This window comes from Pholcus phalangioides, unplaced genomic scaffold (assembly GCF_987345545.1).
Source record: "Pholcus phalangioides strain wild (caught in Gottingen) unplaced genomic scaffold, Ppha-v1.0 ptg000008l_1, whole genome shotgun sequence".
NCBI classification, from domain to species: Eukaryota; Metazoa; Arthropoda; class Arachnida; order Araneae; family Pholcidae; genus Pholcus; species Pholcus phalangioides.
Window position 1 is genome coordinate 60,183,000 of NW_028301601.1, and position 72,089 is coordinate 60,255,088.

Below are 72,089 nucleotides of genomic sequence, written 5' to 3' on the forward strand. Positions count from 1 at the left end.
TACAACTTTTTCAGTCCGCGGAGCCAGACATGCTGTATTTCTGCCTGTCGCGGCTAGAAACTGGTATATCTTATTGCCAAATCCCGAGATTAGCCAGTTCGCGAATCGTCGCCAAAATGAGAAGTTTATTTTTATTTTACAATACTTTTTGGCTGCAAACAGCAACTTGATTTTGATAATTATTTTTGCTGTAACTGACAACTTTACTTGCCTTTGAAAATTATTTATGGTGTATAACAACTATATTACCGCTCACCAACTCCGGTCATATATCGCCAGCAGTGGAGTTGAATGGAAAATGAAGGTGCCATCTATCAGTGGCCGCCGCAGGTTCGGTAGGTGAATAAATTGATTCTGATGTTCCTCTAACAGGATTCGAACCTTCATAGTGGACGATGGGCATCTTACCACTGCGCCACTCGGCAACTGCTTCTGAGTGTAACTGACATTTTACTTTCCCTTGTCAATTTTCTTGGTTGTAATTGGCAACCACTTGCCCTCAAGAATTGTTCCGACTTTAATTGGAAATTACCTGCCTAAGTCGGGAAGGGCAAAATACGGAAGTACAGTCGATATTCGTTATAACGACCCCATTCGTTCCACGAAAAACATACGCTATATTTGTATATATATATATATAGGCCGTTATATCGAACATTTGAAAAAGTCATGAAGTTTAGCTTCTCCGGAAAATTGTACATATATTGTATTGACGCCGTAAAAAAAATTCTTTCATTTTCTGACAATGTCGTAATAAAAATGCATCGGTCTGGACGAAACAAAATTTAAATGCATAATAGAGTATGAACGTACTTACGGAAATACTGTATGTTAAGGTGGATCGAAAAATCGAAACGTGGATAGAAGAATCGGCTCGAGGTGCAAATGTTGTCTTTTAAGCATACTATCATAAATGCAAATTTTTTTCTACTTCAATTAATTTCTTTCGGTGCCCCCAAGACACTTACTTAAATATTTACCAAAAATCGATTTTTATGCAAATTTTGAATTTAAAAAAAAAAGAGTAAAATAATCGATTTTTCTCCGGGAAATTGGTATAGGCAGAGAATGAAAAATCATTTATTGTTTATTATTAAATGTATAAAATTATTTAGTATATTACAAGTTGGAAGCCATGGCAAAAGTTGGACGGAATGGTTAAAATATCCATGCCATACCAAAGCAGTTGAAAGGTACATTCCCACCTAGTGTCTGAGGCGTCGGAAAGTGTGTGTGGAGAAGAGACACGGCTTCATATTTAATAAGATAAAATCAAGAAGCCATATCGAACATTTTAATACCAAAAAAGCATTAATATGTAAATCTTCACATTAATACAATTAAAAAAGCCATTATATAAGTTCAATTTTTGTGATTTATTGGTTTGATTTTTAAATTTATACTTGATGTATTATCATAAAATTATTATTATTTATAAGTTTGTACTTTAATACCTGAACACTCTGCAAAATTTATAAACATTTTTCATTAATTTACAGATTTTAATACATTTTCATAAAAGTGTGAATTTTTAACTATTTTTTAGGGTGCTTGGGCTACCAGAAGATATGAATGGATTTCAATAAAAAAAATTATGCAAACTAATATGCCCAAGGCACAACTTTCCTACCCCACGCCAAAAGTAATTTAAAAAAAAAATTCTTTTTTATAAATTTTTAACAAAAATGTCAATTTTTAAATATTTTTGGGGCACATGGGGCACCGGAAGATATAAATGAATTTCAATAAAAAAAATGATGTGACTGGCCCCCATGATCACCGGACCCACACAGTGTGAAATTTCTTCTTGTGGGGGTTCATAAAAGACTACATTTTTGAGCCTACCCTTCCAGCTACATCAGCCGAACTGAAGATACGCATAACAGCAGTAGTGGATGCAAACATGCTCGCAAAAGTTTGGGACGAATTTGACTATCGTATATACATATGCCGTGCATCCCAAGGTGGACATATTCAGCACCTTCAATTTGGTTTGTAAAATAAATTTATGAAAACACTTCACTTTGCACAAATCTCCATTGGGAAACACCAGTCTTACCAATATGATACAAGTGTTTTCAGTTGAGCTTCGACTTCAAAAATTGAACCTAACAAAGACCCAGTGAAGAGTGATATCTGCCACGAAGATTAGATCAGAATATTTTATGATTTTTCCCTTAATATCATATGGCGATAATGCAAATGGTTACATAGAGATAGTGTAAATCTGTTGAGCTAGACAACGATGTTGTGAAAACAACTTTTATGGATAACCTGCATCATGTGGTTGAAGAATTAACCAAAGTATCACTCGTTCAACTAAATTAGCCAAAGTACCTCTCGTCGTTTATTGTAATCATCGGGATTACCGACTGGAACAACCCCCCCCCCCAAACATTATCGATTGTGAAACAATTTCCGATTTTCTTTGTGACATCAATCATCTCTGTCTAACTTCATCACCGCATTCCCTTGTATAGGCCTCGGCTAACCAATATTGAATAAATAAATAAATAATAATAACATCGTGGTTATGTATCCACAAATTGGAAAATTGGCAGTCATTGGCTTCACATCAGGTGAACATTATAAACTCCTAAAGCGCTCCAAATGACACTCTTGTACATGGCATGGCTTTTGCATACGTGTTACAGTCCGCTGGCCCATATATAATTCTAATTGCAAAAAACCAGCCACAGAAATATAGAAAAAGCGTCTAACAGTGATAGCTATTTCGTCCTATTTTCGCTCTTAACCCTTTGCTGTCCAGAGGTGGTTTTTTTTTCGGTACTTCGTGGTACAACAGTTCGTACCTTATAGCGGTCGTATCTCCCCTCGCAATCAGGAAGGGGGCCCTCCCTATTTGCTGGCTTTTGCTTTTCTTTTTGGATACCTCAAAGTTGTTGCTAAGAAGTCAAATCCACAAGATTTTTTTCTGTGATCTTGAGAGGCAGCTATAGCAATGAAGTACCGTTTTTTAGTGATGTCGACTCAACTTCGACGTAGTTGCCAACACTTTGCCGTCGCAAACTGTTAACATGGAATTTGAAACCCGGAAAACAAGCAACAGATGGTTGTCCAAATCTATAGAAACAACCATTATGGGTATCGAACAGATTGCGTACGGGAATATTTTCGTCCTTTTTTGTCTTCACAAAAAAGTCATTGTTTATGGAGATGACCTAATGAAATAGGTGTGGCGAATGGCTTTTGTGTATTTCTTCTGATTATTTTCATAGATGAACTATTAATTATAATTAGTTCTGTTTGATGTGTCTGCAATATTGCATCCATCATGTCCGAGAAGCTTTTGTTAATGGAACGAGTTCTAGGTTATAAAAACCGCAATAGCCTTCGGAGTTTTTGATGTAGGTTGGTGACGCTCACAGAAATACCGACGAATGTTTAATTGTTTGATTGTTATAACTAAAAATCATTAGATTGATTTCACTTCGGTACGAAATAAATATGATGCAGCGGGATTTCTTAAGGTGATCTTGATTTAACGTTTGCAATTCATCTTTAATAGCCATCATAATAATGACACGATTTGTCAGAGACAAGGTTAGCAAATGTGTTTATTTTTTTGGTAAAAATTACTATACCTATTTGATGATGAAGAGTCAAGATTTCATTGAATGTTGTAGATTGACAGCATGGAGTGTAATAGTTATTGCGCGGTGAAAGGGACTAAATTCAAAGGGGGTCTTCTTCTCTCTGTAGGAGCATTTACGTCTGGGGCTTGACATTTGGTATCTCATGCACCTTTCGTACCAATAAGATGAATCCCACGGACTCAATAGCAATGAGTTGGTTATTTTCTTACCCAAACTCACGGAACCCCTGGAATCAATACACAGACCCACGGTAGGTCTATAGACTCTCTGGTCTAAGTATAGAGGGGGCCCAAGTGGTGCAGTGGAAAGATGCTCGTTTTTCGCTTAAACAGTTCTCGTCAGCTCCATGGGTTCGATCCCAGAAAAGAATGGAAAGACAGTCGAATGCCGTTGTAACGAATTCCGACACCTCGTTATTACGAAATTTCGTTTTAAAGGAATTCCGGGTTTTTGCATTGTTCCTATTTAAACATATCTGGGGAGGGGGGGGGGGAATTAGGAAAGTGTTCGTTTAAACGAAAATTTCGCTGTAACGGTATTCGTTGGAACGAGATTCGACTGTCGTAAGTTCCTTTCTCTACCAATCCTGAGGCGACCACCGATATAGATGGCGACTTGATTTCAAACCCAACTCGCTTGGTAGAAAATTGGTGCATGCTGGCGTTTGCGTGGTAAAGTAGTAGGGTCAAGTATAGAGACAAGAATAGGGATATTTCTGGTTACATTGACATTGTAAACAAAAATATTGTCGAAAATATAAAATTTATCCTATTTGTACCAATGCGTATCAGAAAGAAATTTCTCGATTTTTTTTTTTAGAATAGCACTTTGGTAATTAGGTATTATGCAGTCGACCATTTGCTGGTTGTCGCAGATGTCGACAAACTTGCGGAAATGGGGTTTCAAATATATGTTGTACCCGTAATGTTGGCTAAGTTAAGGTTCACTCGTACTCAAAGACGATAGTTAGAGACTCGACATCCTTGGAGTGTCAGCCCGAGTGGTCATGATGCGCTTAGGGATCATTCAAGTATTACGTCAGCATCGGGGGGGGGTTTCGTATTTGCTGACTTTTGATGACAAGGGGGGGGGGGTGGTTTGAAAGTTGCTTACGTCATCAACCACCTTTCTTTGAAGATATGAAATAGTCTAAGCCAGTGGTCGGCAAACCGCGGCGAAGATTGAAAAAGGTATGTTGAGATGGTTTGGATATATAGAGAGGATGCACGAAAGGGGATAGACGAAACAAGAATACAAGAGGAATTGTAAGGGGTCGACGTCAGCGAACGTATCTCAATCAGATCGAAGACGTTTTTAGCAAAATCCAGCTGAGGAGTACCTTAATTAAATTAATAACAATGTACCTACCTATATAGTTTAATTTTAAAAATTTGGCTCTCAAAAGAAATTTCAATCGTTGTACTGTTGATATTTGGCTCTGTTGACTAATGAATTTGCCAACCACTGGTCTAAGCTGCTTACAAAATTTTGCTGAAAAGGAAGAGGGGGGGGGGTCAGTGTGTTGCTGACGTTTCCTGACAGAGAAAAGGGGGTCAAAAATGGCTAAAAATCTACTGACGTAATACTTGAATGGCCCCTTACTGCCGAGGGGGGTTGCGGAATACCGCACGAAGCGTGCCGTCATGACAAAGAAAAAACGAAATCTCATTGCCCATCCATTATTGGCCCTAAATCACGCCGCTTTGGCGTCAGAAACGGTGGACGCATAAAAGCCTGTTTACACGAGGCAAGTGCTTTAGTTGGTAACTTAATTTTAACTTACCGATTCTTCTTGAAAGTGTCCACACGATAAGTGGTAAGTAGACGCTCATTGGATAATTTTGACGGAGGTGAGCGCAGTTAGCGCATGCGCGCTTCAGTCTACTCAAATCCACGGAAATGTTCAATCCACATTGAACATTGAAGGACCGGACACACCCCGCTTCCCATCTCAGAGAGATATCGAAGCTTTCCCGGGGAATGGGTGTATTCGAAAATTTATTAATTTATGTGAAAATAACAATGATATACATATATACAATAAATAATCTGGAATAAATAATCGTACAAATTGTGATCATATAGCATCATCCACAGATAATCAGTCCGTAATCGTCCTTATATAAATAATCAAAGAATAATTTTTGTCTTGTATGTGATAGAATCTGGAAGTGAATTTATCCAATCTAGAATATAACAATCTCGGCAATCAAGCTGTAATACGATATAAATTTACGTCTATATGTCCGGCATCTCCATTTCATTCACACCCGCCGGAAAAGGACGAAACAGTTGACACTTGTCTTCTTGGGCGTGAATTGTATCGTAAATTGTACGGAGAGAGACAGACGCAACGCGCGGGAGTATAATAGTAATAAGTTTTTATTTACCTGGCATTCAGAGAGGTGCTTTTTTTAAAGCTCATAGATTTCGTAACGATGGATGAAGATGATCAGGTAGAACTTACGAAATAAAAATTATTTCCAAATTTTCGAAATTATACTTTTTTAAATTTAATCTATAGAGATGATATCTTTGATAAATATTTGATCATGTATTTTTACAACAGATGGCAGCAAATTCGTTCTGGACGAGAGAAATATTCGAACACCCCCCCCCCCCTCCAGTTTTTAATATATAAATACTCCACACCTGATATATATTTTTGAATCTTCAATTTTTTTCAACTCCTGACATCACGTCGACAGAATATTCCATAACTTTTTCCCACATCGAATATTTTTTATCTTGTTTGTTAAGGTAATTTCCATTTCTATAGTTCAACAAACATTCATGGCGAAGATATTTTTCAACAAACTTGAAGGTTGTGTCCTCCGGCCACCTCACCATCCAATATTTCCGCGGAATTCTAGCGAAACTTCAGGAGACGACGGAGCATGAACAGGTTCACGCTTGAGATCAAAATAAACCCCTCCGTGAGAGAGCAAAAAGACCCCCTCCAAGAGTGGCAGGTCACGCCCACTGGCGCATGCGCATAGGTCTACTTAACCGAAAAAGTAGAACCGTTCTTATCTCACTTACCAACTAAATCACTTGTGCACTTGCCAACTAAAGCCGTGTAAACGGCCCGTATCGTCTGCATACATTGTATCATACTTGCAACTAAAAATTAAGTTACCAACTAAAGCACTTGCCTCGTGTAAACGGGCCTTAAGACATAACGGGCCATTCATGTATCAGGTAAGCAGATTTTCAGCCATTTTTGAGCCCCCCCCCCTTGGCAGCAAAATTTCGTCATCAGCTTAGAATATTTCATATCTTCAAAAAGGAGTGGTTGATGACGTAAGCAACATTCCAACCCCCTTCCCCCACTTGTCATAAAAAGTCGGCAAATCCGAAATAACATTAAAGTAAATTAGACCCCCTAAGCACTAATTTTCATTCTAGTGTTCTACAATGGAATCTCTTTTGAATTTTAAAATTTTTCATTTGGTGATGTTTTGATGCATAACGGATTCTTTTTCTTTAATGAAACGAACACTAGAAGCGAGTGAACAATCAACGATTTCAATTTTATGTACAAATTTAATTTATTTCAATCCATCAACATGTTATGGTCGTATTACAAACACAAACATTCCATCATCGTCTCGATGCATTCCTCTAGCATCGGCAGTGGTTACGTACGTAGAGATTCAATTGGCCAGTATAGAAGATATTTGAGAGTTTTGTGCGACACTCTGTACAGCAGAAGATGAAATGTCAATTATGTTATCATTCGAAAACGAATGTGCCAGGTGCGTGCTGATTTCCTCGAACGAATGAAACTTTCCTGGGTCCGCTATCGGCATGCCCAGTATCGGCGGACGACGATGCACTCCTGGTGACCACAGACCTTCCACGTACCCTGACCTCGGACGTGTCGACCGGTACGTCCGTCACAACACGCACCACGGAATTTCGATCGCTCGCAGCGTGGTAATGCTGAGAAGGAGCCGCTGCAGCGACCCTAATTGCGTTCGGGTCGACGTCTGTGTTGCGCATCGTCAGTGGCGCGAGTCGTTGATGGTAATGGTCGACGATCCTTCCGTGTTTGTCAGTCGTAGTCACCTCGGTGTGCCGATCTACGACCTGAAAAACGTAATAAAAAGAACGAGATCAAAATGCTGTACGGTGCGGTAGGTGTATTATAATCATGAAAGAGAAGGGGTAGTATTTTTCGAGCATATATTGAAATTATATAACCCCAAAAGTAATAGGACTCTTTATACGTCCAGTTTTTTGGTATGTCTGTGTATCACTGTGCGATATTTTATATACAAAACTTCGTATTTCTTCTATAGAAATGGGACGAAGCAGTGCCTTCCTTCGTCTGAAAAGAAGCCAAAACTTCTCTTTCGTCCAATAAACACTCGAAGGTCCCCTTTCGTCTTTTGAAAAGTTGAAGAATCAATTTATTATTTGACGACTTAATCCTTGACTTTTTCTTTCTTAACAAATTGAAACTTTACTCTTTTTGGATGACCCAAAACTTCATTTTAGTTTCTAACAAATACAGACTTCGTTTTTTTCCTATGCCATTTCAAACTTCATTTTTTTTGGGACCGGAAGATGAAGATACATTTTTTTCGAAGAACCAAACCTTCACATTTTGTGACGAATTAAAACTTTTTATACAAATTAGAGCTTATTCACTAATTAGAGCTTCTTTCACAAATTAGAGCTTATTCACTAATTAGAGCTTATTCACTAATTAGAGCTTATTCACTAATTAGAGCTTATTCACTAATTAGAACTTCTTTCACAAATTAGAGCTTATTCACTAATTAGAGCTTCTTTCACAAATTAGAGCTTATTCACTAATTAGAGCTTCTTTCACAAACTAGAGCTTATTCACTAATTAGAGCTTCTTTCACAAACTAGAGCTTATTCACTAATTAGAGCTTATTCACTAATTAGAGCTTATTCACTAATTAGAGCTTCTTTCACTAATTAGAGCTTCGTTCACAAATTAGAGCTACTTTCACAAATTAGAGCTTCTTTTTTGACAAACCGAAGTTTCACTTTTAAAAATAAAAACAATTACCTTTTTTTCACTAACCTTCACTTTTTTTCGCTTCACTTTATTCAAGGAATAAAAGCTTCAATTTTATAAAAAAATCAGAGTTTCACTTTTAGAAAAAAGATCAAAGCTTCACTTTTTTGTTTAGAATCCTTGCTCTAAAACCTTTTTGTTTTCTGTCGACTCAAATTTTCACTTTTGCTTCTGGAATAAATGAGGAATAGCTTTTGTTTCCGAAAGGATGAAGCTTTATTTTAGATTTTGACAACATGACATTTTCCTGACTTTTTCTTCCATGACGAAACAAAACTTGATGTCAAAGCAGTCTAATCAAGAAACTTTTATAAGATCCGAATCTTTACTTCATCAACGTAAACAGCAGGAATGATTATTTCATTCCGCTTGTGTTTAATAATCGATGGAACTAAACCACTTGAAACAACGTATCATGTTATATCAGATCTGAATAACTCCGTGGAAATTCCCCGAAGGGAATTATTCGATAAGCTCATTTTAAATTTGAATTGAAATAACTCAAAAAAATAAAAAAAAAACTACGGTTATAGCAGCAGCAAACAAAACAAACTTCATATTTATGATTTTAAAGCATCGCCACGAACAAAATTCTAAAGTTCCATTCATATCAGAGACACATAGATATGAAAACAAAAATTTAGATTTGTTTACGTGTCGTTCTCCATTAAAAATACGTGGGATATGCATTTCTAAGAATCTTAAATAATTGAATCTTCGTGTCTTTTATTCGGAAAAGCGGAGGCGGAATAAAGTCTTTTAATTTTTGCAAATGCGTATTTCTCGTTCCCTTTATTTTTTTGAAAGTTTCCGCTTTTCAACTTTTATGAATTATTAAATTTTTGTGAAAGTCATTGCTATTATTGTCTTCTAATTTCAATGTATCCTATTAGTATTAAAAATATCCGCATTCCGAAAGATATTCTCACTTTACACTTATTTTTGTCATTAATCTTAATGGAATTTTCTTTTGATTTTCAATTTTCAATAGGAATCCACATCTAACATTTCCATTCACTTTCAACATGAAAATGCGATCAAATAAACAATTTTTTATACAAGTATTCATTGTTTTCATGATTTAGGTCTCTGTTATTTAAATGTATGAGCGTGTTCCTGAATCCTACCGGTGAAATGAGAGGGTTGATAATACACTTCAAGAGAAACTATTTTTCAGTTAAAACTTGGGTCGCCAATGACTTTTCTATTTAGCGTATGTTAACATGTAATTTAAGTCACCGCTAAAAGAAGAAGAAGAAATCCTACAAACCCTTGAGTGAGGGAAAACAAATATTTTCACTTACTCATAATACCATACAGTAATATTATTACACTCTCTTCCAAAAGTTAAGCATGCGACGACTTATATAACATAACGGCACACCACTTTAACCATGTCCTTCTGGATCGGACGGTTAATGGAACACAAATTCGTGGTACTCAGGCGCATAGTCCCTTCATGTGGAGCTTTCGGCACACAGTACTGGAAAATATTGTCTAACCAAGTGATGCTGCAGTAATGGATATAACTGTGGTGAAAGTCACTCGTGGATTCCGGTTGGGTACTGTAGCAATATACCGATCATCAGACTGTGGGGGGGGGGGGTAACCCTGGTTGACTTCACTTCACTTCGTCACCAAACATACTCCCACTCTGTCTCCATGGGAGATATAAGCTGGGTTCCTCAAGGGGTGTGAGTATGTTGGAAGAATCGGGCAATGTTCAAGCCCGGAGAGCGTTCCAAGCAAAGTATTATAGCCACAAACACCATTACCGGAGCCACTCCCCTCGCAACGACTTTTCCGCATTTATTGCACTTCAAGAAAAATCACCAAACCCATCATCACCGGGGGGGGGGGGATGAAAATCACAGCAATAACATTATTTAACATGGGCTGGCGCCATACAATAGACGCATCGCCTGCAATTCCAGCTAGGAATCACTAAATACTAAATAGGTACAAATGTATATAATATAACAGAGTATTAAATTACTATATAAACAATATGAATACTGCCATCGCAGGGAAATTTGTCAAAATCACAGGTGGGCTCCCAAATCCTGGTTCACTGGATCCATATCTCCGGTCAGCTGTTTGACTTGCTTGGGAACTGTTTTCGTAATCGGTATATTGTGCTGTAGCAGATAAGCGTAGTCAATGAGCAACCTCCACAACTGTTACTTTCAGGGTTGCAATATCACTAGGTAAGACACTATCTGCTGGTACTGAGTGCCGACGGCTCCACGTGAAGGGGCTGTATGCGCGAATACCACGCCTTTGTATTCCACTAATAGTGTAATCTAGAGGGGGAAAGATTAAAGTGGTGTCGTACGTTGATTATAATTTGTGTTAATTGCATTTTTAATTGGGTTGCTATATTTTTGAAATATATGAATCCATATTTTTATGGGCATCTTTTTCTCAGCCACCTCATTGGGCATTTTGCCTGTTGTGGCGTTGTATTTGTATTTGTAATGTTATACAAAGTGGAAAAAAAGTACGTAAAAATTTTAAAATTTTATAAAACCTGAAAAATAACCGAAATAAAAAACGGTTTGCAGGGTTAGCATCGCTAGGTCACGGGAAATTTTTTTAAGACAGGAAAAAAACTCAAAAACAACTGATATGTGACGCTGACGTACACAAGTCAAAGAAAAAGATACGCAAATAACGAACAGAATGCCTCTGAATCGTTTATTACAGCAGTATGTGTTCCACGTGACCAACACCACCACCACAGGGGATAACACATTGAGTCACAGATGCAGAGGATTGCCTGCGATTGGGACAAAGGAATTTCCCCTGTTGATTCTCAAGATGTGAGCGAGGCGGCCATACTTTGAAGACTACTGAAGTTTCCTGAAGTTGGGTAATACACTGGAATAAGTGAGTTGTGACTTTTGCAGGGCCGTAACTAGGCTGGTGTAACCGGGGCACTGCCCCTGGGTCCCAAGCCAAATGTTTGCCCGCCCACAAATGTTTGCATTTGTTAGTAAAACTTCATATTATTGCATTGATGACGAATATTTCACAATAACTGCTTTAAATAGCCAGAACTTGAAGTTCCCTTGATCTATTAGCGAAAAATTTGTCGATGTTACAGACACACACATGGCATTTGTTACTTACAGTCCAAAATATCGAAGCCAGATGGCGCACCACTTTAACATGAAACACGCGCAACGCTGAATATATAAACACTTAAAGGGGGCGTTTCACGATACCAGCGTCATCACGCGGGATAGGGAAAAGTAATTGAAAGGCTTTGTCTGACACAAACCGCAAAATACTTCAGGCGAAAATCCCTGGATTCTTTTCTTCGCAACAAGCGTGTTTGTTTGGAAATTTCTTAAGGAGTCCGGCACTTTTTGGCGTTTGCCTCCTATCCAGGTCATGTCCCGCCGCTCTGTCTCAATCAAGAGATTTTGGTAGGTGGTCGAAGACCTGGGCCATGCTGGAGGCAGTGCGTGTATATATTGTGAACTTAACGTGAAGTCTGTTCCTGTTTAAAGCTTGTCCTATGTAGTGTGATGTTTTCTGCCTTCAGTTTTTCTAACTGTGGGTGAATTGTAATGATTGAATAATTATATCGTTGTATAAGGCCTGTCGTTCTCTGTGTGCGAGACTTTCAACGTGGAGATCAGCTCGCATTCGCGCCTTGAAGTTGGGAAACACAGGCAAACCAGCTTCGTCTGACCACCACTATGGCAACTGTGGGTTCGGAGCCCGGTCTTTGTGATGTTAGTTCGTCAGTATGGCCACTCGAATATTACAGCGGTGGTTTGCGGTTGCCTGAAGCATTTCGCGGTTTGTGTTGGTTATTGTTTGAGTTATTTTAATACCTTTCTCCCTAACCCGCGTGACGTCGCTGGAATCGTAGAGCATATCATTTTTAAGGACACGAGTGCGTGCGCACGCACAAACGCGTTTTCTTTTACGTAACTAATTCGTTAGGAACTCCCGAGAGGAATCTCTAAGAGGTGCGTGTACGGTTGACATACGGTGTACGTTGCTCACAGAACTCCACAGAGGCCGGCTTTGGTCTGGCCCACATTAGCTCGGATACTCGAGACCCCAGTAGGCCTACTTGAAAAAAAGAAAGGAAAATTTCATCTTTGTAATTTAATTTAATGCTAAAAACATCCGGTGTGTCTTTCGTCTCTCTTCCAGTTACTTATAAGTCAAAAAAATAGGTATCCCATTTCAGACAACAGGCTCTATACAGGGTGTCCTCTAATTCTTAATTCGGCTTTTATTTCATCAACCATTCGTCGTAAAGGTATAGGTCTAATTTAAAAAAAAAACGAAAATGTTTTCTGGACCCTATATCAGTTTTGAGAGTGAAAATACAGTATTTCATAAAATAAGAAATATACATTTTTATACGGTACCTCATTCCTCTGACTTTTAAGTGTGATATTCACTGAGATATTTGAATTCAAAAAATCTGGGAAAGAACAGCATAAATTAATGGATACGCTCATTTATGCTATTATTCCCGAATTTCATCCTATTTTGAATTCAAATATCTCAGCGAATATGCTTCTTAGAAACGTGAATTCTCTTGGTGGGTATGGGAGAGACAGGGTAGAGTACTTTTTAATTGGAAGTTACAGGACGGAAGGAAAGTATGATAATTGATTTCAGAGTGACTCTTGAACACATTTTGAGCATTTTTTTTAAAATTAGAACCATACCTCTTCGTCGAAGAAGTGATACGATAAAGGCCGAATCAGGATTTACAGGACACCCTATATATACCATTCCACATTAAAATTTATCAACATTTCGAAAACAGATTTTTCTTGAAATAAAAAGGTCAAGAATTTCATGCGATATCCAGAACTTTCTTAACCTACAACTTGCATAAAGTTCCGTGGCGTCTATAAACCAATATAAGCATTGATCAGATATAAGTGTGAGAGAAACGGATGGACTTCTGGATATAAGCAATAAAAGAGATACACAGAATTCAATTAACTCGTTTTGCTTTGAACGACGCCAATCGACTCGAACTTCTCGGCGCTCGTCCATCCAAGAGGAAATTTGAGACTTAAACGAGATACATAGTCAACTGAAGCAAGATTCAAGCTAAAACCAAACATCGGAAGTTGTGGTGAAGCTGAAATCGCGAAATTAGATGCCGAGAAAAGTATCTAACTAACCTCGTCACCCATTAGACAAAGTCTAAAGCTATAGAGTATGTGGGCCACCTTTCACCGGGTGATCAATCGCTCTTGCGGAAGCAACAGTATCCAGTCTTTTGAAGCGTACGCACATGCGAATTTTGTACTATCCGCACGGGTGCTTGATACCTTTCATCTGGGTGGTCAGCTGTCAATAGTGCCGCCACAGTCTTCGTAATTGCCTCGATGTGATCTGGTGGCATGGGATGCTTCACTGAATATGGTGAAATAACTGACTTCGCAGGTTTCACGTAACCAAACAAAGAGCTGAAACAACATTCAGTTGTAAGGTTAGGTATTTCTAATCTGCTGCACTCCAAAGACGTCAGCTAAAATGAAATACTATTAAAACTATTTGAAGTGTTTCAAGGATTACTGAGCCCGGACCAGTTTTAGACCCCATACAATTCTATCGAACTTACCCCAAATATTTTGAAAACCGATTTTTCCTCAAAATAATAAGGTTAAGAATTTCATTGAATATTTCAGATTTCCTTAACGGATAAGATACACAAAATATCCCGTGGCTTTTCTATAAATCAATATCAGAACTGATCAGATATAACGGTGAGGAAAAATTGAGGAACTCCTGGATATAAGCGATAAAAGAGATACACAAGGATCCAATTAACTCGTTTTGCCTTTGAACGACGCCAATCGTCGATGCAAATAATCGACTCGAACCCTCCAGTGCTTCCTCCATCCAAGAGGAATTTCGAGACTTCCGCGAGATACAGAGTCAATTAAAGCAAGATTTCCAGCTAAAACCAAACATCGTGGAGGGAAGCTAAAATCGCGGAATTAGACGCCGAAAAGAATCGAACAAACCTCGTCACCCATTAGACAAAGTCTAAATGGACTGGGTTGGAGGGGAGGGACGGATCGAAGACAGGAGAAGAGGCGATAAATTAACAGTATATCGATTTTCCGTGTATCGACTTTTCGTCTCGACGTCTCATCAGTTTAAAAGTTGCTCGACAAGTTCGAAACAAAATTAATGACATGGGAGTTCTCGGGAAAACAAAGTGTGTTGTGATGGAAGGGACATGTTTTTCCGTGGGAAATTAATTACGAACGTTTATCGGGTTCGTTATTGAAATAATTAGGAAATCGGTACTTAAGATAATATGTATAAAAGCTGATCGAAAATAATCCTTGGGACAAAAAAAAACCCCATATATTGATCGCCAAATTGGAGGAGAGGGAGAAAAAAATCGCGCCAGAGAGTTTATTGAGAAATTAATTTCTCCACTCGTTTTCGATTTCTATTTGTTGAGGAAAACAATTTTTTTGCTTTGCTTTTATCGATTTATTCAATTTCCATCTCCCTTATAATAATTAGAAATGAGTTATATATAATTAATTTTGGAATAATGAGTCATATTTCGATTGGTTTTTTTTTTCATTTGTGCCTCGTTTCTCGCCAAAATTATTAACTTAATTGCAATATTGTCTCCTTTTTTTGTTATTTCTTTAATTAAAAAAATAGTAATTCAAGCTGTTTTCTCTCACAATTGAAACGAAGAAAAGTGTTGTAAGTATTGACGCATGTACAGGGCGTCCATGATTAAAAGACCCTATTTTAAAGTAGCCTACAGGCGAAACCAGTCATTCGAAAAATGCAAAATTTTGTGGAGGACTTCATGAAGTGATGGGAATTTGTTTTTGGGGTAAAAAATAGTTGCACATGTGTCGCTACAAGAGCGCTCTTTATTAGGAAATGACACATTTAGGCAAACGTTTACAATTTTAACAATTGTTCAGCCCTTTTACAATTGTTATTGCAACAAGACATGTTCCACGTGATGACCATCATTTTCAGATACCATGTGAAATCGCAAGATGGCATGTCCCACAACTTACCGAAATATGTGCGGGGACATGTTCAGTACGTTACGTGAAATGTTGCCTTTAAGGTCAGGTAAAGTTCTTGGATTGTCACGACTTACCAGACGTTTCATATGCCCCCAAAGCCAAAAATCGCATGGATTAAGGTCCGGGAATCGGGGAGGCCATATATTAGGAAAGTACCGGCTGATGACACGTTCTTCTGTAAAATGTGTGTTATGAACATTCTTAACGCATACTGCAATGTGTGAAGGAGCTCCGTCTTACATAAAGATTGTGTTTGCAAGGCACTGACGTGCTTAGACAGCCGAACAATTTCGTTTTGTAACAGCAATGCATATCGCTTCCCGGTGATGTCACTGGACCTGTAGAACGTAACTCCTCGTAGAAGTAGGAACCGAGAATAAATGATGCACTAAATCCACATGATTACCTTCACTTTTGGTGAATGTAACGGAACTTCTAAGATAGCGTGCGGATTTTCTGGTTCCCAAGTTCGGGAGTATTGACTGCACCATCCAAGTGAAAATGCGCTTCGTGTATCGAAAGGATATACCAAGGCCATTCTGAATCGGCCTCAACGCGAGCTAGAAAATGCAGTGAGAACCGGGGTCGAGCGTCATAATCATGTGAAAGCAACTGCTGCTTAAGTGAAAGTCTGTATAGATAATATCGGAGATATGCCGAATGATCTTATGGACAGTTGAACGTGGCCTATCCAACGCCTGTGCTACACGCCTGACACTAGAGATTACCACGAGAATTTGAAGCTCTGTGCTCTTCCACCGAACAGCCAAATATCCTGTGGTTTCAAATTTCGTTATCATACTCCGAAGGTTTTTAACATTCACTGGACCTTTCCGAATCCCCTTTCAAGTCCGATATTTCCGTAGAGCAGTTACTGCGGAATTGCTGTTGGGTAAATTAATTCGACCTAGAAAGCGCGATTTCGTAAATTTATCGTCATTGTGAGCAACAAACACATCGAGAAACAAGATCTCCACGAATGTTTCTAGGTTTTATAACAGCTGCTGCGGCACATCACATAAATTTACATGTACACTACAGGTATTCAACGTAAAACGCCCTCTGGTGGCGACATGTGCAACTAATGTTTTTTCCCCTGAAACAAATTTCCATCACACACACACACTTTACGAAGTACACAAAATTTCACACTTTTCTGATGCTGGTTATAATCTACCTTAAAATAGGGTATTTTAATTATGGACGCCCTGTATATCTCGCCAGCGTATAATTATTGTTGTAAGTATGTTTTGATGGTTTGTCAGTTGGTATTGTTGTGAACACATTTAGCAAATGGATAGGTTTGGTCGAAAACATAGTTAGCCAGTTTGTAAGTACTGTTGTAAGTAGCCTATATTTATTCAGCGTCCAAGTATTGTTGTAAGTATATTTAGTCTGAGTTGTAAATAATTTTATACCTCAGAATACGCGCGTGTTGTGTTGTAAGTATATTTAATCAGTTTATATGTATTGTTGTGAAAGCAATAAGTCAATATATAATGGCAGTGGAAAATATTGTTGTGAGCACATTTAGGCGGCGGACATGTATTGTTGCGAACACATTTAGCCAGTGGATAAGTATTGTTACAAGCGTATTTAGCCAGTGTATATGCATTGTTGCAAGCATTTTAACCAGGGCATACGTTTTATATGTAGAGCAAACGTATGATTGTGAGCACATTATAGGCAGTCGATATGCATTTTTGTAAACAATATTTAACCAGTTTATACGTATTGTTGTGAACAATTAAGGCAGTGGAAACATATTGTAGCAAGCATATTTATCCTTCCTGTAAGTGTTGTTGTAAGCATATTTAGCCGGTGGATAAGCATTGTTATTGGATCTTTGTTGCTAGTGATTGCGTATTGTTTAAAATCCCATCTGTTTAGTATCCGTTTGAAAATATTTCGAGATGGAACCCATGCTACTTTACCTATAATAAAAATTTGTTTAAAATTCTTTCTTTCAACACTTACCGCCATGTTGTGATGGTCATAATGATTCTTGGTCTTGATGGTCTGGAACGTGGGATGATCGTGGTCTTTATCTTTAGTTCTGACGTAGTGACTATGCCTGTCATCGACCTCGACCTCTTTGATTGGATGCGACCTGGTAACGTGGCTTCCTCCTCCCACAGTGTGGTAATGTCTTTGCTTCCCGGATGATACGGCGTAGTAACCAAGAGGTGCTTCATCGTGATGGTGATGATCTGTACCGCCTTTACTGACCACAGCCAGTGACTTTGGTGGTCTGTAGCTATGGTCCGAAGGCGATATCCACGGCCCGTAGATGTTCTCGACGTGTTGATGACCGTCGGAATACTTTTGAGACACGACTGCGCCGCTGTACTCCTTGACGGAGGATTTGACTTGAGGGCGATGGACTTTCCCAACATGGTGGTGGTGATCATCTCGTGCTCCTGATTTATACACTAGTGGCTGCGGTCGAGCCACGTAACCCTTGGTTCTATGATCGACTATCGGAGAGACGACGGAAACACTCTTCTGTGGAGAATGGACTCTTTCTAAGTGGTGGTCGTGATTTTGAACCACGCGCTGAGGAGCGACGTAGCCTTTCACTGAGTGATCGGCCCGATACAACCGATCGACGTGAGGTTCGGCCTTTACTGGTGCGATGAGAGCGACGGACTTCGGTGGAGGTTGAAACACGTCCACGTGGCGATCGACATTTATAGCAGCTGTCTTCACGTGTCTCGGAACATCATATCCCTTTTCAGGATGATCGACAATAACAGTCTTTTGCAATTTGGGAGGAGGCACGAGCACCTTATCGACGTGGTGAGATTTCACAGGCTGTGCAACAAACCGGCCGTGAGCGATTCCCTTCTCCAGGTGATCAACTCTCATCGGTGCTACCACCGCGACACTTTTTTGAGGGGTTTCTACAACCCGAGCAACTAGATGCGGATCACCCTTAATCCGGTGATCAATCACTCTCGCAGGAGCGACGATATCGATGCTTTTCTGATGCGGATGCCCGTGTGGTTCTCGAACTAATCGCACAGGAGCTTGGTAGCCTTTCTCCGGGTGATCTGCCCTGATTGGTGCGACGACAGCGACGCTTTTCGGAGGTGCCACTAGAACTCGAGACATCGGATGTGGATCACCTTTCACCGGGTGATCAATGACTTTTGCGGGAGCAACGATATCGATAGTCTTTTGAGGCGTATGCACATGTGAATCTTCGACTATTCGCACGGGTGCTTGGTACCCTTTCTTAGGGTGATCTGCCGTCAATGGTGCCACTAATGCTACGCTCTTAGGAATTGCCTTGATGTGAGCGGGTGGCACGGGATGCTTCACTGAATGTGGCGCAACGACGGACTTTGCCGGTTCCACGAACACGACATCTTCGTGCTGCTGCTGAATAATAGGTGCAGGAACTGGTTGACCTTTAACGGGATGATCATCGGTGATTGGTATCGCGACTATGGGTTCCGTCTTCTGGATTATCGGGATGGGTGCTTGGTAACCTTTCACGGGATGATCTTCAGTAACAGGGACTGCGACCACCGGCTCTAATCTCCGGCTGTGGACGTCGATAGGATCATTCACTGGATCCCATCCTATGAGTTGCAAGTTGGTCGGCTTTGACGCTGGTGCGATATCGTGCAGAGAGAGATCCGGCCCGACGTCACCTCTTGCCTTGAAGCCCTCTGGACCGGCTTCGTATTCGACCATTCTTAGTTTACCATGAGGATCCGTATATCCATACCTAATTAGCAAGAAGATAGTCTCATATATACCAGTTGTATATTGGAAAATTTAATAATAAATCACATACCTATAAGTGAATAGTTTTTATGACTGAAGTGAAGTATAATGGCTAGATGTCTACTAGGCCAAGGTTCTTAACCTATGAGTCGTGACCCAAACTGACGTCGCAAGGAACTTCCGAAGAGTGGTCATTCAAATCTGCGAAGAGTTTAGGGCTCTTAGCTATGGACCACATCCCAAACGTGATTTCCCGTTTGTCACGAAACCTGTACTAGTCGTAGTACTAGTTGGTCGGAACGATTTTAGTAGATACTAAAACCTGCAATGGCCTTTCAACCTGAAAATAGCAATTCTTGTATGACGGACGGTCTCAAGTACCTATCCAGAACCTGATGAAAAACGTACCTGCCACGAATGATGCCTTCGTTATCCCGATGCTCCATCCGCATCGAATGAGCGTCTTTCGATCCAGTGTCGTAAGCGAAGTTGTACGTTCCAGCATCGTCGGCGGGTTTGTTGTACTGGAACGTTCGGTGTTTTTCGCCCGTCGTTGCACTGTTCAGTGCTAAATGAACGCACAGGACAGCGACGAGGAAAACAATTTCTTCGAAATTAACCTGCGGAGAAGGGAAAAATACAAAATTATTTGAAGATTCTTGCGACGAGCGTAAAATAGAATATTGAATTATTATGAGAGACAATGTGGTCTCTCTAGTACTCGATTTTTTTAAAAAGAAGTCTCGATGCACCGCGACAGACCCACCGCATCGCTCAGAAAATTTACTCGATTTTCAGATTCTTCACTACAGATTTGAAGATGGCGCATCAGCGATTACGACCACCAAGATGAAAATAAATATGGAATTTTCAACATGAATTAATCCCACTTATCTTGTGAAACGGGAGTGCGGGCGTAGGGGCTCTTACACCCTCTCTCCCCCCCCCAAAACCATGCAAACCATTTTTGAAGTGAAATTTCTATAGTGACGTAACTGTGAAAGGGACATAAGAATTAAAGTTGGCGAGGGAGAGAAAATGCATCAAGAAAAAGTGAAATGCTTCTTTTTTTCTGAAAACACGTTCAGGATAACTGATTGTGAGATGAATTTGTATGCATTGTGTATTTAGACCATTCTCAAATCTCTCCCACTTCAACATGCCAGCTTCTTTTTCTTCTTCTTGTCCACAAGTCTTTTCCACCCTTCTTTTGAAATCCCAGGCTGCGGTCTCCGGCCCTTATGTGCCACTGGGCGCACGTGCAATTTTTCTCCCTAGTCATTGGATTCAGTCACCCATTTTAGTCAAATGGCTTGTACGTTGCATCGAGTTGATGGCTGTCTTCATGGGGAGAACGACGCGAGTAATTCGAAACTTGCGAGCACGGGGCAAGGGGAGCCACCACTATAAATCCTTGCTAACTTTTCCGACACAACTCTGCCTCTTTTGAGGTAACGGAAGTAAGGTGCTTTGCATCAGTCCGGGGCTGTGAGCGGTTCTATCTATCTATCTATCCGAGAAGCAGATGGGTTGTGTTGTGGTGATGTCAATACACATACACACACACATTCTACCGCGTTGGGGAGGGGGGGTAGTAGCGTCTATGACTCTCGCTCTCGGGACACGGAGTAATGGATATCCTGAAGCGCATGAGTGTAGCAATCTACTCTTTCTCGTGACCTTATTCGCGCTATCATCATTTCAAATAAGAATGCAAATTGGCAACCGGCGCAGTCAATAGAGCGTACGACTCGCAACCCAGAGGGTACGGGTTTCGATTCCAGCTCGTCACATATGTTGCAGTTTTTTTTTCTTCTTCATCTTTAATTTTTTTTAATGGTCTCTGATTTGTTTACTTGGCTGTTACTCCGTAATCGGGTCGTCCACCAACTGCGAACGTGGCGAGACGTAGGACACGACCGCAGGAAGCGGCCACAGCTCTCAATATAGAGATTATCTTTAATATTGGATCAGACAAAAAAATCATAGAGATATAATATAACTACTTAATCTTAACTGAAATCTTTCGTTACGTAATACGTCATGTCACGAGTGCACCTTACACACACTCTCCCCCCCCTCTCGCCTTCCCATCGAGAAACCACACATCATACATACATACATACATACATACATACATACATACATACATACATACATACATGGGATGCAACACGTGTGCTCTCCTTTCCCTCACCAGGTATTTCTAAGACGCACTTGAGCACCGAATAAGTATGTATTACATAACACAATCACAACTCTGCAGACAGACAGACATAAGACAGACATCGTGCCTCTGGACCAATGAAACCTCTTACAGAAATCAGGCAATTGCCTTTGACCAATAGCAGAGGGTCTTCACCAACTTGGTTTGGAAACACACGAGGCTTTTGCCAGAGAGGTATTGCTATAGGTTGGACGACCAACATGTCGCGCTTGAAGAGTCGTGAATTTACTCTCTCTCCCCTCCTAACCCCGGGTCGGGATCCCTCAATGTAGGGGACGCAAGAAACCTTGCCCTAAGATGACGGTGAGTGATTTAACTATATATAATTATCGTGTGTTAAATTTGGTGGAGTGAGAGTGTCCATGTTGAATGTAAATTGTATCGAGTTTAGTGTAATTCACCGTGCCGAAGTATGGTCAATGAATAAATAATATGGAAAATGGCGTATCGATATCACAACATATAGTGGTGCGTCTTAACGCAGGATCTCGACCCGGGGTTAGGAGGGGAGAGAGAGTAAATTCACGACTCTTCAAGCACGACATGTTGGTCGTCCAACCTCTAGCAATACCTCTCTGGCAAAAGCCTCGTGTGTTCCCAAACCAAGTTGGTGAAGACCCTCTGCTATTGGTCAAAGGCAATCGCCTGATTTCTGTAAGGGGTTTTCATTGGCCCAGAGGCACAATGTCTGTCTGTCTGCAGAGTTGTGATTGTGTTATGTAATACATACTTATTCGGTGCTCAAGTGCGTCTTAGAAATACCTGGTGAGGGAAAGGAGAGCACACGTGTTGCAGCATCTCATGTATGTATGATGTGTGGTTTCTCGATGGGAAGGCGGGGGGGGGAGAGTGTGTGTAAGGTGCACTCGTGACAGTCACGAGAAAGAGAGCAGTTCCGCACATGCGCTTTAGTCTGTTTACTTCCAGGTCTGTAGAATCTTGTCTGGGGGGGGGGCGGGAGTTTCGACTGTTCGTGCCGGACAAAGATTATTACGTTTCCTACCTTCCCCGTGACGCCACACCCACTGGCCACACGAGAGTGTATATGTCGCACGCGAACGCAAGTTTTGTGACGTCACATTGCAAGCTCCTAATTCGCTGCGCTGTCATAACGCAGAATACATCCAGAGCGTTTCACTTTTTCTCTTTTTCTTCTTTTTCATTAATCTCCACTCTTGTACTAGACTTGCACCATTGTGTAATTGACTGGTTTTAGGAAACATACAATAATTAATACCATTTCGATTAATTGAAAAGCACTGATAGCATGCATAGGAAAGATTTTCTTTCTTTCAACCCGTGCAGAACTCCGTTGTATCGCCATGAACAATTTATTACCGATCGAGTTGTGCTGGAAGTGTGAGCATGTGTACCTAACAGTTTGAGTGCCCATATAGTGCTGCCATCTATATTCATATCATATAAAGGTATTTTCTTCCGCTTCCGAAATTTTAATTTGTTTTAGAAATATTTTTTATATGAAAAATAATTTTTTTGATCGTCTGAAGGAGGATCATGAATCCTCCCATCCATGCCGCCGCGGTGCGTACGTCTTTGATCCCAATATGCGTTAGGATGTAGGGGAACAGCTGACGAAATTTTGCTGACAAGGGGAAGGGGTTGTCAGAGTTCTGCTGACTTCTGCTGAAAATGGGAGGGGGGGGAGGAGTCAAAAATGTCTAAAAATTTGCTGACTTAATACTTGAACGGCCCCGTGCCAGGAAAACAAATTTTTGTCTATACGGAGCGCTGCGTGAATTATCTCACAGAAAACGTGAAAATCAGAATCCTATTCAATGCTGGGTGTACGATTAACAGCTCATTTCTGAATTTTTCCGTCACTAGCTCTTCATGAGGTTTCCATTGTGGTGCTTAACATTAGTGGATAGAGCACTATTGGTGAAGTTCTTTTGCCCCAGCCACGAGTTGCTCTCTGAAGCTTTCAGAACGTTTCGCGCACAGAAGAGATTGAAGAAAGTTCCGATCATTCCTACCACAATATAATAAAGCGCTCAATATCGACTAGAGAAAATCGGAAATAATTTTCTTTTTCGAAAAAACAGAAAATCTCCGCGCATTCAAATATGCAATTTGCTTCAAATTTTCAAACTATCTATGGTTTTTGTGAGACACCCTGTACTTTCTGAGGAAGTGAGTTTTGCATGCAAATATAAATTAACAAATTGCATTCTCAAATTACTGCATTGATTTCTTCAGGTCTCAAGCAGTTAAGGCATAATTTTTCGATTTCTGTACGCGAGAAAACCAAAGAAAAAAGACCATGATTTTTCAAATAAGCAAACAAAGAATTTAAAACTTCAACAAACTAACATTTGTAAATAACGAGACATCTCAAATTTTCAACTAACGATTGTTCAACGATAATTTTTCCTTTTATTCGTTAAAAAATTTATAATTACTACAAGTAATAGCAAAATCTGCGTGTTTGATACGCTATCGAGGTTCGATTGATTCAAACGATAGCGCTTTTGATTATTATACGTAGATTTTCGAGCGGTATTAATTTCCAATTACTCTCCCGGTAATACAGGGTGTCCCATAAATTCTTGAATAATTTAGAAATTCGTGAAAATACAGTCGATGCTTGATTTTACTATCAAGATTTATCGTTACTGAGTATCGTTGTATCGAGGTTTCATTGTATTAAATGCCCTTGGGGAATAACTTAAATATGTGACGAGTTTACGAACCACAACATTTTTAGGGGACTAATCTTCTGTGTAGCATTCTTTTAATCGTCTTCCCCCATTTACGAACTTTCGATTTTATGAACTATTTTTCACGTACGTACGGGTTCGTAAAAACGAGCGTAGACTGTACAAGGAATTGGTGCATTTGAATGAAGTTTGCGGAAAAGTTGTTCTAACGAAGCTAATTGCAGGTGAAGGTATATGGATAAGATTTATCGTTACTGAATATCATTGTATCTTTACTAAATGTTCAGTCAATTAAAGGTGTCTATTGGTACGGCAAGCGTAATTCTGGAAAAATTATAATAATTACTGAATGAGATTGGGTTATACCATGACATATGGGACGTCATTTTCTATGAGGAGCCATCATCGCGTGTCTTCCTTTAGACACATCATTGTGTTAAACGTCCTTGGAATAACTTGAATACGTGACGAGTTTAAATATATTTTGAAGGACATTTCCTAGTGAAATATATATAAAAACAAATTATTCTAGAGCGGTTTTAAAATCGGTTATAGAGGGGTTTATCGTAGTAAGTAAAGCATACAAATACAAATACAAATACAACGCCACAACAGGCAAAATGCCCAACGAGGTGGCTGATAAAAAGATGCCCATAAAAATATGGTTGTCATATGTTTCAAAAATACAGCAACCCAATTAAAAATGCAATTAAAGCATATCGTTGTATGGTGAGGAGTTTATCATTAGAATATATGATTCTAAACAAGATTTTAAAAATATTGATATATGTAACGAAAAATATGTCTATAATTCCGAGATTTATCGTTATATTGAATATCAGTGCAGCGAGGTTTCATTGTATAATAATTCAGACCTGTTTTAGATTGCACTGCCATCACAAGACAAAATCAATAACTAATTTTAAAATCGTGTATAGTTCAAAATTTGGTGTGTTTTTCTGATAAAAGATCCAGTAAATGAAAAATATCACCATTTTGTTTTCTGAATTATTATTAAAATAAGTAAGAGCCACTTTTCAGACATCCTGAAAATTATGGACAGTAATTTAAAATAGTTTTTATGTATTATTATACATTACAAAAAAAAAAAAAACTAAATGCTTAGTCAATTTAAAGGTGTAACGGCAAATTATAATAATTACTGAATGAGATTGGATTATACCATGGCATGGGACGTACCTTTGTACGAGGAGCAGTCATCGCGTGTCTTCCTTTGGACACATTACCAGAAATTACGTTTGTAATAATTTTATTCATTTGTTTATATATCAGCACGTGGGATGTTCCAGCCTCACGGTCATGGCTGATGACAGCTTTCACTTTACGTAACACCCTCTCACACTCTCTACTCATGGTTGATAATGTTTCTACCTCTCTTACGTTGAGATACCAACGCAGAATTTAGCTACAACAAACCCTCTCTCTTCCACTCACTCACTTACGGTCCCGAAATCGAAAGTTTCGTCACTGTTTCATGGCCGAATTCGTGACCATCTGTTGCGATATATCGGAAATAACTGTCGTTTCCGTCGTCCAAAGCGATTGGAATTTATCAGTGATGTTCCGGTGCACATTGGGGATGTGTTGGGAATTTTAATGTACGTTTCAAAAATTGAAGTTATTGTATATCGAGCGTGTTTAACATGCGTTAATGTTATCTCCCGCACCCGTGACAGCGTCACTGTCAAGGGCGAGTCTTCCGAACGTCCTTGTCCATTGCCTTACATAGAAGACGATGATGCCTATATTGCGCAACCCAAACTCAATGTTGTTGTTGTTGCTGCTGTTGTTATTACGATATGTGAGTGCACTAATCCTTTCAACACTTAACGGGAATTTCTGCAGTCGATTCCCAATTATTTTTGGGCGTTTTCTTGAACAGAGTGAATAAATAACGAGATAAGAGGGATAAATTTTATTGAAGCGATTAAATTTCAGTTCCGTGTAGCGACAATACTGTGTACAGTCGACGCTCGTTATAAAGACCTCCATCGTCCTGTTGGAAAAGGACGTTATATTGGAAAGTCGTTTCATCGAGAGGAGAAACATAGGTTGTTCGTCATATGAAAACATTTGGGACTTATCCATCCTACCGCTCGTTGTAATGGAATGGCCGCTATAACGTGGGGTCATTATAATGAGCGCGACTGTATAACGATATTTTTCTTGGGTCTGGTAGATTTCCAATAATATACCTCGATCCTAGTCAAGTAATCGCCAGCTTTGAATTATAGATCCAAATTAGTTATAATTCGCGCGCATTTAATACTTTGAATTGAAATTAAGTTATAATCTACTTCGATCTGTAGATCTTAGCTCATTTATAGTCATCCCCGAAATGTAGATGCTAGTTGAAAATAGATTGGAACTCAGCTAGAATTAACATCGAATTGTGTATCCAAGTCTGAGCACTAGTATAATCTGAATCAAATTGTTCTGGTTGAAACAATCTTCAAAATCCAAGTCCAAATATTCGTAGTATCTACATTGACTTGTAGATCGCTGTCTAAATACTCGTAGAATCAGATTTGAATTACAAACGCCAAGTCTAGTTGAAATCGGCATATAAGTTTAAATCCAAGTGCAGTTAGAATCAACACTGAATTTCTCTCTCTCTCTCACACACACACATCGTTGATCCAAATCAGGTTAGATCTAACATTGAATACTAAAGTTTAAATAGTCGTGGAATACCAAAATCGAATCCCAGATACAAGTGCAAATGTTTGCAGTATCAACATCAAATTGTAGATCCAGGTCTAGGTATTCGTGCGCCCGAGTGACGTGGTGGTAAAATGCTCGTCTACCGCCGTGAAGGTTGCCATCACGGTCCCAGATTCAAATCCGTGGAGAATGTAGATAAGATAATTCCTAACGAATGTGACGCGACCACCAATAGATATGGTGCCTTCGTTTCCAACCCAACTCATTAATGGAAATATGGCCAGAGTAGGTCGTGGTGGTAATATGGTGAAGTAGGTTGAGGTCTAGATCAAAGTCTAGGTTACAATTAGCATTGAATTATAGATCTGAATCTAGTTAGAATCACCATTGAATTATGAATCGAAGTCCGAAATTACACGTAAATTAAGCTTCGAATTGTAGTCCCAAGTCTAAATACTCGTAGAATCGGCATGGGATTATAGATCAATGTCAAAATATTTGTGGATCAGCATCGTATTATGAATTCAAGTTTAAATAACTAATATCGAATCATAGATCTAAATACTCGTAGAATCAACAATAAATTGTTGGTATTCAAGTCCATTGCAAATAGTTGCATTGATTTGTAGATCCAAGTCTATTTGCAATCAGCATTGAATTGTAGATCCAAGTCTATTTGTAATCAGCATTGATTTGTAGATCCAAGTCTATTTGCAATCAGCATTGAATTGTAGATCCAAGTCTATTTGTAAGCAGCATTGAGTTGTAGATACAAGTCTATTTACAGTCAGCATTAGGGTGGGTCGAAAAAAACGAAATTTTTATTTTCAAATCGCTATAGTGCGGAAAAGTTGCCTCCTTTAATAAGAAGAAAAACGACGTAAACAATTTTAAAATCGGTTGATATCTTCCGTTAGCGCATCGAACTTGAAGTTTATGGAAATTGATGAAATCGAGCATTTTTCTTAAATTTTTTAATGTTAGATAAAATTCTATGATTGACACGCAAAAGTTTGTTACACTTATGTTATGGTTCAGTAAAATAAAATAAATTAAAGCATCATTAATATTTCAATCTTTATTGGTTGCGCAGCGTGTTCGAAAAACAGGAATTTACCAAATTTTTGCAAGTTTCGTTGTGCAGCTTTTCGCCCGTTTTGTTCCAACAAAACGACCCAGAATTCATCACAAGGAGGTGGCTGCACGTCGAGTTCCACCCACACGCAGCCCAATCAACCATCCAAACTAGGCGTGTGCAATTCACACTATATTTGAAAAATAGTTATTACAATTGACTAGAATTCGGTGGTCTGACCTTTGGAAGAAATCAAGCATGACTGATTTTGATAATAGCGTAGATCTGTGATGTAGCTATCTCTATGTCACATCCTTTAGTTGAGGCCTCGGTAACAATTTAGGCATATCTCTCAACTGTCTGAGTCTGACTGGATCACGTGTGAACTGCACGTGGAAAGACCAATACAGTGAATCGTGCATCTACTCCATTTCAACGAAATTCCTCTCCGTCATATTTTTTCCGCATATAGATGGTGCAATGAATCAATGAACGTCAGGACTCTGCCATCGGTCTTATCCTGCTGTCGAGATATCTTCCAGCCCAGCTTCGTTACGGAGTCTGGAACAAAATATGTGCACCTGACAATCTGAGCCGTATTTATAGTTGTGCGGGAATGTTTAGTTCTGTCATCTAAATTTGAAATTATGAGTGAAGTGAAATGGTTGAATATTTGTACCGTTGTAGGCCTGTTGCTCTCTATAGCAAGATTTTTTAACAGGGGAATCGGCTCGCATTCGCGCCTCGAAGTCGGGAACCACAGTTATAGATGGCGCATCTACAGGGCCAAAATATTTTTCCGGGCACATTTGATAACAGCTTACTGAATGTGGAAGCTCTCTGTGTTGGAGTATGAATCTGTCGATTGTTGGTTTCTAGAAGTAGACAGAAAGATGATTAGACACTTCATGCTACGTAAGAAAAACTTTAAAGCTTCCGGAGACACTGGAATTATTAACCGGAATACTTGCCTCTTGTATCCTTCTATCCTTCCCCCAATGCTACGGAAAGTATGAGATGATATTATATCATTCATCAATTCCGACACTAACCACCTCAGAGGCATCGAAAGGTTTATCCGACGGACTCAGACAGTCGAGAGATGCATCAAACTTGTTACCGAAGCCCGAACTAAAGTGTATAGACATGAGAAGCTTGAGTGTACATCAGATCTACGCTATTATCAAGATCAGTTATGACTGATTTCTCCAAAAAGTCATATTTTGAACGTGTTAATTTCGATGACTAGTTTCGAGATATATAATATAAATTATACGCACACGCCTATTTCGGATGGTTGATTGGGTTGCGTGTGGGTGAAACTGGACATGCAACAACCTCCTTGTGATGAATTCTGGGTCGTTTTGTTGTAACAAAACGGGCGAAAAGCTGCACAATGAAACTTTTGGTAAATTCCTGTTTTTCAAACACGCTGCGCAACCAATAAACATTGAAATATTAATGATGCTTTAATTTATTTTACTTTACTGAACCATAAAATAAGCGTAACAAACTTTTGCGTGTCAATCATAGAATTTTATCTAATATTAAAAAATTTAACAAAAATGTTCGATATTTCGTCAATTTCCATAAACTTCAAGTCCGATGCGCGACCGGAAGATGTCAATTGATTTTAAAAATTTTTACGTCGTTTTTCTGCTTATTAAAGGAGGCAACGTTTCCGCACTATAGCGATTTGAAAATAAAAAATTCATTTTTTTTTCTACCCACCCTATTGTACATCCAAGTCTATTTACAATCAGCATTGAATTGTACATCCAAGTATATTTATAATCAGCATTGAATTGTACATCCACGAATTAGCTTTCCCATGAATGTAATATCTATGCTAAGATAAAAATCATAAAAATGTTAAACATTTTCTCAACAAACTTTCAGTGCTACATAGCAGAGAAATCATAACAATAATTAGTCCATTACGAATAAAATTTACGAAATTAAAGTTTACTTCTTGGAATTACATCTCACTTCAATTTCCTTAATTAAAAATAAAAAAAATACAAGGAGAAAAACAGATACATTTTTTTCTCATTATAATGAGATTTCAATTAAAAACTTTCCTTAAATTGATTTAATTGAAAAATCTCGCCTAACCCTACCTTAAGGGAATTTAAATTTTAATTACCTCTTAATTATCTTCTTATTTCTAATTAGCGTTTTTTTTTAAATATCTTCTCCAATTAAGTGTTGCGAGGATTTACTTTCAGAAACCTAATGCATTATTCTTTGAGTTTTTTTTGTTCATTAATTTATATTTTAAATTAATTTTTTCTCTCTCTCTCTCCATAACAGAAATTCGGAAGATAGAGATATAATTGAAAACTCTTTCGGATTAGTTTATATCGATCTCGGTGATTTTCATAAAAAAAAATGTCTGAGAAGGTTATTTTATTTGAATTGTATTCTATTTGAATATTGTATTCATTGTTATTTCATAATGAAATAAGGAGGAAAAAAGACGTGCGAAGCAAATTTTCCCACAGCAGAAGAAATGAATTTGATCATCTTTTAGGCAGAGGGAGTTATCTTTAAAAGCCGCAATATCTACGACTTCAGATTTATAGTCATCTCCGAAATGAAGATGTTAGATGAAAACAGATTGTAACTCATAGCTAGAACCAACATCGAACTGTATATCCAGGCCTAGGTATTCGTAGAAAAAGAACGTTGAGCTGAAGATCTAAGTCTACTTACAATTAGTATTGAATTAAGTTCGAATTACTCTTAAACTAAGCTTCGAATTGTAGTCCCAAGTCTAAATACTTGAGAATCGGCATGGGATTGTAGATCAATGCCAAAGTATTTGTGGACCCAGCATCGTATTATGAATTCAAGTTTAAATAATTCTTAGAGCAAATGTCGTATCGTAGATCTAAATCTCAATACTCGTAGAATCAACAATAAATTGTTGATATCCAAGTTTATGGCAAATAGATTTGGCTTAAATTCAACATTGATTTGTAACTTTGTAGCTCCAAGTCCATTTGCAATCAGCATTAAATTGTAGATCCAAGTCCATTTGTTATCAGCATTGAATTGTAGATCGAAATCTATTTGCAATCAGCATTAAATTGTAGATCCAAGTCTATTTGAAATCAGCATGTAATTTTAGATCCAAGTACATTTGCGATCAGCATAGAATTGCACAAATACAACGCCACAACAGGCAAATTGTCCAACGAGGTGGCTGACTTAAGAACATCATGGATCCCCGAGCCATTTCTTGGAGGCCCTACCTACTACACCACACATGCACCCCGCCCGCGGAACCCCCAACGAATCGGTACATGCGGGAATGTGCGTGTACGTGTAGTGAAACCTGACGTGAAGTTTTTTTTGTTTCTCTGTAATGCTTTTATGTGTAGTGCTGCCATCTGCCACCAGTTTTTCTAACTATGAGTGAAGTGTTATGATTGAATGTTTTATCGTTGTAGATCCAGGTCTATTTGAAATCAGCATTGAATTGTGGCTTCAGTGTTTCTCAAAGTAAGGATCGTGAGAGGCTTTGCTAACTGGAAACGTACCTATTAGGACTTTTTATTTATCACACAATGGCAGTAAAAATATGAAAAAAAAGAAGCCTCAACACTCTCAAAAGGAACGGGTCCAAAATTGTCATTCTCATAAAGTTTCCAAAAAATTACCAATAATTCTACTCATCGCAATATGCACAAAAATATCAAAATATGTGCCGCTGTGGTGGTCGAGTGGTTATAGTGCCGGACTCGTGATGCGAGGATCCGGGTTCGAACCCCACAGTGGTGGTCGGCTGAAGTTGGTTTTCTGTGGTTCCCAACTTCAAGGCGCAAATGCGAGCCGATCTCCCCGTTAAAAAGTCTCGCCACAGAGAGCAACAGTCCTACAACGGTAAATCATTCAACCATAACACTTCACTCATAGTTTGTAAAACTGGGGGCAGATGACAGCACAACACATAACAAGCATTACACAGAAACAAACTTTACGTCAGGTAGCACTACACGTACACGCACATTCCCGCATGTACCGATTCGTTGGGGGGTTCCGCGGGGGGGGGGGTGCATGTGTGGGTAGCAGTAGTAGGTAGGGGCTCGGGGATCCATGATGTTCTTAACTCAGCCATCTCGTTGGGCAATTTGCCTGTTGTGGCGTTGTATTTGTATTTGTATATAATTATTATGGGTCACTCATAAAAAGAAAAAATGTGTAAATATTAGTATTTTGAACGCCAGTAGAGGCCAAGAATGGATTTAAAACACTTTCCGATCACGGGTGTAATATTACATCCAAACACCAGTGGAATGAATTCAAACAAGTTCTCCATGCTGCCTTCCCCCCCCCTCTTTCAACCATCGCGAAGCTTTATAGCGACCCTATTATCTACGAAAGTTGCTTTTTCTTTCTCCCTTTTCTTCATAATGTGTATTTTTACTATTTCGTTCATACAAGTATCTAGAACACGTAGGTTGAGTGTGAAAAGTGGACTCTAAAAAAACTCTCTAACCTATACAGTCGTATCTCATTATAACGAACTCCAAGAGACCGGAGAAGCCACTTCGTTATAACGAAATTTATTTATAAAAGAATTTCACGTTTTTGACCTGCTCTTAGGTAAACTTGTCTTGGGGGATTGGAAAAGTGTTAGTTTTAAAACGAGATTTTTTTTTTCGCTACAACGGTATTCGTTGAAACGGGATTCGACTGTATTATCTATTATGCTTTTTCCTTTTACATTTCCCCACCTCTTCCTTTTTCCTGAGTTGTGGTTAGAATAGGACAAGATTACCATATTTATCGCTGATTCGTTAAATAGATTTAAGCCAGATTTTTCTTGCCAAAACATTGTACCTTAAATTCGTTCAAGATTCTTATTAGATCGATCAATTGCGCGAATGGCTGATGTGTAGGGAAATTTGCAGTGCGCATGCGCAAAAAACTAAAAAGTAGTTCTTCAAAGCCATCTGCTTCTGAAGAAAGAAGGAAAAGTAATTTTTTTCTATAGATACTGCCAAGAAACGCAACAGGTGATGAGTAGCCACCTGTTGTTATTTTTAATTATTTTTTTTTGTGGCTTTAATAATTGTATTCCGCCGGTAATTCTTTGTTTTTAAGTGTTTCTGGGTGAGATGAATGTACTTTAATTTTTTTGAAGATGACATCTTTGGACCCTTTTCTTGCCCCAGCTGAACATCTACTTACCATGTATGTACGGTACGGGTCGCATAGCTAACAGCACGCACCGCAAATCACTGGTGAACCGTTGATCCTAGAGGCATACTTCCAATTGAGAAAAAAGAGTATGCAAATAGCGTGTGGCTCTGAGATAAGTCATTCATGTTGTAAACGTTTATACAGTTATTGAAATTACTTTTCATACGGACACCCTGTGCCCGAGAACCCTATTAAAAAGTTGTTGCCCTGTCTTTTCTGATGGCAACAGGAAAAAAAAATCCACGTTTCTAAGTGAAATATTCATTGAGATATATGAATTCAAAAATCGGAGAAAAACTGGGGAAGAACAGCATAAACTAACGGAAAACGCATTTTACCCTCATTTATGGTGCGAGAGTTACGTAGGATCAAAGCACAAAAACCTGGAATTCCTTCATAAATAAATTTCGTTATAATAAAATGGTTTCTCCGGTCTCTTAGAGTTCGTTATGGGGTATCAAGGGTTCGCTAGTAAAATACGGCGAGGAAAATTAAGTAATCATATATTGCATATCTGAATATAATTACAATGATTATTGCAAAATAATTGTAATGCACATATTCATCCGTTTTGAAATGATCGCGATGCGTATTAATCTATTGCCGAATGAAAAATTCCTCTTTTATACGAATAATTGCGATAAATATTAATTGAAGTCAGTCCATCAAGTGTGCGCCCTGGTGGTACAGTGGTGAAATGCTCATCATCCACCATTCAGGTTCCCTGGATTCGAATCCGGGTTAGGGGGGGTGGGGAGAACGTCGAAAACAAGTCATTTCCCTATCGAGCCTGGGGCGACCACCTATAGATGGCGACTCCATTTCCCACCCAACTCCGCAGGTGGTGAATTGGCGTATGACAATATAACCGGGGTTAGTGTGCGGTTAGTCCATCGAAGGTTCACGTTACTTAGAGATTTTACATTTTATTTAGATTACATCTATCGCACTCAGAAAAGTTTGTGCAATTATGCGTGTTGGTAGGTGCTGCCACACATGTATCTAGAGCTTCTTGAAAGAGTGACTTGTCCACCTTGTATATCTCAGATCTACGCTTGACGTCAGTAGTGTCACTGTACCCAATTGGTGTTTCCTATCCTGCTTTTTACGCGATTAGACGTCACTTTCAACAAAAACGATGACTCCTTCCCCATGGCCCCCGTATCCTTGAGCGGCGCCCCTAGGCTGGAATCTTTCACGGGCCCCATTCTGTACTTAATTTATAGCGTGAAAAAGCACAAAGTAATGAGAACTGTTCCGGGCCCTGCCAGCCCTTCCTTTATGGGGACCCATGGCCTTCCCTCTCCTCTGGGTGCCTTAAATCCATCTCCCGAGTTTGAAACGTGTGGATGTTTTGCTAAAACAAATGCGATTACACAATTTCATTAGTTAGTTGGTCTTTCAGATCTTTTTGACATCTTTCGAATTTACAGTAAAAGCTGAACTCAGTGGAAAGATACGTGTATCCTATACTTTTAGCTTTTTCACATTACATAAAATTATTCCCATGCCTTTATTTGATGAAAGTCATTCATCTCTATCCAAGTCACTGAAAAATTATCTATACATTGAGCAATTTTCTTTATTTTTCTCCTAAATATCCAATTACTAAGTTCATTAATGCTATCAGATAGGATAAACATGATAATAAAATTGATGAGAGTGAGAGCGTGATTTCACTGCCCCCTTTTGGGAGAAATCTCGGAAACACCTTTCACGAGGGAATTGGCGATCCCTGGTCTTTATAATGAATTGAATAAATCTTCGGCGGTAACCGAGTAAGTGTCACCAAAGTGATGGCAATCGAGTTATCAAAAGGGTTTCGCTGATATCTCAATGACAACGTGACGTCGACGCCGCGTTTTCGATGCGATTCTCGATACCATATCGCGAGCAGTTGGAACTGACTTATTAATAACTTTATGGTTCATTAAATTTGAATGGACGGTAATTCTTTCCCGACTCTAAAATTATCCGAAAGTTTCCACGTTCATGAAAACGGAATAAAGGAGGCGATCGTCTCATGATCTGCGCACAGAAGAATAAATTACCGGTAATTTATAATAGAAATTTAAAATTGGAATTTTTAAAGACTTTTTCGGCAGCTGTTAACGGAAGCCATAAGTTATTCTGTCGAGTTTTCGCGAAGAGCCGAGGGTTCTGAGAAATATACTTCTCCAGAGACTTTTGCGAAAGACGTTATAAGGGGGGGGGAGAGGAGAAAACAGCGTAATTGGTTGCGATGGACTCCACTTCATTAAGAAGTCAGTCCTGGCTTTTGGAGACAGCGATGATGATGATGATGATGATGAGGTATAAATCATTAAAGGGGCTCCGGAAAAGTACCGCGTGCGTCAAGTTCTAGAATATTCATTTATGAAGCGAAAAGTTTGTCACGCATATTCTCTCCTTCCTAATCAATTACGTAGAAGAAACCTCTACAAATGTCACGCTTCCATATTCCCAGAGAGTTATCGTTTGTACATATTTGGTACGTACGCCGCTGGTTGTCCATTTTCACGGGACATACGAACAGAGATTTCCCCCTCATTCTTCAGTGAATACAGTAATGATGCATTGCGAGTCATTACACAGTGTGAGCTGGAAACTGACATTGGTAAACACACTCGCTTAAATTCGAATACGAAATGTTTAGGTGAATGGTCGTGAGTCCGGAAATGAGGCATTAGATCCGATGTTCACGTGACCATTATAACAATTTAAAGTTTAAAACAGGGCATTCTGGCCTTTATAGGCAGGGGTTATAGAGCTTTTATAACATGTGGAATGGAGCTATGGGATCTTTTTGACCAATGTATCCCAAAGTAGGCGATGCAGCTCTGTAAAGGACTTGGAATGCACCATGTGGGGCGAAAAATCTACGTATAATGTATAGCATATAGCTCAACCCATGGCTCACTGCCTGAATATGGCCCGCGATCCCAAACCTAATTTTGATAAAAAGGAACTGACCCTCTCACCCTCTTTTGTCCTTTACAGTGGTTTTTATGATGATCGCCATGATAATCAAACAGCACATCACATTGCTATTGAAGAAAGTATGCACACCAAACGTTTGTCGTTCAAACCCCTCTCGGTGAGAAACAAAAAAGCCGTTCGGGATCGGCTGTGGACTGTATACGTAACGGTCTAATTAGTTTATTGAAAATGAGAAAAATGAATGTGGAGGAGAAAAGAAAATTTAAATGAGCATGTTTTTTTCGTTATCCTGAAGCTATGTGCATAACTAGGATGACCACATGAAAAAAAACATTTTCATTGATCCATAGCTCATGTTAAAATAACAAATTCACGATTTAAAATTTTCAAAGTGAGTTTTTTTTAGAAAATTTGACAAAATTTACATTTTTATTAAAAAATGTTAATTTTATGATAAAATAACAGAACATTATGAAAAAATAATTCATTAATTCTGCCCCGTATAATATGGATCATATGGTCACAGTATGTGTGTAACTCACAAATATATGTATTTTTTGACACTTTTATCTACTGCAAGTTAGGATTCTTGTTTCGCAGAGCGAATGCACACACTTAGGACACCCTGTATATTGAAGAAATATTCAAAATTTGTTAAGAATTCCGCGGAATAGCCTCGTTACCATCAAGGTTTTCGCGCAAGCTTTCACGTTGGGAAAACTCTGCCCTACAGAGCCACTTTAATGATCTCTAAATGTTTCACGGATCCTTCAAGTGCTCTGGAAATGTTTCCGGGACGCTTAAGTGCTCTGGAACTGTGCCACACATGACTCAAGTGATTCTTAATTATAACACGGATCACTTAAGTAATCTGGGAATGTTCTTGGGAGATATGTAGAACCTCACTGGGGGCCGCTTAAGTGCTCTAAAACTGTGCCACTTGTCACTCAAAGGGATCTCTAAATGTGCCACGGATCGTTTAAGTGTTCTGGAACTGTTTCGCGGGTTACATAGATGATCTTTGAATGTGAAAGTGATATTTGAGGCCTACCTCAGTGATCTGAAAATGTGCCACGGGCCACTTAAATGCTCTGGAATTGTGCCACTGGTCATGTAAATGTGCCGCTTAGTTCGTTTTTGCAAAATTAGGTTTGAGGGGAGCAAACCAGATCAGATAACCTTCAGGACCACATTTGGTCTGCGGGTCAAGGGTTTACCATATATGGCTCAAAGGGTGGGTTGCAATGAATTTCTTGAAGAAAAATTTTGAGTTGTTACCCTTCAAATAGCATTGAAATTAACAGAAATCGATTAACATATACAGGTATTATCTCTTTCGAAATTTTAACCAATATGCGTTAATAGGTAGGGGGCAGTGATGACGAAATTTTGCTGACAAGGGGGAGGGTGTCAAAAATGGCTGAAAATTTGCGTACGTAATACTTGAACGGCCCCTATAGTACAACTTATTGAAAAAACTCTAACTTTGAGACAAAAACTTTTTGTACAGAGTTATCAAACTTTCACGATTAAATGAAAATTACTTAACGAAAAATCGAAATAGAACTACAAATAGATATAATCGAGTTTATCAAGTACCAAAACCAAATAAAACATTATATAAAAAGAGCTTTTCCTTCATTGCCCCTAAGATATTAAGCATTTTTCACACTGGAAATCAATTTAATAATAATAAAAACATAAATCACGAGATTTTTGACTTCGTCAGACGCGTAGATTACAAAACCATTTAGGTGAAAGTATTGAAAGAGCAAAAGAGTATAATAATAAATAGTGGTCTACGATGGTTGTATTATATTGAGCTTCACGAAAAACAACTTAATTGTGAACATTATTCAGATATATATATAGATAAGCGAAAATACATTTGTGAACACATATCTAATAGATATAATAATGCTGTTGCAAGAGAAAGAAAAAATATTCTATAGCTTATTCTCTCTCTCCCCTTTAGGCCTGCTGGAAGAACTTTTCAGTCCCTTGAGGCTACAAAGTGTCTGTTGCATTATGTGTGTATCCATTTTTGTGTATTTGTATTTGTGTAACACATTTCTAGATCTGTGTACTACATTTCTAGATCTGTGTACTACATTTCTAGATCTGTGTACTACATTTCTAGATCTGTGTACTACATTTCTAGATCTGTGTACTACATACTTGTATTCGTGTAACACATGTTTGTATTCGTATAACACATGTCTGAATTTGTGAAATTAAAAAAAAAAGTTGGGTTTGGTGACTTTCCCAGTAGGAAAGCATGGAACAGTCGAGATCGCCACACCGAACCCTTCAATGTCGAATTTTAATTTGCCATGATAAAAACGACAATATAAATATGATGATAAATGCATCTTGTGATAGTAAATTTATGATGAAATCTAAATACAATATTTAGATACATTTCACATCCATATTTTTTTTCCAGACGCATCGGTGGGCAATTTGGCAGTTGTTGCCTTTGTATTCGAAAATTTAATATTTGATCAATTAATTTTTAACTCACCTTTTAAAATGATTTTAACTAAAACTATAAAATGCCCCCAGGCACTCGTTAATACGGACATGAAATGGAATCAACAGTGCTTGAGATATTACAACGCTTTGATTATCCCAGTGAATAGAGTGTTCTCTGTTTAAGGAAACATTTTATTTTCTGGATATTATGCTGAGGTGAACTCGGAAAGAAAAGTCATCTTGTCTCCGCCGGGACTCTCGAACCTAGGCCGTCTTGCATACCGGGCAAGCATGCTACCATCTACACCACTGGAGACACGACCCTGCCTTCCTTATTTCGCGCACTGTGGCGTGAGGCACTGAAGTAGAGACATTAGTAGCCTCTCTTAACTTCAGGACTTGGCCCCCATGTGGGACGGTTTAGAGCATAGGTTCCCAACCTTTTTTGTCCCATCGCCCCCCCCAACGCAATCTAACCCATAGGATCCTATGTTATACCCGTAGCTTCTACCGCCCCCTGGAACATTCCATCGCCCCCTAGGGAGCGTTAACGCCCACGTTGGGAATCACTGGTTTAGAGAGATAGGTGACTTTTTCCCAGCCCAAGATAGTAAGGAAACATTTTATTTTCTGGATATTATGCTGAGGTGTACACGGAAAAAAAAGTCATCTTGTTCCCGCCTGTTCTGTTTATTTAAGACTCTTTACTACTACTACTAAATTTTGCACTTCGTACACCTTTCTCTACGGAATTTCTAACGAATCGGCACATGCCGGAGAGAGAGAGATAATGTGTGTTTTGTGTGGCCCTAACATGTTTATATTGTCGAGTTGCGTTTGTTTCGTGTTCGCGTTGCCATCTGTCTTCCATTTTCTGAAGTGAAGATGGAAATGCTTGAAATTTCATGTTTTGTCAGTATCGTGCGTAAAACAAACTCTTTACCGCCAAAACCAGACAGCAATGATATCGAGGAGAAGGACGGCGGCACGTGCGTCTAAGACAATTTACCCAACAAAACCGAAGAGAACTCGCAATTATTAAAACTTTCAGGAAAAGAGAAAATACGAATTGTTTTCGTGGTCAAATAACAAAAAAAAAAAAAAAAATTAATTCCACCGGTTTAATTTCCAACGGGAGAAGAAAACAAAAAAATTGACGAAAACATAACACAAGTCGGAAATAGGTGTATAATAATTCTTTGCGTGGAATGGACACACCCTTTGGGTTTTTTTATCCTTGAAGGAGAACCAGTTTCTAGGCATTGTTTGACCTTCGTGGACTCCTTTGTATAAAGACAAGAGAGATGGATATTTCCCGCTTCTTATTATATATCCTCAATGTCATTACACGAGACGCTTCGAGTTAATTGAACACACAACAATCACAAAAGAGGGAAAACTCTTTTACTTTTTCTATCCTTTTGTTGAAATCTGGTTTGTGGACACCGATATTCCATTTACTCCTGTTTTCTTCTTACCCTTGTCTTGCCTGAAATCTGACACAGGTATTGGCGGAAACGCATTGAATGATGTCAAACAAGAGTGAGATTGTTTTCAGATTTTATTTTCTCAATATTTACAAATAAAAAAAAGGTTTTGACTGAGTTTTTACAAATGAGAGGAGTTGGGGGGAAAAAAAAAGATTGCAGCGACACCTGAGATTGACATTGTCCCGTAAATGTATCCGACCGAAATAACGGATACATTTCGAAGAACAGAAACAAATTGAGCAACAAAGAGACAGTACGTGTATCACAAAAAATGTTGTAGAAAAATAATAATAAGACTTAGCTACCGCGATGCTCTCGAAGAAATAATTGGCGATGGCGAGAGGAGAAAAAAAATAATAGAAGATAATTCTATAATTGTAATATATAATTTACTGTAAAATTAAATTTTTTTTTTTTTTCCTAGCCCTGTTTAGCGGTACCGATGTTGTAGGAGAGGCGATCGACGTCGATGAAAGGTGGTCCGGACTTGTAATAAGGATCGTCGACCTCCGGGTTCCAGGCCCTGGCGCGATGTTGCTGTTGCTGGGGCGGCGGATTGTACTGTTGTTGAGGTGGGTTGTATTGCTGGGCTGGCGCGGAGTACTGCTGGGCTGGTGCGGAGTACTGCTGTTGTGGGGGTGCCTGGTAGGATGGTGCTGGTTGGTGAGCTGGTGCCGCTGGCGCTGGTCCTGGGAAGGTTGCCTTTGGTGCGCCGTCGGGACCGACGTCGCCTTCGGCGGTGAAACCGTTCTTACCGGCTCTGTATCTGTAAGGAGCGAATGGGTATTGAATGAATACATTGAAGGTGAATACATTGACTTATATGATCAGCATTTTAGAAATTACTAATGTAAGATATGCTGGAAACTAGTCTAGGAAAATAAATTTCTGCAAATTTGAATTTTCTTTCCAGAAATCATCATCCCCTACACTAGCAACCCGTTTTCTGCGTGTCTTGCATTGACACGTGGAAAATCTTTTTCTACTTATACGTATACCGCCATCTGGTGGTCTCGATGTCAATTACGAGCCACGAGGTGATTGCTTTCACCGTCCATCGCAAGGTACATTTTATGCACTCTAATGAAGACATTTCGGATTTCTTCTATAACGTAGTGGTAGAGTGCACTCGCCCGGATTGCCAGAGGATTGTGGTTCGAAGCACAGTAGAGACAAATGTGACTGTTCTTTCCAGAGATTATCATCTGTAGTCGGACAATCAGTGTCCTGCATGTCTTCTACTATTAAGAAGTGAAGAGGGCATCTTTCTATAGAGATTAACAATGCGAAATGCATCATTTACGGTATCGCTCGAGGTCAATAATTAAAGCGGTGAGTAATATTGAATAGCGCTTGATAAAATAAACAATTCAGGATTGTCACTGAATTGTTTGTACGATAGTTCGATGTTTAAAAATTCATCTAATTACACAGAACAGACTATATCTATAAATTCACGATAGAAATATACGGACATTATTGCGAAAATTGCCTTTCATTACCGTGTCCTTCGGAAGATCGAGACGGTAAACATTATCTCAGATGATGATAATTACGATAATGACAGAGTTAGGACATAATAATAGTTCAGAGACAGACGTAATATTCAGTGGATCATAATTTTGAATTCTAGCCTGTGCTGAAATGTATGGAAAGTATCGGCAAACTCTGTATGCAAATTTTAAGTGTGTCTACCTATCGGTAAAACTTTTCTTACAACACAAGGATGTAACGTTTTTCTAGTAAAGTCTGCAGATATAATTCAATACTAGAATTATTTTCCAATGAAAAATTCTAGAAAAGGAGATTCACACTTTGAGGGATTTTCAAACAAAATTGCCTTAACTAACAATCAGAGCTGTGCCCTGGGCAAAACCCGAGGCAGACATACATTATTGTCCCTGCCAACAACTGCGGGTCTCCTTAGATTCCATTCTCCATTCTATAGTAAAACTTGAATACTTATGGCATTCTGCAGATTTTTGATCGAAACATTATTGAATGATCATTGGTCTCAAAGGCTTGTAAATACTTTTCTAGCCCTACGAAAACAGCAATAAAGGTGCTTACCTGATAATCCTCTGTCTGCCGCTCTCGTCCAGAACTCCATAAGCACCCTGGACTGATCCGTCGGGCAACCTGGTCTCCTCCCTGAAGCTCTGTCCAAGTGGACCCTTTCCAGTGTCGTAACCGAATTTGTAATCTCCAGCCAAGTTAGCTCCGATGTTCACGTAATGCACTGGGGCCGGTGGGTGGTAGTTCCTCTGGTAGGACGGTGTCGTGACCTGGTTCTGGTATCCATCGTACTGTTGTGAGAGCACTCCCACGAAAAGGAGCGTAGATAGTACCTGCGGCGGCAAATCCCAAATTAGACATTAAATCTAGAAAAAAAATTATTGTAAAATAATTTCTAAGACTGCCGATTGAATAGAGTTTTTCAACCTATGCGCCGCGGATCCCGTAGGGGCTCCGTATGCATTTCCCAGAGGCTTCGCGGCTGGTCCAGGACAATGAAATATATCAACAAATTTGATAAATAACTAATATAAATAGTGTCGTACTGCGCTTCACCGTAGAAATTACAGGTTAAAAGTGAATCAGGAAAGTTTGAGAACCCCATAGCTTTTTGAGAGCCATATCCAATATTTAACTCAGTGAGTCTCAAACTGTTTGTTCCATAACCCTCTTCAGGATTTTTTTTTTTCTCATCCTCCCTCAACTCAAGCCAACCCATAGGATCCTATGTCATAACAGTAGCTTCTATCGCTGTCCTGTACCATTCCCTGGCCGTCTAAGGGACGATGTAGCCCACTTTGGGAAACTGATTTAACCCTTTACGCGGCATCGTAGAAATTACCAAATCCTCCTTCATAAAGCAATTTATATGTTTAATTATAAAATAGGCTTTCTTTCAATTTTCAGCTGGTGCAAACTAGGGAAAAGTCTTGATAAATCAACTTTATGAAGTATCTGGGCTCTGTGGAAAATAGATAAACTTTGCCTAACAACACTAAGAAAAATTCACCAACGAAAAAGACAATTTATTTGCCTTATTCGTTGGTGAATTTTTCTGAATATCTGGGCTCGTCATAGCTAAAATAAGAGGCTTTAACGAGGCGAGATGTCTCGTCAATGTCGGTTAGAGGGTAAAAAAAAAAATCGACAGAGAAATTCCGATACAGCCGATACCATTGAGAAATTCGATTCATTTCCACATTTCAAGATAACATCGATAAATAAAGATCAATCATCATGTACTCACCAGTCGCAGCATGACTAAATAGTAAATGTGACTAAAACGTTTTTGCTCAAAACAGAAACTAATGCCTCAAACGCCGAAAACTCGGCTTTTTATACTTAAACGGCATCTGGAAATAAAAGAGAGAGAAAACAATTTTGACGTATATAAAAGACACGGCGGAAGTTTCTTTTCATTTTCTTTTCAAATGGTGGTTTTTTTTGTGAATTAGGTCAAGTTCCATCCGCACGTTTTCTTAACGGGGTACACCCATCCAATCTCTTCCTGTCCCAAGGTTTTTAATTGCTATAACCGTAATCGCGAAAGTTTCTGTTATTTCAAAACCCCCTCGAGGTATCAAACGGACAAGCTCTAAGATACGTATTCAATTAAAAAAGCATTGAAGATTCCGAAGAGAAAGACCTTCTTCGATCGTCGTCTATAGGTCGTTGTCGATCCTTTCGCGTATCGATACGATCGTTTTGACCTCGTGGATATGAATCGGTTTTGTAGGATAGAGACAAAAGTTTTCTTATGAAGATGCGGTCTAGGAGTAATTTTTTTTAACACAATCGATTAATTAACTCGTAGATTTTTATCTCGTTGTGACGTCGATAAAGCGTTCAAGGAAAGTATTAAGTTATCGATTTGGAAATACTTGCACGTAACGTTACCCTTTCTGTTATCGCATTCTTTGAACGACTTTCTCTCCCTTCAAGCAATAGATAACACTGTATGTGAGGGGAATTTTGGAATTTTTACCTCAATTTTTGGGTAGTTGTAAAGGAGTTAAGACTCTGCTTCGGTGAAATAATAATTATATAAGAATACTAGCCGCGGGTGTAACAACAGATAGTATTCTTATATAATTATTATTTCACAAAGCAGAGTCTCAATTAAATAAGAATACTAGCTGTTACTCGCGGCTTCGTTGGCGTGAATTTGGTAATCTGAATGATGATGATCGGTGATGATTCCCCATATAAAATATTTGAGATTCTCAGAACCCACCTTGGGGATGAATTTTCAGAAATTCTATCTTAGAGAGAGAGAGAATGGGTATCTGCATTATAAAATATAATACTGACTGAATTTCATATTTATGGCTTCAGCGATTTCGGCTCAGTGATGATTATTCCATATAACCTTTGAAACCTCCCATGGAGGTTGAATTTTGAAAAATTCCTTTCAAGTGAGTTTCTATATTACTATACAAAAGTACTGACCAACTGTCATATTTACAGCTTCAGCGGTTTCGGCTCGGAGTGATTTCTCTATGTTACCTTTGAACCCACTTATGATTGATCCCCTCTTAGTGATCGAATTTCGTAAAAAAAACCCTTCTTGGTGAGTCTTTACGTCATGAAACAAAACTTTTGACCAAATTTGATATTTATAGCTTCAGCGGTTTCGGCTCGGCAATGATGAATCAGTCAGTTAGTCAGGACTACTGTATAGATAAGAAAAAACAAATATAGTGATAGAGTGTGTTGTTAGGCGTATCAAATGCACTAACACCACGTTTCGCAATCTTTCTGAACCCAAGGATCAGTAAAATGTTTGAAACAATTCGAAGGACGCCTTGTGTCCCGTACTGCAGGACATTCCTGTATTTTTAGTTGCGGATTTTTTTTATACATTTGACCAGTTTCTTCAACGATGCTTATTTGAATTTGTAGTGTTTACTGAAATCGTTAATAAGCCAGTATTGTCATAACTTATTATGGTAATTATAGCTATAAATGCATATTTTGACCTTAAATGCTTGTCATTTTACACGTTTTTTCTCTGAATTTTTCAGCGATTTTAACTGCGATAGCGTATTTTGATGCCTTATGGAAGCGTTTTTGATGACAATTGGCGACGTCCCATATTTTACCTTGTATTTAGGATTTCAGTTCCTTTTTCTTTTTCAATTACATATGGTCATCCACACTCATTTGAACGTTTCTTTTCTTTTTCGGAAAATACATTTTGCAATCCTATATCTCCCATCGTTCACCCATTTTAGCAGTAATTAGCAAACTTGTCGTAACTTGCATTTTTTGGCTACAATTATTCCGTGCTAAGGATCGCAACTTCCCGCATGTTCCTTGGTAAGGTATGGAGAACCTAAGTTATATGTGAAAGTGAATGAAGGTACAATTTTTATTTGAATCTATATGGATATTACTAATATCAATTATAACGATTTTTTTCATTCAGTTACAATTGAGTTATCAAGTCTACCTGCGGACTATAGGTTGAGAAAAACGACTCTAACAAATATTGCATTCTGTTGGTGGTTAATAATCCTCAGAGAGGAATTCAATAAAAATAATTTCTTTCCATTATGCTGTCATTTACTCATGTGCAACATGTATAGCTACACAGGGTGGCGAAATGTGATTGTGGTTCTCGCAAAAGTATGCGTGTAACATAATGAAGAGAAAATCGCGAAAAGCTATTGGTAACTGAACATGGCGGTTTTGAATATTTGGTTGCACAGGGCGTAAAAAACCTAAACGTGCCTAGGGCGTATTTATTACACTGAGTATAGGGGTAGCCTGCATGTGCAGAGTACATGGAAAAGTTCCTTTATCCTGGAGTAACTTGCGAAACATTGATCCTAGAAGCATACTTTCAGCTGTAAAAGGTATCCAAAAAACGTGTGTTAACATCATATGTGTTATTTATTATCGCAATAAAAAATAACTTTCTATTTGGTCATCTTGCCCTTAAAGCTGCATTGAAAGTCTATAGCTTTCAAGTGGCTTTGCCCTGCCCTGAAAAACTCAGAAAGTTATTGTCCTGTCTCTCTTGAGCCAAAAAAAAATAATCAATTCTGGAAAATCACTGAAAATGAGAGAAAGAAAAGTATATGAAACGTACGATGTGAGAGAGCTTTTCCGTTAGTTTATTTGCTTCTTTTTTACATTTTCAGCTATTTTTGAATTCAAGTATTTCATGAAACTTCACTTAAAATCATTGAATTTATTTTGTTGGACTCAAGAGAGATGGCGCAACAACTTTCTGAATGAGGAGTTTTTAGGACAGGGTGACCAATAAAAAGTTAATTTTTTTTTTTCATTTCAATAACTACACAACCAACCGCTCGCAATATTGAATCACGTATCTAAGGTCCAAGCGTTATATACACTGAAGAGCCAAAAAAATTGGTGCACATACCTAATATCGTTTTGGTGCCCCGCGAGCACGCAGAAGTGCCGCAACACGACGTGGCATGGACTCGACTAATGTCTGAAGTAGAGCTGGAGGTAATTGACACCATGAATCCTGCAGGGCTGTCCATAAATCCGTAGGAGTAAGAGGGGGGTGGAGATTTCTTCTGAACAGCACGTTGCAAGACATGCCAGATATGTTCAATAATGTTCATGTCTGGGGATTTAGGTGGCCAGCGGAAGTGTCTAAAGTCAGAAGAGTGTTCCTGGAGCCACTTTGTAGCAATTCTGGACGTGTGGGGTGTCGCATTGTCCTGCTGAAATTGTCCAAGTCCGTCGGAATGCACAATGGACATGAATGGGTGCAGGTGATCAGACAGGATGCTTACGTACCTGTCACCTGTTAGAGTCGTATCTAGACGTATCAGGGGGTCCCATATCTCGCCAACTGCACACGCCCCATACCATCACAGAGCCTCCACCAGCTTGAACAGTCCCCTGTTGACATGTAGGGTCCATGGATTCATGAGGTTGTCCCCATACCCGTACACGTCCATCAGCTCGAAGCAACTGGAACCGAGACTCGTCAGACCAGGCAACGTGTTTCCAGTCCTCAACAGTCCAATGTCGGTGTTGTCGGGCCCAGGCGAGGCGCAAAGCTTTGTGTCGTGCAGTCATCAAGGGTACACGAGTGGGCCTTCGGCTCCGAAAGCCCATATCGATGATGTTTCGTTGAATGGTTCGCACGCTGACACTTGTTGATGGCCAGCATTGAAATCTGCAGCAATTTGCGGAAGTGTTGCACGTCTGTCACGTTTAATGATTCTCGTCAGTCCCGTTCTTGCATGATCTTTTTCCGGCCGCAGCGATGTCGTAGATTTAATTTTTTACCGGATTCCCGATATTCACGGTACACTCGTGAAATGGTCGTACGTGAAAATCCAAATTTCATCGCTACCTCGGAGATGCTATGTCCCATCTCTCGTGCGCTGACTATAACACCACGTTCAAACTCACTTAAATCTCGAAAACCTGCCATTGTAGCAGCAGTAACCGATCTAACAACTATGCCAGACACTTGTTGTGTTATATAGGCGTTGCCGACCGCAGCGCCGTACTCGGATTGGTTCCATATCTCTTTATTTGCATACGCATGCCTGTACCAGTTTTTTGGCTCTTCAGTATATATTCTGATACTTTTTCCTAATTGAAAGGATACTTCTAGGATCAACGGCTCGAGAGTAATTCCAGGGACTTCCTTATGCACCCAGTATATGTGGCCATGACATGTTAATTTCCAAGTGAACGAATCAAGCCTAGTTTTAAAGTAGGAATTGAAAGTGATTCATTTGGCTTCACAGTTCACTCCTTTGTATCAGCTTGGGCAGAGACGTGCGCAGCCTTGTACTGCTTCTTTATATAAAGGAAGGCAAATATTTGTGAATGACTATTGAGCCAGGGATTTTAAACAATCCTGGAACCATTTGCTTCTCTAATTTTGATTTTTAAACAATCCTGAGGTCATTCGCTTCTCTACTGCTGAATTTTCATCAATTCTGGAGTTATTCTTCCGTTAATGACAAAAAATTTTCTTCCATTCCAAAACATTAATTATTTCATCAATTCCGGAATTATTTCTTTCAATATTTCTGAATTTTTTGTCATTGCTACTGGAATTATTTCTTTCTCAAGTATTCTCAATTCATAGTGCCTCAATTCATAGCACTTATAGTGCCGGACTCGTGATGCGAGGATCCGGGTTCGAACCCCACAGTGGTGGTCGGCTGAAGTTGGTTTTCTGTGGTTCCCAACTTCAAGGCGCAAATGCGAGCCGATCTCCCCGTTAAAAAGTCTCGCCACAGAGAGCAACAGTCCTATAACGGTAAATCATTCAACCATAACACTTCACTCATAGTTAGTAAAACTGGGGGCAGATGACAGCACTACACATAACAAGCATTACACAGAAACAAACTTTACGTCAGGTTGCACTACACGTACACGCACATTCCTGCATGTACCGATTCGTTGGGGGGTTCCGCGGGGGGGGGGGGGGTGCATGTGTGGTGTAGCAGTAGTAGGTAGGGGCTCGGGGATCCATGATGTTCTTAAGTCAGCCACCTCGTTGGGCAATTTGCCTGTTGTGGCGTTGTATTTGTATTTGTATTTGTATTAAGTCTGAAAGTTTTATTAGTTTCGGGAATTGTTTTTACTCATTAGTTCAAAATTACCTTCAGCTCTGCATTTTCATCAATATTTTTTGTGTTAATTTACATCTAATTGAGTTTTTAAAAATTTTTTATATCGATATTTCTCAGTATTTCTGTATATTCTGTAATAATGTATGCCGACCCCCCCCCCCCCCGTCATCCACCACCCGCGAAATATAAGTTCGGAGCGGGGTCCTAAACATTTTTGGTGCCCCGATATTATTATGACGCACTTGGCCCAGTTATTATTTCCACGTCTCGTAAGTGCGACCCTGACCTTTTGATACGAAATAAAAATGGGAAATATATATATTTAAACCAGAACATATTTTCACATACAGGGTGATTATAAAAAAACTATCCCGACATATGGGCCCCTAACTATCATACCATTAACAGAAACTGAATGAAATTTTGGCATAATGTATTTTGAGGTATGCGCTCAAGAATGATATGGAAAACAACAGTGTCACTCTAACAGTTACGGTTACAGTGAGAAAATTTCGAAAATATCAAATGGCAACACCAAGTTTTTTGTATTGGAATGCGATCTCATACTAAAAAACACTAAATGGCGTTGGAATGGCACCTTTAGCACGAAAATGCCCGGAGCTAGGCAAGGAAAAAGGACTTTGCCGTGCACCAGAGCATTAATGTTCGTTTCATTCGTCACACCGTTTCTTCGGCTGAGATCCCAGCCTGATTAGTCCTCCACAAAACGAGAAGAAACCAAGAAAAGAAATGCAAATTTCGGGTTCTACGTAAGACACAGTCATGACTGACGTAGTCACGCTAGGTGAAAGAAAAGGCACTGCGAAATGCGAGCCACGTATGTTGCTTTCTGCCATTCCGAACAAGATGCCGCTTTCAGGGAAAGAACGTGGGGAAATCGTAAAGATTTATTACCTGAATGGACAAAATGCCGCCGAGACATTGCGTGTTTACAGCAGAAACCATGGATTACGGCGAGGCCCGTGCACTGTCAAAGCTGTACGGGACTTGATTCATAAATTTGAAGAAACTGGTTGCACATGCGATCGACCTAGGTCTGGACGACCTTCCTTTCCCGTGGAAGCTGTTGCAGAAGTTCATCAGACGATAAGCACAGTTCATCCCGCAAGTGCACGCGGTGTTTCACGTGTTCTGACTCTGCCAAATTCAACTGTCCGCAAGATTCTGCGCTCTGTTCTAAACATGTTTCCGTATCGATTCCAGCGTGTCCAGATGTTGGAAGCGGGAGACTATCAATTACGGCTGGATTTTGCGAATCAATTCCTTATCCGGTACGATGAAGATAGCAGCTGGCCTTTACGCATTCTGTGGACAGATGAGGCGCATTTCTCGTTAACTGGTAACGTGAATTCGAAAAATTGTGTGCACTGGGCAGACAATAATCCACATGTTGTGCTTGCACGTCCATTACACGAGGAAAAAGTGACCGTGTGGTGTGGTATAACGAGTACGTTCATCCTCGGCCCTTACTTTTTTGAAGAGGTTACTGCCGGTGATCTGCAAACATGTACAGTAACGAGTGCTCGCTATCTGGACATGTTAATTCGTTACACGATTCCCGCTTTGCAACGGCAAAATGCTCTATCTGAAGTTGTGTGGATGCAAGATGGCGCTCCTCCACATGTAGGGTCTTCAGTCAAACGTGTCTTAAGTCAAAAGTTTGGTGACAGAGTTATCTCCCGTCATTTCCCGTTTCCGTGGCCACCAAGGTCTCCTGATCTCACACCAATGGATTTCTGGCTGTGGGGATATCTGAAATCCAAAGTGTATCAGTTTCGTCCGCAAACTGCATCTGATTTGAAAGATACCATCAGAACTGCGATTCAAGAGATTCCCATTGCCATGGGACGTGCTGCAGTGCTATCCACCATCTGCTGCATGCAAAGTGTCATCGTGTGTGAAGGAGGTCATGTGGAAAATTTGTGAAACACAATAAAATGAATTACAGTGAGAAAATTTCGAAAATATCAAATGGCAACACCAACTTTTTTTGTATTGGAATGCGATCTCCATACTGAAAAGCACTAAATAGCGTTGGAATGGCACCTGTAGCACGAAAATCCCCGGAGCTAGGCAAGGAAAAAGTAAAAAGGACTTTGCCGTGCACCAGAGCATTAATGTTCGTTTCATTCGTCACACCGTTTCTTCGGCTAAGATCCCAGCCTGATTAGTCCTCCATAAGGTCATTTGTGAAACACAATAAAATGCTTTATTTTATGCTGCTTCTCTGTCCTTATTGGTTGTCCTCACTTTTAGCCTATCTACCGCCGGTGATTTTCATGCTACAGTTGCCGTTCGAACGCTATTTAGGGTTTTTTTCACAATGGAGATCACATTCCAATACAAAAAACTTGGTGTTGCCATTTGATATTTTCGAAATTTTCTCACTGTAACCGTAACTGTTAGAGTGACACTGTTGTTTTCCATATCATTCTTGAGCGCATACCTCAAAATACCTTATGCCAAAATTTCATTCAGTTTCTGTGAATGGTATGATAGTTAGGGGCCCATATGTCGGGATAGTTTTTTATAATAACCCCGTACATCATCCGAACCACATCTTAAAAATATGATCTTGTAGAAAACTGGAATTTATATATATATATATATTAACAGAGGATAATTAAGGGCCATTACGCTCACCATCCACGGAAGACAGGAGCAGTTTAAAAGGGTTTGCGAGCTCAATTTCCCTAACTACTTTATTGATGTTTACAATAATATATAAATTTCTTTTAAATTAATATCAATCCAAAATTTGCGTGAGACCAAAAATTTGTTAGAAATAATCAATTTTTCACAAGTTTTAGTATAAAAACTTACACTTACAAGTTATTTGAGTATATAGTAACAGATAGCGCTTTGCATTTTTCATTACGGTGATATATTCAAGTCTTGCATCCAAACGAGTTATTAACTATTGTGATAATGGTATGGTGTGACACCCATATCCTGCAACAGGGCCTCCAAGCTGGGATCATTGGTGGGCCTTTCGGATAGACTTTACATGAGCCACTGCATAATATATTCATAGCGTAAAAAAAAAAAATGTGCTTGAGAATCTCGCGGGATGGAAGTGAAACTTTTAGGTCAAATCCTATGTGTGACAGATTTGTTCAGTGAAAAGCCCTGACGATAAGCGTGGTTGGCTCTAAATCTGAGAGGGAGAGGGGGCTTTTTATCGCGGCTGAAGTCTAGTAGAGTGAAGACTAAGGGAAAAAAAGTGAAATGTTCTGGATGTGCACCGTTATGATAGCTCAGATAATTAGGAGCTTTCACTGTGACGTCACAAAACTTTCATTAACGAGCTAAATTTAGTAATATATTAATGGCAATCCATACCCGCTACTACTCCCCTTCCCCAACCTTTTCTTACGCGGTTAGGTCCCAAGAGAGAGTAGCTTTACCCGCTCATGCGCTTTAGTATATGCGCTGCTCCATGTCCCGATCTATATCCACACACACACACACACAGTACTACCCTCTCCCAATATTATTTTCTTACTCGACCGAATGTCTATTGACATCCCCCCCCCCACCACCACTTATCTGCTTCATCACACAATCAGTTATTCTACCGAACGGGTTTTGAGGAGGAAAAGGAAGCGTTTCTCTTTTTCGTGATGAATTTTCTCTGCCTCACAGAAATTCACTCTTATGTCGCTCTCTCTGTTTCACTGTTACATCACTCTACAAGTGTCACTTCAAAAATGATGATAATTGTCTCGGGCGCCGAGCTTGAGCCCTGTCGGCCGCACTCTTTTGGAAGCCATGCTGGCGAAATAATGTTAATTCAACTCTCTAGTCTCCAAGATGGCGTTTGTAACTGGGTATTGACGACTTCTGAACTTCATATCTTTGAAATTTTGCAACAACTATAGCCAAAACATAATTCCTTTGCAACCATCGTACGTGTTTTACAAGAATTTTTTTTCTAATGGCTTTTTTATCCCAAACCCCGACATCTAAGAACAAAAATTAAAAAAAAACAACTCTCTTACATCTTGTCGATACTACTTTACCGCACACCAACTCCAGTCATATATCGCGTACCCCACCGTTGCCACAGTGGTGGTTCGCCGAAGTTGGGTTATCTGTAATTCCCTACTTCGAGGAGAGAATCTTGTCGATACTACTTTACCGCACACCAACTCCAGTCATACATCGCGTACCCCACCGTTGCCACAGTGGTGGTTCGCCGAAGTTGGGTTATCTGTAATTCCCTACTTCGAGGAGAGAATGCCAGCCGATCTCTCCGTGGAAGAGTGTCGCCACAGAGAGCAACAGACGTACAACGATAAAATTATTCAATCATTATACTTAACTCATAGCTAGAAAAATTGACGGCAGTTGGCAGCACTACACGTAACATATCAACCATGTTGCATGTTTAAATCAATACAAATATTCATTTTGGGGACCCGTTACGCCACCACGTGGTCTGCCACGAATGTTATCCTCACGTTATTTCTCTTTTTTCTGTCCAGCGCGTCCCTAATACATCAGACGTTCCACAGGGATATTAACGCGGGGGCGCGTTTGGTTTACTAATGCACCGCACATAACAATCATTACACAGAAACAAACTCCACGTTAGGTTGACGAACATACACGCATAGCTTCCAGCATGGACCAGGTCTTCTTCAACAGCCTGCTAAAATCTCTTCATTGAGGCAGAGCGGTGGCCCATGATCTGGTTAGGTGGTCATACTTCCCCATACGTCAATTTCCAACCAGTGGAGCTGGGTTGGGAGCTGTTTCGGAACCCAGGGATTTTCCTAGACATTAAGAAGGGTTCCTCAGGAAACAGTAAAGGGCCTATTAGATACAGTTACAAACATGCTAGACATCTGTGTTTTTTAACATTTTTAGAAATGCGTACCAATGAATAATTGGTTGAACAGTTCCGCGGACCGGTGTCAGGAAATGCAAATAATTTACGGGGGGGGGGGGGGGAGAGGGGCAAAAAATTCACGGACAGATAGCATTTTCCCACGGACCAGTGGTTGAGGAACATTGCTATACATATGTTGATCCAAAGAGCTTATATAGCACATGCAGTGTGTATATATATATATATATATATATATATTGTTACAAAAACTATGTAAATAATCATAATTTATTATGTTTTATCATTTATGTAATTTTTCACCTGTAAATAATCCATAAAGAATTTTTTTTGTAAAACCCTCCAAATTTACGACAAACTTGGCACGTTTGGTGACAGCTCCAACCTGATGACAAAGAAGAAATGTGAAGATGCCACGCGAATCTTGGAGATTATTCTAGAAGCTCTGTTTCGCCGCTAATAAGTAGCGCCGCTTTTCCAGAACTAAGAGAACTGTTAAAATTTTATCGGGAAGACAACACATTATTTGTCGATCGCATTCTATCTTTAGGTCACGTTCCGTCAAGGCCTGTGCTGTTCTGTGAATAAATTTGTGACGTCCTGCATTTTTTTCATTCTCTGCTCATTTCAAGGAATTGAAAGAGAAATTGTCCGGAACAATAGGCCTATACATATATTTTTTAAGGGTTTTTCAAAACATGGACTTTATTTCAAGGGCTTCCTAGAAAGAGGGGTTTTCAACCAGACATAGGACTGTGGTACTGGAATATTCTGAGGGGACCAAGGTGAAAAGTCAAGCGGAATGGGAGCTGTGACTGTTGAGGGAAGCCACATAGAGCTTCGGGAATCCAAATTTAGATGTGAAGGATACGGATCCAGATATTGATCCCAGTTGTAAAACTTTTCTTTGCTACAAATTTACTTAACCCTTTAATCAGCGTTGACGAGATATCTCGTCTTCTTGAACGTCTCTTATTTTAGTACTGATAAGCCCGGAGGGGGGGGGGTATTTCATTAAGTTGCTTTCTCAATTGAATACTTTCCCCTACATCCCCTTACTTCGCACTCGCTGAAAATCAAAAGAAAGCCTAGGCCTACTTCATTAAAAAAAAGACATTTTGAAGTGTATTTAGTGAATTATTCTGTACCGCTTAAAGGGTTAAAGAATCACAGTTCAACGAGATGAGAAAGTATTGATTTTCGATGAGTGTGAGAGGAGGGCTTATATAAAATAGATACCCGAGAAGAATAGATGGTCCAAACGCCTGTTTCTTATAAGTTGTGGGCACATGGGCAAATATGAATTCTTTTGGGGCCCTTATATTATGCATTCTTTGAGGCAGAGACGAACCAGGGGAAGGGAGCTTATGAATTGGCTCTAAAGTACAAAAAAGTGCGAATTTTGAAGGATATAAGAATTTGTTGGCCTTGTACAATTGCCCCGTTCACCCATACGAGAAACAGGCCCTACCGAAAGGTCCATGGTTGGGGAAAAAAAAATGTTTAACGTTGCACATTATAGACAGTTTCCAATGCCATTTCTAGAACACATTTATGTGAATGTAAGTATCCTAAAGAATTTGGATATTGATCTGAAGAGACTCCCTTGAGTTAATCAATTAATTCAAGGGTTCCGCAAGGGCGAAAATGTTGAGGAAACATTATGATATCTTGACTAACTCCTTTTTTTCAGTGTGGTTATGGACTTCCCTAATGGATATGTTTACATATCTGCATGGTGGCTAAACCATGTTGTGATAATAACCATTATAAATTTACCCCATTATGAAGCCAAGCTACCTACGGAGATGGAAAAAAAAACTCATTATATCTAAACACGATATCGGTGATTATTACGGTTATTAACTGCATCATAATAAGTCTCGATAATGATATCTGTGTGGAGCAATAAATTAGAAAAGCCCGTGAATTTAGACAAATTAACCCCGGATAGTTAATGAAAAAAGAACAACGTCCAAATTTCCGGTGATCAAAATCCATCCTCGTAATTGCGTCGATAATTCGGGGGATGGGATATTATTAGTATTATTATTATGTATTATCACCGTATACCTACCTGCAGGGATATAATTACCGTCCGGAACGATAACCTTAAACTGTCAACGCTAGAGCGCGTCGTTTAAGAACTTCATTAGTCTCCCGTGGGCCAAAAAAATATGCATATGCGCATTCAGGAAGTGCCATCGTGTAGGTCTTTAAGGGCATTCCATCATCCGCCCCAGGGTCTTTGGTATTGTATTTCGGGCTTTCCCAGACAGCATGTTTTCCGATCATTTGACAAGAAGGAAAAGGATCGATTACATCATGCACGCCAATGATAGAAATTTACCATTTTCGCGTAAATTTCCGTACAAACGAGGGACGTTGCTTCCATCCAAGGCAACGGAGAGACCTTTCATATGTTTTCTTGGCTGAACCAGTTCTTTCAGTCCAGATACGCCCGTAAATAGCTTGTCTCTAAAAGACTAATAGGTATTTAAAATTAGGCAGGATGTGAGCTTCAATTACATGGATACAACATGTATGAAAATGAGCCGAGACAACTGTTAGCGACACGTGACAAAATGAAGATAACAAAAAATAATCAAATATGCATGAAATATTCAAAACGGAAGCATAATGATTATCATTATACCACGTGAAGGTCATTTTTTTTTTTCGTTTTAATTGGGTGGTGACTGATAACGTGACTGATGCTATGTTTGAACACTTCCAAGTGTAAGTCACCGACTAGTTTCTAGGAACTGTCAGTGAAACAGACTGCTTGTCTATAAAAGCTTTACCATTCGTACGATAAGGGAATTTCGTCTCTTTCATTTGTGCCCAGGGTTCTTCGGCTATTGCTCCATAAATATCGATAACATAGATCAGTGTTTCCCAACCTTCTTGATATCGCGCACCCCATTGTAGTGAATGTTGACCTACCTGTGGTGCCTGCTAATGCTCCGCGGAAGCCCCCTCCCCCCTTCCCCTGTGGCGTCAGAAAGTCAATTTCAACGCCCTCGTAGCATGAAATCTAGAATGTGTTGTTTTTCATAATTTACATTAGGGGCCATTCAAGTATTACGTCAGCATCGATGGGGGGGGGAGGGGGTTTGGATAATGCTTACGTCATCAACCACCTTTTATGAAAATATGAAATATTTTTAATGGCATCTTACTCGGTGCGCCAAGAACGAGAAAAACCTTTCGATAGTTTGTGGGCAGTTGAAGAAACATCATCCCCACTATTGCTAAGTATCCTGCCGGACCACTTTAGTGATCTCTAAATGTTTCGCGGACCCAAGTGATTTGGAAATGTGTCCGAGTTGCTTACGTGCTCTGGAAATGTGTCCGAGCCGCTTAAGTGCTCTCGAACTGTTCCACGCATTACTCAAGTGATCCGTAATTATATGCCGCGGATCACTTAAATATTCTGAGAATGCGCCGCGGGTAACTGGTGTGATGTAGGACCACCTTGGGGAGCCAGTTAAGGGCTCTAAAACTACGACACATGTCACTCAAGGGATCTCTAAATGTGTCACGGATAGCTTATGTTCTGGAACTGTGTCTCGGGTTATTTAAGTGATCTGAAAATGTGCCACGGGCCACTAAAATGCTCTGGAATTGTACCACGGGACACTTGAATGATCTCTAAATGTGCCGCTTAGTTCATTTTTACAAAATTAGGCTTGAAGGGGGCAGGCTGCAGCAGATAACTCCCAGGGCCATATTTGGTCCGCGGTCCAAGTGCCTCTATGCGATTTAAAATTATATGGCTTAGAAGGTGGGTCGCAATGAATTTATTAAAGACAAATTTTGAGTTCATAGCTTTCAAATAACAATGAAATTAAGAGAAATTTATTATAATAACATGTAAAGGTATTTTCTTCCAAAATTTCATAAAAAAAAAAAATTTTTTTTGATCGTCGGCTAGGGGGAAGGGCACTAGACCCCCTATGCCCCCCCCCCAGCTGTGTGTACGTCTCTGATCCCACCAATATGCGTTAGGATTCAGAGCTGATGACGAAATTTTGCTCACAAGGGGTGGGGGAGGAGGTCAAAAATGGCTAAAAATTTGTTTACGCATTACTTGAACGGCCCCTTATCACAAGAATTACTAAAAATAAAATTGAATAAATTGCAATTTCATAGCACAAAACGTGCCATTTATGCAATGCTAGTTAATGAAAATGATTTCGTGGACCTTCTCGCAAGTGCTGTAACCCGCGGGGAGGGGGTCCGAAGGCCATAGGCTGGACTATAGTCACATAAATAATCAAACACCTCGAGAAAAATTTGTTTTGAAATTGGAAGTATACGAATTTTTTTCATTTTCAAGTTCTTTTGAAATTTAGTGATTAGTGAAATTACACACATGCCACCTATATTTACCATCTCGAATTATCTATTATGTCAAATATTACTGTTCCAAAAAAATATTACTTTTCGAATATGAATATGCGCATGTAGGGAATGAATGCGAAATTGAATGTAATGGAATTATCAACTGTATTATATATAACCCATTTTTGACCACCGTTATAATTCGTGACCTGCTACTCAAATAACCAGACCCATACTTTAGGAGTGGGGCTGGCTTTTGAAAATATACTAAAAATGACATATACAGTCAAACCTCGTTAGTGCGTCACCCGGTTAACACGCCACTCCGCTTACCGGGTCACTTTTTTGGAAGTCCCAATTGTCCTCAGGCAGGAATTGGCACAGCTATGGCCAACTCCGTTTAACGAGTCACTCCGCTTACTAAGTCATATTTTTGCTCTCCCAAGAGTGACTCATTAACGAGGTTTGACTGTATATGCCATTAATATATATATATATACATACATTGAGTAAATGTGCTTTGCCCCCCCCCCCCCCGTGGAAAAAGTTGAAATGACGGCCTTGCGCGCAAATAACGTAGTTCTCCACCAAAGTTTCAGAAAATTGGACATAAATTCAGCACGTTTCTCTCTCTCTCTCTCTCTCTCTTTGCAGTTAATGTAAATCCCCCAATTAATACACTTCATAATTAATTACCTCAGCTCAATCAAAACAATTAATAATTATAATGGCCGCTGTGGTGGTCGAGTGGTTATAGTGCCGGACTCGTGATGCGAGGATCCGGGTTCGAACCCCACAGTGGTGGTCGGCTGAAGTTGGTTTTCTGTGGTTCCCAACTTCAAGGTGCAAATGCGAGCCGATCTCCCTGTTAAAAAGTCTCGCCACAGAGAGCAACAGTCCTACAACGATAAATCATTCAATCATAACACTTCACTCATAGTTAGAAAATCTGGGGGCAGATGACAGCACTACACATAACAATCATTACACAGAAACAAACTTTACGTCAGGTTGCACTACACGTACACGCACATTCCCGCATGTACTGATTCGTTGGGGGGTTCCGCGGGGGAGGGGGGTGCATGTGTGGTGTAGCAGTAGTAGGTAGGGGCTCGGGGATCCATTATGTTCTTAAGTCAGCCACCTCGTTGGGCGGTTTGCCTGTTGTGGCGTTGTGTTTGTATTTGTATTGTATAATTTTGAGAAAACCTCATGCATCATGTGACAAAAAACAAATTTAAAAAAAAAAATTATATTTTTAAAAATTTATTTCTATTGATGGTCAGGGTAAAAAAAATCCACATAGAATATCGGAATAAAGTTTCGGAAAATTTCGTTTTTGAAAAATCATAAAAAACAAAATCAAATTTTATTGTAAATAAATTACAAAAGAAAAAATACCGTGACTCTCTCTCTCTCTCTCTCATTAGACCTTTCAGTTCCCAAAAATGTTCATTTCATACAAAAATTTGAATGAAAAGTATTTGAAAATAAAAAATTAATTAATTAAACACAAAGCGTAGCGCAAATGCAACATCAGTTAAAAATGGGTTATTATGGGGTGTTGGGTGGGGGATCTCATACCTAAATTACATAGTGAAAAACTATGTTCTATAATAGAAATATCATTAAAAAATACTATTTAAACATTGATTTATTTCAAATTTTTTACACGTGTTCTCATGACTGTATGTGCTATCCTGAACGGATCTTGGATACTTAATTTCAATTAAAAAAAATTCATTAAAAATAGTTTGCGCGCATGGTAAAATACTATGACATGACATCAATGTAATTGAATAAAAATTGATTCAAAATACACAGAATAAACGAAACTCTTCAGTTCATGAAAGCAAGCAAAAGGTTGAGAATTCATTGACTTGAATTAAATTTAAAAAAAATTTGAAATTTAAAAATTGATTTTAAATACAATCAAAAAAACACGTGTGAAAAATTATAAGTAAATCAATGGTATAATAGCATTTTTAATGCTATGTCTATTAGAGCATAGTTTTTTACCATGTTCAGAGATATGAGACGCCTTAAAACGTGCCCCCTTGTAGTACCATTCATTTGGAGACTTTTCAATTGACTAGATTTTGAAGCTGCTGACTGGAGTGAAAACCCATCGGCAGCAATGAGTTCAAGATTAAATTACGCTTCGTCGTTTTTCCTTTTGTTTTCAACGAGATATAAAATTATATTTTAAAATGCCTTTTAGTACCATACCATCATCCTGAGATACACATACAGATACCAAATTAATACTTTAGTCGCTGTTTTTTGACATGTTCTAGCCACAAGTTGCCCCGCAGTACCATAATGAGTTTACGGAGCCCGTTTTTTATATATGGGGGATATAGATGGCAGCAAGTGAAACAGGTCCTGGATCCAGGGACCCGAATCGAACGGGAAGGGGAGGGGGGCAAAATTCTTGAAAGAGCTGTCACGTCATGAATTCTGAAGTCATTTCTGTCATATAGGAAATTCTGAAATTTTTTCTCTCACCAAATTTCCGATTTTTTTTTATTGATTTTGGAATTATGCTGTTCTTACCTTTCGAGATTTCATCACGCCTTAATTTCAAATAACAGTTGTTTAATATCATAAGTTTACGTAGATAATTTTTCAGAATTTCTGTACATTAACGCACTGCTTTGATAGTTGCTGGTTCGATTAATCGAGTCTGACATCATCAGGCTCTCCGGGACCATCCATCCGTTTGGGAAAAAGCGCAAACCATCTCAAGATGGTCTCTGTGGGTGGTCAGCGGTGATGTCTGTCTGTGCATTCTGTGATAACATCATGCCATGTTGCATGCCGAATTCTCCACAAGAAATATAGACTGTGCAGAAGATCATGGCTCAAGTGAGCCCTGTCTGGTTCCCAGCTCAGGCCGCCGGAATATTTGAGACGCCTCTGAAACATGTGGGACGATACATGACGCCCCCGCAAGGGTAGGGCTGATAGCTCAAAAATGGCTGAAAATTTGCTTATGCATTATTTCATATCGTAAACAGCCACGTTCGTAGGGGTGTTCATTTTTCACGTTGGTCACGTTGACCGAAGACTGTAGGGGAGAATATTACCCACAATTTCACAGCACTTGTGGGGATGAAAGCGAAAAACCATCGGGCACGGTAGCCCAGGTCGATAAGATAATCGCCTGAAGTACCAAAGAATGTTTAGAGGTGTCGCGAGTTCGATACCCGGTTCGTCCTTGTCAGAAAACTTTCCTGACACGGGGATACAGCAGAAACGACGACATGACTATAGAAAAATATTGCTACCGCTGGATGTCCCACATCGGTGGTTTTAGCGCACCAACCCCTTGGTGAGTATAAAAAGTCTGCCGTTCGGAATCGGCAATAAATTGTAGGTTCCGGTCTAATTTTCTCTCGCATGCAGGAAGTGACCGTGGTTCAACATAAATGATCAAATAATCGAAAAACCATTGGCTCAGTTGTGATAACATATAAACACAGCGCAATATTTTTGCTCGTTATGCGAATCATTGCTCGTTAATCAAATCAAAATTTGTGCAAAAGTTTTGCTCGTTAACCGAAGTTCCACTGTACTTATTATAATGCTCGGAGTTACTCCTAGTTTTTAGTAATTTGAAAAATTTAATGCCTTATTCAACCGAGCTACATACAAAACTTACTATTAATCATCCCAAAGTGGTTTCCGTAAATTTTTAGCGTATTTTTATTCCCTAATCATCGCTTATCATCAACGTAATCATGATGCGAATAAAATGATGAATAAAATGAAAAAAAGATCATTTAAAATATTTGAGGATGCGATATTGATCTCGAAATAGCTCCAAATTCTCATATTTCTCAGTTTCAAAACAGTAAATAACACTTATTAAGCTTTTCTAATTTTCGCACAAAGGCAAATTATTATCGATACAATATGATTTCTCATATACTTCATTATTTCGAAAATATCTAATTAATTGGAAGATAAGATAGAACTAATTTTTCCATCTACATAATTACTGAAAATATGTTATTTTACGGGTAAAAAAAAAATCAAGAAAATAATTACTCTACAAAATTAATCATCAACGATATTTATTGACTAATAAGATATTGATTAATTATTTAATTAATAAATTTTTACAGAATGTATTAGTTATCATCGAAATTATTGTCAAGTAGTTATCGGAGTTGTTTCTGAAACAAATAGCAATCGATATTGTTCAATTAATTGCAATTAAAAAAATAATGCAAAATTTAAAAAAATTCATATATATATTTTTTTTAGTTGGTTTTCTAGCAAACTCTTCATCATGTATATTCAGCCTGAAACGATTCAACCATAATTTCATGCAAATCACACCCGTACCCGAATTATTCAGAAATTTCCCCCCAATTATTAACAAACACGATAATCGTTTTCGGAAATAAGCATTCATTTTTAACAACATCCACGATCACTCAATAAAACAAAGATCCACGGCAATGCGTCAGAGAGAGAGAGTAAAGGAGAGAAAAAAATGCTATTACACGCTCCACATATCACATTAATTTTCAAATGCATATTAATTCGAATATTTATGAAGCAATTTACGACCGAGTGTTAAGCTGTGCCCGTAATGTAATTTTTTTTGCTTCCTCTTTTGTGTATTTTGCTGCTCATTATTTCTCTCTCTCTCTCTTTCTGTAGGCAATTATCTCACGACTCATGATGATGATGATGATCCGCATGAAGTGGATGGAAAATGAAACGCCGGGATGCGGCGCCCATTTTATAAACTAACAAAGCAACTCCCAACTTACTAATTGGGACGAGGTCGTTCCTGCTCTATGAAGACCTAGCCTGGAGTTTTGTTGTTTTTACTGCAGTGGAACCTCGTTTATACGACGTTCACAAGAGATCGGGTGAAAACGTCGTATAAATGCGTGAGTCGCACAGCTGAGATTTATTTGGAAAAATAGCCCCCCTTCCCTATCAGACATCAGTGAAACCTCGCTACAACGAGCGATCCCTGTACAGCGATATTTCTTCAAATCTTAATTGGAATCGTCTATAGCAGTAGTTTAAAACCTAAAGCCGTGGGGTCAAATGCGGCCCGAAAATGGGTTCCATCCGCGAGAGACGTTCCGGCAGAAAAGTTTCAACACACACAATGCGCTAAATACCTTGGCTGACCATATTTCCTTCATAATGATACAGTAAATCGGGATCCATACGGGGCATCACCAATTGCCACCAAAAGAATTGGCAAATGCTAGTTTGCCAATGTATGTTTTTTTTTCAAAGTTGAGCAAAATTGCCAGTTTCAGCCAAAAAATTGTCAAACGCAAGTAAAGTTTCAAGTTACAGCCGAACTTTCGTGAAAGGCAAATGAAATTGCTTATTACAGCCAAAAAAAATGTCAGGGACAAATGAAATTACCTGTTACAGATAAAAATGTTGTCAAAAGCAAGTAAATTGGCTAATTGTCACTAAAGCTATTGGAAAATCTCCAATAGCGGGAAATAAAGGGTTAACATAATATGAGGCCTAATGTAACACGAATTCCGTAATTGATTATGAGCCATAATTATCATAACATAATTTATTTAGAAGTCATAAAAATAACCGTAATTCTTGATTTCAGTAAAGAATAAAAATCTAAGCAAACCACCTTGAAAAAATAAAGTGAAAAGTAAAATCCTATATGCATATACACTGCTCAAAACAAATAGGGGAGCAAGCAAAAAAGTGAAGAAAACCGTGCGAGACAGCCACGTATTGGCATACAATGGATAGCACACGCGTATCAATGCGCAATACAGAAAAAAGACGTAAAAAAATTTGGAATTAAGCTTTAATTCTTTGAAAATATGGGAAAAAACATGAAAAGATGATTTAGGGCAACAATTTGGTTACATGTAAACGATAAAAAAAAAGTACTGTTTAGACATGATGCATGAGTTTTAATAGGGCGTGTGGTCTCCTCGAACAGCTAAGACTGCTGCACACCTGTTTGCCATGGATGCGATGAGGTTATCGATCAGACTTTGGGGAATACTGTTTCACTCCTCAAGAAGTGCAATCTGCAAGTCTCGGACAGTAACAGGCGGCCTTGGTCGCGCAGCAATGCGTCGTGCGAGCATTGGATTCAGGTCAGGAGAGCACGCTGGCCATTATATACGCTGTATTGTTTCAGCTTCAAGCATGTTCTCCACCAGACGAGCTCTATGCGGTCTGGCATTATCATCCTGGAAAACAAAGGAATCTCCAATGGCTCCAGCGTAAGGGATGACATGAGGTCGCAGTTTCTCGTCTGCGTACCTTCGGGCCGTCAAAGTGCCATTCCGAATGATATGCAGGTCCGTACGTCCGCCTATGCTGATTCCACCCCATACCATCCAACCAGCTCGTCTGTATTGTGACCTTCCACGAACGAATGCGGGGTTATTTCGAGTGCCCCTGTCCCTTCATACCAGAACACGTCGGGTGTCACACTCCAGATTGAATCGGGACTCGTCTGTAAACAGCACTTGGCTCCAATCATGTTGCACCCAATCTCGATGTTCAGCAGCCCATTTTCTCCGGGCCGCACGGTGGCGTGGGGTCGACGGAATGCAGACCATTGGCCTACGTGCATAGAGCCCTCCCTCATGAAGCCGATTACGTACTGTTTGGCTGGACACCCTTCGTCCTGTTGCCAAGAGCAACCGTCTTTGCAGCTGCGTAGCATTCTTTGTTCTCTTTCGACGGGCTGTTAACCGTACATACCGGTCATCAGTTGCTGTAGTGGCGCGTGGCCGACCTTGCCCTGGTCGACGTCTAACATTTCGTGTTTCTTGAATCGATTCCTCAGCCTTGCAACAACACTTCTGGCGACTCCAACAGCGTCCGCGACACTACGTTGTGTTTGCCAGGATTCCAGTCTGCCTATAACACGCCATGCCATGGATTCCGGTAAATCACGTCGTTGAGACATCCTCAAGTCGCCTTGTCTCAAAAAAAAAATACTGCGCAATCGAATTTCACAGTTTCGGCAGTAAAACAGACGTTTCTGCAGCATCCCGATTTCTGCCTTTATCTCCTTTTTCTGGTTTTTGACGTGATGAACTTTGATTTGCATATGAAGTTTTCTTCTTCCGTTTCCTGCTAGGCTTTAAATTATGGATGATTCATTTTATGTTACTTATCGGTATACATCTTTGCGTAATTTTGTTAAAACCATGTGCTCCCCTAATTGTTTTGAGTGACATTGAGTACATTTTGAGTACATTGCTGGCCCGCGAGTGGCAGAAATATATCATATCTGACCCGTGGACTGAAAAGTTTGTGCATCCCTGACCTATAGTGTAATATTGAACTCCTCTCGATACAACGATATCCATGACTACAATAACCCCCCCCCCCACCCCCACATCGATATTTTTTAGGAGATTTTGAAAAATTGCTACAACGTTTTTTTTGTATAGGTGGGAGCAAGAAGCCCGTAGAAACTTTAAAAATGACTAAAAACCGGAAGAGTAACCAAAATAAAAAACGGTTTGCAGGGTTAGCATCACTAGGTCACGGGAATTTTTTTGACAGAAAAGAAACAACAACTAAAAAACAGCCGATAGGTGGTGCTGACGTGCACAAGTTAAAGAAAAGATACGCAAATAACGAACGGAATGCCTCCAAACAGTTTATTGCAGTAGTGTGTGCTTCACATGACCACCACCACCACAAGGGATAACACATTGCAGGCGAGTCACAAATCCAGCAACGGCAGAGTGCAGCAGGTCATACACGGTTTACAACGGTGAACTGGTTGTGGATCAGGAGCGCAAGTTCTTATAACTGTCTCATTTCCATATTTTCACCGAACTGGCTCGTACTAGCGCCATCTATCAGCTATTTTATGAATTATTCCTCCGACTTTAAAATTTCATTGATCTAGCGATGCTAACCCTGCAAATTATTTTTTATTTCGGTCATTTTTCGGCGTTTTTATTTATTTTTTAAGTTTCTACGGACTTTTTGCCCACCCTGTACATCGCTTGAAATATCCTTAAATATACAGTATTTTTAAATTTGACACATTCATTATTCGAGCAAGTGCCGCTAATAATGCCAGTATAGCATCGTTCGATCACGGGAAGTGTCGGTGAAGTTTCCCGTATCGCTGTTTTTGTGCGATACAGCAGGGTATATCGTTATAAATCATTTTACGGGAAATAAATTTCCCTGAATATTGTTTACCAACTAATAAATGAAAAGTTTATGATCCGAATAAATACTCAAAAGCTGTATTTTTTAGTGGTACTAACAACGCCGATTGCGAAAAGATGCCAACAGCAACATAAATATGATGGCAGGTGATGTTGCTTTTCCGCGATACAACGATAATCCCTCTACAAGAAACTATTTTCTTTAACCGCAGAATATGCAAAGATACAAAGGTCACGACAGGCAAATTTGCCAACGTGGTGGCTGAAAAATATATGCCCATAAAAAACATGGATGTCAAATATCACCAAAATACCTAATATGAAAGAATGCCTTTCGTTTAGTCGTCGACATTACGAACGGCCGATTGGACACAGCCAGCAAGCAAAGCACCACAACGAGGGAAAGTTCCACTGGGATGTTCCCTTATGTGCCACTGGGCACACGTGCAATATTTCTCCCTGGTCATTGGGTTCATGCTTGCGAGCAGGGGGGGGGGGGGGTCACTACTATTAATCTTTGCTAATTTTTCCGACACAACCCTGCCTCTGTTGAGGTAGTAAGTAGCTTTGCATCAGTCTGGGGTTGCGAGCGGTTCTATATATCTAGCTATCTATCCACTGGAAATGATCGGAAGAACTAATATCGTAGGCATTTTTTTACAAACAGGAGCCACCAAGTCCAGTTTTGAGATTTTGCTAATTTGAATTTGAGTCGTTGTGGAAAATTATTAAAAATTATTTCAAATATTTTTAACTCTTACTGATTCACTGATGTGTGGTTCGGGGTTCATAACTGTTCATATCATGAAATAATCAATTGGAAATTTCAATCAACTGCAGTAGTCTATCACGAAAATTTTGTGGACTTGGTGACGTTTGCTTGAACGTCGACGATATATAGTATTGTGTGTGTGTGTGTGTGCGTACCGTATATGTCTGTTATTGACTGACCTGTGCCCTCAAAAACTACTTACAATAGACGTTCTCACCCTCTGGGGATAACGCCCAATATTCTGAGGAGAAAATTCCGAAAGGGAATATGGCCGTCTTTGAAACAATTGAACCCCTTGTCTTGAAAAAAAGCTCTCTGCGTCTGCGTCGTCTCAGAAACGAGAAATGAACAAATCATTTGAGTGTCCATTTTAAGTGTGGCGCAGTTCGGCCTAATTGGTCCTTGCGCCGATAAAATAAATTTCCAATCCATTCTAAGTGGTCATCAGCCAGCTCAATGGCTATTTTTGTATACGCCAGCAATCACCTTAAAATTTATAATTTTTCAGTTGACAACATGCAAGAAACAACTGTTTCATTGTATACGGAAACTGCGTGCATTTGATGGATATATACACTTTTTTTTTTTTTTAAAAAACGATTTGAAGCTTGAATCGAAGTGAAAACGAATAATTGAGGTTTTGCGTCGAACAAATGAATTATTTCAACATTAAAATGTATGGGAACTGATTGCGACTGAAGGCAAACGTCGTATAAAGGAGGGGAAAGTCATTTAACTTAGCGACGTATAAACGAGGTTCAACTGTATTATTTTCTACCCAAGCAGTTCAGATAAAAGTATTATTTTCGAATTGCCGTCTGAGCACCCAAAAAGTGTTCAGCAGCCGCCGGCCTTCGGACTAACGCCTCTGTCTCTCCAGCAAACGGAACCAACTAGCAACGTGTGCATAGACAACTCGCAAGACTACTATTACTGGAACATTCCTTCGCAACATTTCTTTTCTCCAACTTTCCAAAAAAAGCTCGTATAGACGAAGACCTTGAATCTCAATAGACACACTCTCTTCTTTCTATTTTCTTTTCACGAACGAGATGCATATCTATATGAATGTCTTACCGAATATTTACGGTACGTGTCGGTTACGGTTTTACCCTACGAGCAGAAAAAAAAGGTTAATTATCGATTGTTATGGTTTCTGTGTTTTGGATGTGATACGTAAATAAAGTTCTATCCGTATCTGTGATCTATTATATTAAATATTTTTTGTATCAAAAGATTCTGGAATGAAAATTGTGGTTGCCCTTGGTCTATCCGACAGAATACCACTTTACTGCTCGTTATTTGGGCCAATAGGGTGTGTGTGTGGGGGGTTTTTTCTTGTGAGTTTTACTTTTCTGGCTATTGATGATCGAATATTCGTCTTTTATTTTGATTCTTTATATTTTATGAGCAAATAAAATTGTTTCTGTGTTTTGAAGTCACGTATGAAAATGACCTCGTTTAGTTTCGAAATCGGGTGGCCGTTTCGTAATTGACAAAAATATTGATTGATTTGACAGCCTGCTGTGTTAGTGACGTTGTTTGTGATTCTACGTACGATTGGTTTCTCGAAAGAAAGTAATAAACGACTTCTGTAATGTGCGAAGCGTTTTCTGGGTCGGGAGATGTCTAATATTTGTTTGCTGGTCACATTGTGATATCATATCAGGAAGATCTGTGTCCAATTGCGTAACTCTGAAACGGATTCCCGATAGCTATAGATTCAGATTATGATATCGTTAGAATATTAATTTTCGTCTATCCTTCCAAGCGTTATAATCGGTTGATGATTTTTTAATATTTATTGCCTGTTTGCGTAAGTACAGGGTGGGCGAAAAGTCCGTAGAAACTTTAAAAATGAATAAAACCCGGAAAAATAACCGAAATAAAAAACGGTTTGCACGGTTAGCATCGCTATGCCACGGACATTTTTTTTAAGACGATGGTGGGGGGGACTCAAAAAACAGGTGATAGATAGGTGGCGCTGGTACGAGCGACTTCGGTCGAAATATGCTAATGAGACGGTTATAAGAGCTTGCGCTCCTAATCCACAATCAATTCACCGTTTTAAACCGTGTATGTGGACCGTGTATGGACTCTGCCGTTGCTGGATTTGTGACTCGCCTGCAATGTGTTATCCCCTGTGGTGGTAGTGCATTAGTGCATATGTGTACTGCTGTAATAAACGATTTGGACGCATTCTGTTCGCTATTTGCGTATCTTTTCTTCGGCTTATGTACGTCAGCGCCACCTGTCTGTTATTTTTGAGTTATTTTCGGTTATTTTTCCGTGTTTTTTTCATTTTTAAAGTTTGTACGGACTTTTTGCCCACCCTATACCTTTATCGCAGTAATATGCCCACTATCGAAAATGTCCAGTTTTTTCCCACAACTTTCTTCCCCTCCCTTAAAGAGAAGGTAACATTTGCACCAGAGATTATGCATGCATTAGCGGAAATGCACTCTCATTATATAAATTTGATTTTTATTAAAAAGAAATCAACTTTATATCGTTTTAATTGATACAAGTTTTATCTGGATTTGAAATATTTTTAAGATCTTAATTATTGTGTGTGTGTGATTAAGCACTGATTTACTGAATTTTTAGTACTCTTTGATTCTGTGAACGCATTGCGCATTTTTTGTGCACTTTATTTGATCACTGATACTTTTGAGCTGAATGTTTTAAAATTTGGTAATAATTTGATGGTTTTTTTTAAATTTACTTATTGTTCTTAAGGAGAATTAAAGAAAACCCATCAAATTAATTCTCATTTTTCTGATACTTGTCAAACATGTTATTGAACGAATCGATAATTAATCAGTGAAATTAATGGAATTTATATTAAATATTCAAACAAAAAACACAAGAATAATAATATTAATTTTCTAAATAATTTTCTTAATAATTTTGAAAGGAAAATGAGGACATCAAAATTTATTTCTTAATTGGCATGGATTAATTAATTTTACTAATTAACTACCGATACCTGAAACTAGTTTATTAAAAATGAACATGAATTTCAATTTTGTTTTTAATATAACTTCAATTAATGTGAAATAAAGTGGATCGCGGTTCCCGTTTTTCAAAAAAAAAAAACCATCAAGAAAAAAGCTTGTCTATTATTTATTATTGTTATTAAATACTTTATTTGTGAGAAATGTGGTTTACGGAAAAATGGGGAGACAAAAAATTACCAAGCAGCCAAATGGCACTTACTGGCAATCACAAATTACAATATGATATGAATCTTATATATAAGCATATAAACAAATAAATAAAAATATTAAAATAAATTAACATTTATTAATTTATTTTAATAACATTATTTTTATTTAATTGTAATGGAAGAAATTATGATTTGCCTGAAACCTAATATACTGTATGAAGAAAAACCCTTCGTAAGGATTTTTGTTTTTTAATTTTAAAAGTTTCGGATATCTATTCATGAACAAACAGAAATTGGAAGGAAAATTCAATCAAATATCAAAATTTAATGCAAAAGTAATAGTGAAATTAAATTTGCATGAAATGAATTTGAAAAAATAATGATATTGCACATAATTGGAACTTTCAAAAGTTTTGTGGAAATATATACTGCTTACAAAAAAAAAATGCTTTATTGAAACAATTAGTGTTACGCAAATGTTAAGCCAAAGATATGTCCACAAGAAATGACTGCAGCATGCGCGAATGAACGTGAAGCGATGCACAGAAATCAAAGGCCGTTACACACTACTCTATGCCACATAGTCACTAACGGCTTTTTGCCACGGCTACTACAACTACTCAACCAGACATGCACCTCGTTCATATCTCTGCGGAACTTCTAACGAATCGGCACATGTTGGAATGTGTGTGTGTGTATAGTGAACGTTCCGTGACGTTTGTGTCTGTGTAATGCTTGTTATGTGTAGTGCTGCATCTGAAATCAATTTTTTGAACTATGAGGTTTTTCTCAACTCATAGAGAGGGAGGTGTAATGAATGAATAATTGCAACGTTGTGTAGGCCTGTTGCTCTCTGCGGCGAAACTTTCTAACGGGGAGATCGGCTCGCATTCTCGCCTCGAAGTTGGGAACCGCAGAACACCAACTTCAGCCGACCGCCACTGCGGCGACAGTGGGGTTTGGAACCGAATCCTCGCGATGCAAGTCTGTCACTATGGCCACTCGACCACCACAGCGGCATGCATACAGTAGAAAAAAATACTATATATATATGGCACAAATATCACTAACAGGAGTATAGAAATAACAGGGTGAAAAACAACTACTTTTGTTCATGGCGTTACAATAAAGCTCCGCGATGGTGAGGAGAGAGAGAAAAGAAAACACAAAGAACTGGTGTGAATTTATTCTACTGGTATATGGAGGAAATAATTCGTCGGCGATGTGATCGTAAAAGGGTTAATAAACAAATTGGTGATTTTCACTCCGCATTTGGTACCTTCGTTGGTGACGATTCGCGATTCTCTGTATCTTTGCCAATTCAATATATTGCCAGCCTGACTACAACTCTGTTTCCATAACCTTCATTTCTGCATTAAGGAGAACGAAAAAACAGAAAAAAAAAAACAAACCGACGAAACTGATTTCGGTTATCCTTGCAAGTAACAGCAAATGCCATTACACATTCGTTCGATGGCAGCCTCCCGGCGATAAACAAACGCATATACATGCATACAATGAATGACCGACGGCTGTGTAGTAACAAATTACAATTCCCCCAAGTGGTGCCAAGAAATCAAATCAAGTCTTCGGGTTCCTTCTCGATTTGTTTTCTTTGCAGCAAGAAAGAGAGAGAGAAGGGAAAGGATCTAATAGACGTAAAGGGCGAATGGTATCGGCCAGCTAATTATGAAAACCCAATGACGTCTGTATCTTTTTCTTTCACTTTCTTCTGTGTGCTTTCCTCAGGCACACATTATGTATACATACACACACACACACACACGCAAGCTGCTTGCTGCCGCTGATCGATTTCTGTTGGGGCCCAACTGCTGCGTTTCGTCCGAACTGACTGTAACCGAGGAACAGGAATTAGCGGGATTACCTAGGTTTTCTCTCTCTTA

At 39.1% G+C, this 72,089-nt stretch overlaps 3 protein-coding genes across 3 annotated transcripts; 1 reads left to right on the forward strand and 2 right to left on the reverse strand.

Annotated features, from left to right (window-relative positions):
- Positions 1-7,149: 7,149 nt before the first annotated feature.
- Positions 7,150-25,765, reverse strand: LOC149084689 (uncharacterized). Its single transcript, XM_089235113.1, has 4 exons — positions 25,578-25,765; positions 19,881-20,092; positions 17,715-19,473; positions 7,150-7,709 (listed from the first exon to the last, which is right to left on the reverse strand). The coding sequence occupies exons 1-4, from the start codon at positions 25,749-25,751 to the stop codon at positions 7,353-7,355; spliced, it is 2,502 nt and encodes an 833-aa protein (XP_089091239.1). The 5' UTR covers positions 25,752-25,765; the 3' UTR covers positions 7,150-7,352.
- A 14,546-nt stretch (positions 25,766-40,311) lies between these two features.
- Positions 40,312-43,610, reverse strand: LOC149084690 (uncharacterized). The gene is made up of 3 exons (XM_089235518.1): positions 43,516-43,610; positions 42,324-42,601; positions 40,312-41,019 (listed from the first exon to the last, which is right to left on the reverse strand). The coding sequence occupies exons 1-3, from the start codon at positions 43,525-43,527 to the stop codon at positions 40,674-40,676; spliced, it is 636 nt and encodes a 211-aa protein (XP_089091644.1). The 5' UTR covers positions 43,528-43,610; the 3' UTR covers positions 40,312-40,673.
- A 6,026-nt stretch (positions 43,611-49,636) lies between these two features.
- On the forward strand, positions 49,637-50,800 carry LOC149084691 (histone-lysine N-methyltransferase SETMAR-like). Its single transcript, XM_089235360.1, has one exon. It carries the CDS (start codon positions 49,637-49,639, stop codon positions 50,798-50,800), a length of 1,164 nt encoding a protein of 387 aa, XP_089091486.1.
- The last annotated feature ends 21,289 nt before the right edge of the window (positions 50,801-72,089 follow it).

Coding starts and splice junctions, on each gene's coding strand:
- LOC149084689 (XM_089235113.1), bottom strand. CDS start 25,751: ATGAGTAGAGAGTGTGAGAGGGTGTTACGTAAAGTGAAAGCTGTCATC. Junction 19,474..19,880: donor GAAGGCATCATTCGTGGCAG/GTACGTTTTTCA, acceptor CTTGCTAATTAG/GTATGGATATACGGATCCTC. Junction 7,710..17,714: donor ATGACCATCACAACATGGCG/GTAAGTGTTGAA, acceptor TACGTTTTTCAG/GTCGTAGATCGGCACACCGA.
- LOC149084690 (XM_089235518.1), bottom strand. Junction 41,020..42,323: donor GGCAGACAGAGGATTATCAG/GTAAGCACCTTT, acceptor CGCTCCTTACAG/ATACAGAGCCGGTAAGAACG.
- LOC149084691 (XM_089235360.1), top strand. CDS start 49,637: ATGACTGACGTAGTCACGCTAGGTGAAAGAAAAGGCACTGCGAAATGC.